The following is a 72,089-nucleotide window of genomic DNA, read 5'->3' as shown; positions in this document are numbered from 1 at the left end:
AATAATTGATACTATAAATATTTGTTTCAATTAAAAAACTTGTTGAAGCAATTAAATTTTTAATTGAATATTTTTTAAAAATCAATTAAAATTGTATGGTGCTTGTCAGGGGAATATGACAAACCCAAAACCCCTCTAGCTGCGCCAATCCCATTAATAAAATATATATTTGAAAATAAACAAACAAAGATTAAAATTGTAATCAGCTAATACTATGATAAATACGCCTTGATTATATGTCGTCTTTAAGTATATTATTACTAAATTTTGGGATATATCAAAAACAAACAAATCCTTTCTATAATAAGCCTTAGTGGAGCTCTAGCGGAAATTTATGCTATCCATAAGAAATGCATTGCAATATTGGCTGAAGGCCGGCATACAGCTTAAATGAGAAAATGTTGCTACCGAAAATTCCGTGACACATTGTTCTCGATTGTCTACATTTTCGAATCCTATAAGAAATACATAGAAACTTTCGTCACGGCATTACCGATTGTTTACACTTTCCTACAAGACACACATGGCAAAATTGATTTATCGGCAAGAAACAGGAATTTTCGCAAGAGCTCAATTTCGGGAGACGTTGTCATCGATTGATTATATTAAAAAAAAGATAAAATTTAGTTTTCAGACATACCGGCCTATAAGGCTAATAGACGAAACTGCCTGTTATGCACCTCTGGCCAAATTCGAAATTTCTACACGCAAAGGAAAAAAATGTTTGGAAAACGTGTACCGAAAACGTTTTTCTTTTATTAGAGTTTTTTGAATTTCTTCGAAAATTTTAAACTTTTACCCCCAAAAAATTCGTTTGTTACAAAATTTTTATTTTTTCAATAAAAAAGAATATTTTTGAACCAATAACACAGTTCATTTCGAAGACATTAATTGATATGTCTTCAATCACAGAAATGATAGTATCAATCAAAAAAATTAATTGACAGTCAATTAAGAAATTAATTGATCCAATTAAAAAAATAATTGATACTATTAATTTTTGTTTCAATTAAAAAATTTGTTGGATCAATTAAATTCTTAATTGAATATTTTTTAAAAATCAATTAAAATTGTATGGTGCTTGTCAGGGGAATATGACAAACCCAAAACCCCTCTAGCTGCGCCAATCCCATTAATAAAATATATATTTGAAAATAAACAAACAAAGATTAAAATTGTAATCAGCTAATACCATGATAAATATGCCTTGATTATATGTCGTCTTTAAGTATATTATTACTAAATTTTGGGATATATCAAAAACCAAAAAAAATCCTTTCTATTATAACCCTTAGTGGAGCTCTAGCGGAAATTTGAATTATCCATAAGAAATGCATTGCAATATTGGCTGAAGGCCGGTATACAGCTTCGATTGTCTAAATTTTCGAATCCTATAAGAAATACATAGAAAGTTTGTCACGGCATTACCGATTGTTTACACTTCCCTACAATACACACATGGCAAAACTGATTTATCGGCAAGAAACAGGAATTTTCGCAAGGGCTCAATTTCGGCAGGCATTGTCATCGATTGATTATATTAAAAAAAAATAAGATAAAATTTAGTTTTCAGACATACCGGCCTATAAGCCTAATAGACGAAACTGCCTGTTATGCACCTCTGGCCAAATTCGAAATTTCTACACGCAAAGAAAAAAAAACGTTTGGAAAACGTGTACCGAAAACGTTTTTCTTTTATTAGAGTTTTTTTGAAAATTTTAAACTTTTATCACCAAAAAAATTCGTTTGTTACAAAATTTTTATTTTTTCAATAAAAAAAAAATATTTTTGAACCAACAACACAGTCCATTTCGTTTATATCAAGCACTGTTCTTTTCTGACTTTAAGTCTTTAATAAGACATATTTTACAGTTCATAGTAAAAATTTAATATAGTAGTACACAGAAAAAAAAGTGTCTTGTAAATTTAAGGACCATTGTAACTTTCACATAGTTCAACAAATTTACTGTAATATAGTTCATTTTTCGTAACCACAACGAAAATTAACTTAGCTAAAGGAAAACTTATAAAAATTCAGTAAATGTTTTTTAGTTCACTAACTAAGAAATGGGAAGGATTTTTCCTTAAATAAATTTCCAACACAGTAGTTAATGCATCGTTGATTCTATTATAAAAATACATGGACAATATAAAAATCTTACTACGAAATGTGGACCATTTACTAAGAAAAAATTTTGTATGGAAAAAAATTTTTGTAGTAAAAATTAACTTAACGACATTACCGATTCGTATGATGGCTTCCTACAGATTATTTCCCTTTTTATTATAAGTTGGAGTGTTTTTCCTCACATTGAACATTTTAGATAAAGTAGAATAAAAAGTAGTTAATATAATCCTTGACGGGTGTATATAATTTTTTATAGATTCCTCATAGATTTGGTATATATTTTACCTTAACTTATAGATAGAATTCCAACTAATCAATAAACGTGCTACTGGAAAATGTGAGTGCATCATGTGAGGGAGTTTTTAGAGACATTTTGTGTATATCTCGTATGATTGTTTGTGTTTGTTATTGCGTCATTTATGTTGTTGTTGGTTGTTTTGATTCTAGAGACAATGGAATGTTCCTTGTGTGTTGTTTGTATCTTTTGTGGTGAGAGTTGTTTTCTTGCAATAGCGAGATCAGAAAGGGATCGTGTGTGCGTGTGTGGAGTTGTTTTTCTTTACGGTATGTATTAGAGGTGTGCACGTGACACGAAATTTTCGTGACTCACGAAAATTTTCGTGACTCACGCGTGAGCCGTGAGTCACGATGGAGTCAATCTCGTGAGCGTGCGTGAGCGTGATCAAGCTCAAAGTTTTCGTGCGTGAGCGTGAGTCACGAAAAAAAATTCTTCGTGAATGTGCGTGAGTAAAAATATTTGATAATTACACTCACGAAAACAAAATCACGCTCACGATTTGAATCACGATAACTACTTTAATCACGCTCACGATTTAAATCACGCTCACGATTTTAATGACGCTCACGATTTGAATCACGCTCACGATTTGAATCACGCTCACGACTTGTATCACGCTCACGATGTCAATCGCACTCACGATGTCAGTCACGCTCACGATTTTAATCACGCTCAAGACATTGGTCACACTCACAAATTTGGTCACACTAAACCTTCCAATGTACGGATTGTGCAATAGTTTTTCATTTAAAATTAATTGATTAAAAAAAGTAATGTTGAAGCGCTGGTTTTCGGTGCAAAAACCGAGTATAGTGCCGTTCCTTAAACAATAAAACCTTTTATAAAATATTGCTTTGTTTTTTTTTTTTTTTCTAACGAAAGTGAGAAATATTGTCGAAAAAGTGTACCATAAAAAATTGGTAGATTAAATAAAATTCGAATTAACGAGTAAAGTAGAAAGTCGGGCGGGGCGGACTATATCATACCCTAAATCACCCCTACTGAATTAGTGTTTGGGGGAAACCACATTTCCATATTTAATAACATTACTGGGTACATGGGAGTTTTATCACAATCTGAACAGAAATTTCTGATATTAACATATAATTGATTCTGAACCTACAGAGTTAGTATGCTACTAATATTGAGTCCTTTATTAAAAAAACTGGAAATCGCTCAATTAGTGTGGGTAATAAATTCAAATTTCTGAAAATGTGGTAATAGATTTATGTATAGCTACATACAAGTCTATATACGATCGGCTAATACATGTTTATTTGAAATTTGAGTAATATAGGTTAATAAATAAGAGTATTATGGTCAAATGTGGAAAAATCGATCGATACATTTATATGGGAGCTATATCCATATATTGGTTGATACCACAGAGGGTTGCCTTGTGCTAAATTAGAGTAAGATCGGGTATTAGATAAGGCTACTATGGTAAGAAATAAAGTTACAAGGGGTACATTTTTCAAAAACGGGCGAAAAATATATATAAGAGCTATAACTAAATATGACCCGATTTGGATTATATTTTGCAGATTTTGTTGATATTACAGGAGATTACCTTGTGCTAAATTTGAGTAAGATCGGTTAATAAATGAGGCCACAATGGTAAAAAATAAGGTTATAAGGGGCAAATTTTGAAAATTGGGCGCTACATGTATATGGCAGCTATATCCAAATCTGCACCGATTTGGATGATATTTTGCAGTCAGTGGATTACATTGTGACAAATTTGACGCCGATCGGTTAGTAAATGAGCGCAATCTGACCCCATTTATCGAAAACGGGCGATACATATATATGAGAGCTATATCTAAATTAAATAGCGTTCGTCCTTGAGCCAATAAAGCGCCACATACCAAATTTAATCAAAATCGGTTAATAATTGCGACCGGAATCCTGCGAACAACAAATACATGGACGGACGGACTCCATGGGCTAGATCAACTCAGGAGGTGATTCTGAGTCGATCGGTATATATGTATTTTAGTTTCCATTAAGTTAGCATAGAAAAATATTTTAGTTCATTCGTACTAAGAAGTATTCAACCTTTCAATTCTATTTTATTAAGCCAACTGCCTTAACATTTGAGAATAACAATTCGAAAATTACCGAGAAATATTTATTTTTGTCATTACAAGTAAGTCATTATAACTTACCGCAATGTAATGCAACGTGTAATGACAGCTTTACTCCTGGTAATGCCAATTCTAATGAGATGTGGTTGCCTAGTTTTTGCTGGGTATATATATTATTTCACGTCAAATTAGCATTTCTACAGTCGTGAATTCCTCACAAAATTTTTCGTGCTTTTGTAACAATTCTCTATCGCGAGTGTGAGCGTCAAGAACAATTTTCGTGCGTGAGTTTTGGAAAATAAATTCCTTCGTGAGTGTGCGTGAGCGCCTTGAAATTTTTTCGTGCGTGAGTGTGCGTGAGCAAAAAATTTCTTTCGTGAGTGTGCGTGAGCGTGATTTTTTAAAGTAAATCCATTCGTGAGTGTGAGCGGCTCGAATATTTTTCGTGCGTGAGCGTGCGTGAGCAAAATTTTCTTTCGTGAGTGTGCGTGAGCGTGAATGCCTCCAAATTTTTTCGTGCGTGAGTGTGCGTGAGTAAAATTTTTCTATCGTGAGTGTGCGTGAGCGTGATTTTTTAAAATAAATTCATTCGTGAGTGTTCGTGAGCGTGAGCGACTCGAAAATTTTTCGTGCGTGAGTGTGCGTGAGTAAGATTTTTCCGTCGTGAGTGTGCGTGAGCGTGAGTAAAATATTACTCACGTGCACACCTCTAGTATGTATCCTTTATGACTATTTGTGTCTTTGGGTTTTATTGCTGAATTCAGTTCTGTTGATGCATTTATGAAGTGCACACGTGGATTTAATTTTGCAAAATTGTACGTGCGGTGTTGGTGTTTATTAATGAAAATATATTTTAGAAACCGAGAAGTGAATGATGTGATGTTAGAGTAATCAAACACGCTTTTTATTGATAAAAAAAAAAACAAATAACAGATTAAGGAACTGTATATTTCTGTTAATAGTTTAAAATTAATGCGGATTTTTAATTGATTTACATAAAAAATATACAACATGAGTGGTAATAGGATGATTTATATTTATTCTACATCTGGATCACAGGTTGGAGATGTAACAATTGTTACTTTTTATGTTACAGCAATTCCTACAGGTGAGTACTAAGTTCGAGTTTAGCCGCTAAAATTAAAAAAAAATCACTAAGAAAAGTATAAAACTATACGTCTTCGATACAAATTTACATACAAATGATGGAGAATAGCCCAAACCAAGTTTTTTATAAAGATTATTTTTTTATAATGGATTATTAAAGAAAACTTATGAAAATTTCGATTTTAGCTGCTAAACTCGAAATTAATATCCACCTTAAATATTAAATGCTATACTAAAAAGTGGAAATTATGTCTAATTTTATAATATTTTTTATTTCAAATATATTCTGAGAATAATTTCAATAACGCCCCATTAGTCCATGGATGTGATTCTAATAATGTACCTACTGGATGGATTTTTCAATGTGGTAAGTTTTTCTATAAACGGTATTTTGTCCGTTTTTAATAAAACCAAAATTTCAATTTATTAAAAATAATTCTTTTTATTTGCAGGTAGACAGGCCTTGTAATGGTAATTTTTTGGAGTATTCTTACTGTTTAATGCTAACTAAGCTGACGTCTTTATTGGCTCTAGAAAATACTCTTGAAAGCCGTAAGTTAAAAATGTGAACAATAGAATTCGATAATATTTTTCTTATATTTTGTATAACATTGCAATTTCAGATGCTTATAAGACAAATCCGCCCAAAAAAAAAATTAGCCAAAATCGATGAAATTGGACAACAATTCAATGAATATAGCAACTTCTGCCGCATATATCTTTCATATGGATAGAAAACATGGAAATTTAAATTAATTAGTTAGTCCTAATAACATTGAATATTACTCTTTTGAATAAGCAATTACTAACTACCGACATGTAACTGCATCCAACTTACGAATAAAAATATTTCCTTTATTGTATATCATAAGCCATAGTTTTGTGTAATATAATAATAATTTTTTGAAATAAAATACTGGTGGTTATAGAAAATTGACTTGTTTTGTACGAAAAATTTCTTAGTTGTATACAGGCTTGTTGTACCTTTGATTCCTCAATTTCTCTACTTTTTTGAAAATTATACCGACGAACAGTTTATTTCAAACCAATTTCTTAATACAAGCTTCCCAAAAAATTGTTCATTTTTCCGGATAGCAGTAATATTTTGAATTAGTTTAACTATATTCTTCCCACAGCATAGTAATAATGAACTAAAATACGATGCAATACATGAACTAATTTATAAGAAAATCATGAACTTATATAGATGAAAAAAATCTTTGGCGCCAAATCATGGTCATTCTTACTATGGGTTAGTTCATTTTTCATAAAAAATAGTAAACTTTTTTTTCGGTGTATGTAATGTTGAACATCTTTTCGGAATCTTTCGAACATATCTGGAATATAACAGGTTGGCTGATAAGTCCTTGTTCTAACAAAGAAAAACACATTTTTTTGTCAAAATTCGTTTTTATTCTTCAACATAGTTCGCTTCAAAAGCGATACAACGATTATAACGACCTTCCAATTTTTTGATACCATTTTGGTAGTACTCCTTCGGTTTTGCCTCAAAATAGGCCTCAGTTTCGGCGGTCACCTCTTCAACGCTCCAATAACGCCATATAATAGTCACTGTTGATGGTTTTTCTCTTCTCAAGATAATCGATAAAAATTATTCCATGCGCATCCCAAAAAACCGAGGCCATTACTTTGCCAGCGGACTTTTGAGTCTTTCCACGCTTCAGAGACGGTTCACCGGTGGCTATCCACTCAGCCGATTGTCGATTGGACTCAGGAGTGTAGTGATAGAGTCATGTTTCATCCATTGTCACATGTCGACGGAAAAACTCGGGTATATTAAGAGTTAACAGCTGCAAAAACCGCTAAGAATCATCAACACGTTGTTGTTTTTGGTCAAATGTGAGCTCGCGCGGCACCCATTTTGCATAGAGCTTCCGCATATACAAATATTGACGAATGATATGACCAATACGTTACTTTGATATCTTTAAGGCCTCTGCTATCTCGATCAACTTCATTTTACGGTCATTCAAAATCATTTTGTGGATTTTTTTTTGATGTTTTCGTAGGTAACCACCTCTTTCGGGCGTCCACTGCATTCACCGTCCTCCGTGCTCATTTCACCACGCTTGAATTTTGCATACCAATCAATTAGTGTTGATTTCCCTGGGGCAGAGTCCGGAAACTCATTATCAAGCCAAGTGTTTGCTTCCACCGTATTTTTTCCCTTCAGAAAACAGTATTTTACCAAAACACGAAATTCCTTTTTTTTGCATTTTTTCACAATAACAAAAGTTGCTTCACAAAGACGCTCTATCTCACAAACTAATTGACTTACAGACGTCAAATTTTGACACGAATCATTTGAAGGTTGGTACTATATAAAAATAATATGCATACTAGCGACGCCATCTATGTGTCAGACCGGGGACTTGTCAGCCAACTTGTTATGTAAAAAAACAAAAAACTTTTTGGAGTTCGGTCGAAGCAGGGCTCGAACCCACGACCCTTGGCATGCAAGGCGGACGTAGCAACCACTGCTCCACGGTGCCCAACTAAATGTTTGTTTCTGTTAGATAAAGTTTGTTTAATCGGCTCGTGGGCACCGCAAGCTATGCTATATTAATATAACTTATATGGATAATTATCTATTGATGCCAATAACAGCTACGTAGCTCAGTGGATGGACAAATTGCATGGTCCGCGGTTCGATTCTCCGTCCAGGCGAAAGGTAAATATAAAATTTATAAAATCGTATAATTTCTTCTACATTGTTTGTATTACAGAAAAAGGCGCTAAGAACTAAAAAACCTCGTGGAAGTGAGAAAGATATGAGGGAAAATGCAATTAGCCAGAAAAGATTGTTTTTTGAGTTAGTCTTTATGAAAATGTTTTTACATCCTGGAAAAGAGTAAACGTTTATCACAAACAGTATATACTTTTCTTCCAAATAAACTTCCTTACAGCGAAAAGCAAATTAGAAACGAACTTTGTTTGTCTAAAATTTCGTTTGGGAGGAAAGAATTATTTTTTTGCGTGTACATAAGAAAAAAATTGCTATACATCATAACGAAAATTGTGTGAGCCGTTGTTATTGACTATTTACATTTTTCTCCCATAAGAAATACATACATACCCTCCTTCTTAGAGTGAGGTTATACTAAATTTGTCATTCCGTTTGGTCCATAATTATCTATAGCCCCATATAAACTTACCCCAAGATTTGACTTCTTGGAACTCATGGAAGAACAAATTTGAAGTCGCTAAAATGGGGTTTATAGGTATTTCATCTGTCTTTTTATGTTAGATAGAATCCATATGGACTAACTTATAATTTAGCAGACAATGTTAAGACTATTTAGGTTGCCATTGACAACTGTTACCACCGTAATTCTATTGTAGATGACGGTCTTTAGTATAACTTCCTACTCAATGCTATAATGGAGGTTACATAAGATTCGGCCTGGTTGAAGTTTTGGCCCTATATATTTATACCCTGCGCCACACTGTGGAACAGGGTATTATAAGTTAGTGCATATGTTTGCAACACCCAGAAGGAGACGAGATAGACACATGGTGTCTTTGGCAAAAATGCTCAGGGTGGGCTCCTGAGTCGATATAGCCATGTCCGTCTGTCCGTCTGTCCGTGAACACATTTTTGTAATCAAAGTCTAGGTCGCAGTTTTAGTCCAATCGACTTCAAATTTGGCACAAGTATGTGTTTTGGCTCAGAATAGATACCTATTGATTTTGGAAGAAATCGGTTCAGATTTAGATATAGCTCCCATATATACATTTCGCCCGATATGCACTTATATGGCCCCAGAAGCCAGAGTTTTAGCCCAATTTAGTTGAAATTTCGCACTAGGAGTACAATTAGTATTGTAGTCAAGTGTGCCAAATTTTATTGAAATCGGTTCAGATTTAGATATAACTCCCATATATATCTTTCGCCCGATATGGACTAATACGGTCCCAGAAGCCAGAGTTTTACCCCAATTTGGTTGAAATTTTGCACTAGAAGTACAATTAGTAGTATAGTCATGTGTGCTAAATTTTATTGAAATCGGTTCAGATTTAGATATAGCTCCCATATATATCTTTCGCCCGATATTGACTAATATGGTTCTAGAAGCCAGAGTTTTGGCCCAATTTGGTTGAAATTTTGCACTAGAAGTACAATTAGTAGTATAGTCATGTGTGTCAAATTTGGTTGAAATCGGTTCAGATTTAGATATAGCTCCCATATATATCTTTCGCCCGATATGGACTAATATGGTCCTAGAAGCCAGAGATTTGGCCCAATTTGATTGAAAGTTTGCACTAGCAGTACAACTAGTAGTGTAGTCAAGTGTGCCAAATTTGATTGAAATCGGTTCAGATTTAGATATAGCTCCCATATATAGCTTTCGCCCGATTTACACTCATATGACCACAGAGGCCAATTTTTAACTCCGATTTTGTTGAAATTTTGCAAAGGGAGTAGAATTAGCATTGTAGCTATGCGTGCTAAATTTGGTTGAAATCGGTTCAGATTTAGATATAGCTCCCATATATGTCTTTCCCATATATATCTTTCGCCCGATATTGACTAATATGGTTCTAGAAGCCAGAGTTTTGGCCCAATTTGGTTGAAATTTTGCACAAGAAGTACAATTAGTAGTGTAGTCATGTGTGCCAAATTTGGTTGAAATCGGTTCAGATTTAGATATAGCTCCCATATATATCTTTCGCCCGATATGGACTAATATGGTCCTAGAAGCCAGAGGTTTGGCCCAATTTGATTGAAATTTTGCACTAGCAGTACAACTAGTAGTGTAGTCAAGTGTGCCAAATTTGATTGAAATCGGTTCAGATTTAGATATAGCTCCCATATAAAGCTTTCGCCCGATTTACACTCATATGACCACAGAGGCCAATTTTTAACTCCGATTTTGTTGAAATTTTGCAAAGGGAGTAGAATTAGCATTGTAGCAATGCGTGCTAAATTTGGTTGAAATCGGTTCAGATTTAGATATAGCTCCCATATATGTGTTTTTCTGATTTCGACAAAAATGGTCAAAATACGAACATTTTCCTTTTAAAATCGCCTCTGTTTAGTCGAAAAGTTGTAAAAATGACTCTAATTTTCCTAAACTTCTAATACATATATATCGAGCGATAAATCATAAATAAAAGTTTGTGAAGTTTCCTTTAAATTGCTTCATATTTAAATCTTTCCCATATTTATACCCTTCACCACTACTGTGGTACAGGGTATAATAAGTTTGTGCATTTGTATGTAACGCCAAGAAGGAGTAATCATAGACCAACCTTTTAGTATACAGATCGGCTTAGAATTAAATTCTGAGTCGATTTAGCGATGTCCGTCTGTCTGTCTGTCCGTCTGTCTGTCCGTCTGTCTGTCCGTCTGTCTGTCTGTCTGTCTGTTGATGTATTTTTGTGTGCAAAGTACAGCTCGCAGTTTTAGTCCGATTGTCCTAAAATTTGGTATAGGGTCCTGTTTCGGCTCAAAGACGATCCCTATTGATTTTGGAAAAAATCGGTTCAGATTTAGATATAGCTGCCATATATATTTTTCACCGATCTGGTCATAATTGGCGTGTATATCAACCGATCTTCCTCAAATTCCGTACATCCGAATATTTTATGAGTCTCGAAAAGCTTGCAAAATATCAGCCAAATCGGTTCAGATTTAGATATAGCTCCCATATATAGCTTTCGCCCGATTTACACTCATTTGCCCACACACGCCAATTTTTTGCTCCGATTTAGTTGAAATTTTGCACAGGGAGTAGAATTAGCATTGTAGCTATGCGTGTCAAATTTGGTTGAACTCGGTCCAGATTTAGATATAGCTCCCATATATAGCTTTCGCCCGATTTACACTCATATGACCACAGAGGCCAATTTTTTGCTCCGATTTAGTTGAAATTTTGCACAGGGAGTAGAATTAGCATTGTTGCTATGCGTGCCAAATTTGGTTGAAATCGGTTCAGATTTATATGTATCTCCCATATATAGCTTTCGCCCGATTTACACTCATATGACCGTAGAGGCCAATTTTTAACTCCGATTTAGTTCAAATTTTACACAGGGAGTAGAATTAGCATTGTAGCTATGCGTGCCAAATTTGGTTGAAATCGGTTCAGATTTAGATATAGCTCCCATATATATGTTTTTCTGATTTCGACAAAAATGGTCAAAATACCAACATTTTCCTTGTAAAATCGCCACTGCTTAGTCGAAAAGTTGTAAAAATGACTCTAATTTTCCTAAACTTCTAATGCATATATATCGAGCAATAAATCATAAATAAACTTTTGCGAAGTTTTCTTAAAATTGCTCCAGATTTAAATGTTTCCCATATTTATACCCTTCACCAATACTGTGGTACAGGGTATAATAAGTTTGTGCATTTGTATGTAACGCCAAGAAGGAGTAATCATAGACCAACCTTTTAGTATACGGATCGGCTTAGAATTAAATTCTGAGTCGATTTAGCGATGTCCGTCTGTCTGTCTGTCTGTCCGTCTGTCTGTCTGTCTGTCTGTTGATGTATTTTTGTGTGCAAAGTACAGCTCGCAGTTTTAGTCCGATTGTCCTAAAATTTGGTATAGGGTCCTGTTTCGGTTCAAAGACGATCCCTATTGATTTTGGAAAAAATCGGTTCAGATTTAGATATAGCTGCCATATATATTTTTCACCGATGTGGTCATAATTGGCGTGTATATCAACCGATCTTCCTCAAATTCCGTACATCCGAATATTTTATGTGTCTCGAAAAACTTGCAAAATATCGGCCAAATCGGTTCAGATTTAGATATAGGTCCCATATAAAGCTTTCGCCCGATTTGCACTCATTTGCCCACAGAGGCCAATTTTTAGCTCCGATTTAGTTGAAATTTTGCATAGGGAGTAGAATTAGCATTGTTACTATGCGTGCCAAATTTGGTTGAAATCGGTTCAGATTTGGATATATCTCCCATATATAGCTTTCGCCCGATTTACACTCATATGACCACAGAGGCCAATTTGTTACTCCGATTTAGCTGAAATTTTGCACAGGGAGTAGAATTAGCATTGTAGCTATGCGTGCCAAATTTAATTGAAATCGGTTCAGATTTAGATATAGCTCCCATATATATGTTTTTCTAATTTCGACAAAAATGGTCAAAATACCAACATTTTCCTTGTAAAATCGCCACTGCTTAGTCGAAAAGTTGTAAAAATGACTCTAATTTTCCTAAACTTCTAATACATATATATCGAGCGATAAATCATAAATAAACTTTTGCGAAGTTTCCTTAAAATTGCTTCAGATTTAAATGTTTCCCATATTTTTGTACTAACATTGTGTTCCGCTCTAGTGCATTAGCCGACTTAAATTTTGAGTCTATAGATTTTTAGAAGTCTATCAAATTCTGTCCAGATCGTGTGATATTTAAATATATGTATTTGGGACAAACCTTTATATATAGCCCTCAACACATTTGACGGATGTGATATGGTATCGAAAATTTAGATCTACAAAGTGGTGCAGGGTATAATATAGTCGGCCTCGCCCGACTTTAGACTTTCCTTACTTGTTTTTTACTATCATTGTGTTTCACCCTAGTGCATTAGCCGACTTAAATTTTGAGTCTATATAATTTGTAGAAGTCTATCAAATTCTGTCCAGATCGTGTGATATCTAAATGTATGTATTTGGGACAAACCTTTATTGTATATAGCCTCCAACACATTTTACGGATGTGATATGGTATCGAAAATTTAAATCTATAAAGTGGTGCAGGGTATAATATAGTCGGCCCCGCCCGACTTTAGACTTTCCTTACTTGTTTTTTACTAACATTGTGTGCATTAGCCGACTTAAATGTTGAGTCTATAGATTTATATATAGCCCCCAACACATTTGACGGATGTTATATGGTATCGAAAATGTAAATCTACAAAGTGGTGCAGGGTATAATATAGTCGGCCCCGCCCGACTTTAGACTTTCCTTACTTGTTGACTTGACATAAAGTCGATTGATCGAAATGTCGATTTTCGACTTCGGTATCCTGTTCTTGAGCGTCGTGAAGGCCTAATTTTGAACTGATGGGCTTGAAATTTAGTATGCGAAATAACATCGTAAATGTTAGTAACCATATGGATCCATAATTAGGTCATGTACAATATCTGGCAGTATGAAAATTATTATATGAAACATTGTTATTATGATATACAATTCTCACTAGCAATCACCAAGTCGACATCAAACCAAGGAATATGGAATTATTCAAATATATTACATAAAGAGCGAACCTATAATTGAAACTAGGCAATTAACACAAGTGGAACGTTTTTTTATACATTATTGATACATAAAATTCGAATTTGATTAGGAAACCGTTACCAATCATATCTGCGGTTTTAAACCTTGGCATCAACATATTTACAGTGGCTCAAACTATTTTCGTATTACAACCTAATGAAAAACATAAAAAGTGGCACAGACATTTTGTCATCTCTCAAAAATCTTTTTTTCTTCTGAACACGGCAGAGCTTTCGGACTTTAAATCGGAATAAGCAATTTTCCAATAAAAAATTGTTCTCAGCTGTTTCAGAGATGCCACCTTAATATTGCATCATAGGAGGTTAAAGACGCTTCTAGAACAACTTTGAACGCCATACATGGACCATTCAAAAGTGACCCAGAATAGACATGGATATTAAAAAAATCCTTAAGTTGTTAAATCAAACCAAAAAACAAAAAAATAACTTTCTTAGAAGTGTAAAGACCCCAGTGAATTTTACAATTTAAAGTTTTTGTATTGACTTCATCCACTACTTATTTCAAAATTTTGTTGTGTTTAAGCCCCATCTTAAGTTTGTTTGAATGAAAAATTCATGATCTGTGGTTAAAATTATTTTTATTTGTTTAAGCCACTGTCTGTGTGTGCATCCTATATGCATTTGGGTATTTGACAACGAGTTGAGATCTCATAGACCACAATTAACAGCATCATATAACTAAATTTAAATGATTTCACATGATCGTTATTTTTGTCGTTATCGTAGCCACCACCAATATCACCTCCTCGAATCAAAAAATGATTCCAGCTATCGAAAAAAAACCGCATAACAATAGAAAACGATGACTAACCAAAAACAAATGTAAATGAATGCAAGCAATTACAGACAATACATGGGCAAAGGTGTTGCTACGCATGCGCAGATGCCTAGCAATAAAGCACCGCAAAATATTCTTTGGCGGCTGTCGTAAGCACTGACTTACAAACTCAACACAAAAATTGGGTCAACCCTCAATGTGGTTTCTTTAGCCAAAAAAAAAAACAACGAGTGCAATAAATAACAGATCAATTACATTACAATATTACGAATTAATGTCCATACATATGTACGTTATCGAATAAAAGTCTTAGCAATCATTGATATTACCACGAAAACAAGCTCTTAAGGAAATCTAAAAGAGCTGCCCTTTTTATACCCACCACCATAGAATGGTGACGGGGGTATAAGTTTGCCATTCCGTTTGTAACACATCGAAATATTGATTTCCGACTACATAAAGTATATATATATACATATATATATATATATATATATATATATATATATATATATATATATATATATATATATATATATATATATATATATATATATATATATTCTTGTTCAGGGAGAAATTCTAAGACGATATAAAGATGTCCGTCTGTCTGTCTGTCTGTTGTAATCACGCTACAGTCTTCAATAATAAAGCAATCGTGCTGAAATTTTGCACAAACTCGTCTTTTGTCTGCAGGCAGGTCAAGTTCGAAGATGGGCTATATCGGTCCAGGTTTTGATATAGTCCCCATATAAACCGGCCTCCCAATTTGGGGTCTTGGGCTTATAAAAACGTACTTTTCATCCACTTTGCCTGAAATTTGAAATCTAGAGGTATTTTATGACCCTAAAGAGGTGTGCCAAAAATGGTGAGTATCGGTCCATGTTTTGGTATAGCCCCCATATAGACCGATCTCCCGATTTACTTCTTGGGCTTATATAAACCGCAGTTTTTATTCAATTTACCTGAAATTGGAAATCTAGAGGTTAGATATAGCTCCCATATATATATATCTTTCGCCCGATATGGACTTATATGGCCCCAGAAGCCAGAGTTTTGGCCCAATTTGGTTGAAATTTTGCACTAGGAGCACAATTAGTAATATAGTCATGTGTGCCAAATTTGATTGAAATCGGTTCAGATTTAGATAGAGCTCCCATATATATGTTTTTCTGATTTCGACAAAAAGGGTCAAAATACCAACATTTTCCTTGTAAAATCGCCACTGCTTAGTCGAAAAGTTGTAAAAATGACTCTAATTTTCCTAAACTTATAATACATATATATCGAGCGATAAATCATAAATAAACTTTTGCGAAGTTTCCTTAAAATTGCTTCAGATTTAAATGCTTCCCATATTTGTTTTACTAACATTGTGTTCCACCCTAGTGCATTAGCCGACATAAATTTTAAGTCTATAGATTTTGTAGAAGTTTATCAAATTCTGTCCAGATCGAGTGATATTTAAATGTATGTATTTGGGACAAACCTTTATATATAGCCCCCAACACGTTTGACGAATGTGATATGGTATCGAAAATTTAAATCTACTAAGTGGTGCAGGGTATAATATAGTCGGCCCCGCCCGACTTTAGACTTTTGACCATTTTTGTCATCAGAAAAACATATATATGGGAGCTATATCTAAATCTGAACCGATTTCAATCAAATTTGGCACACATGACTATATTACTAATTGTACTGCTAGTGCAAAATTTCAACCAATTTGGGCCAAAACTCTGGCTTCTGGGGCCATATAAGTCCATATCGGGCGAAAAATATATATGGAAGCTATATCTAAATCTGAACCGATTTCAATCAAATTTGGCACACATGACTATACTACCAATTGTACTCCTTATGCAATATTTCAAGCTAATCGGTATAAAACTCTGGCTGCTGGGTCCATATTAGTGCATATCGGGCGAAAGATATATATGGGAGCTATATCTAAATCTGAACCGATTTCTTCCAAAATCAATAGGGTTCTATTCTGACCCAAATTAGGAACATGTGCCAAATTTGAAGGCGATTGGACTTAAATTGCGACCTACACTTTGATCACAAAAATGTGTTCACAGACAGACGGACGGACGGACGGACAGACGGACATGGTTATATCGACTCAGGGACCCACCCTGAGCATTATTGCCAAAGACACCATGTGTCTATCTCGTCTCCTTCTGGGTGTTACAAACATATGCACTAACTTATAATACCCTGTTCCACAGTGTGGCGCAGGGTATCAAAATTGCGCTGTTTTACTCTTGTTACCACCTATTAAAAGTTGTGTCAACATTAACGGCTGTTTGTGCATAAACAGGGTTTGCCAACAGTAAAAATTTAATTTGGTTTTTGACTATCAATATGTTCTTTAGTAAACCCTATCTAGAAAATATTAAAAATTTCAGCCATAGTGCAATACATGTAAATAAACTCCTCTCAATCAAACGAGCTGGAAATTTGTAGTCTCTTTACCTCCCGTTAGTTTAACCGGTTCAGTGACGTCACATATTTAGGGGAACTAAATAAAATGTTACCCATCATAAATACAACATTGAAAGTGAGAGTGTTAACAGAGCGTTAACCGATTGATTAGTTGCAAACCAGGTTTGAAACAAACCAGCCAGTTAGTAACCGACCAACATTGAGTTCGTCGTGCATTGGTAACAAACAGCAGAGTAAATAGCAACAGTTAACATTCTGCAAATATTGGTCTCATTTGTGGTTATCTCTTTGAAGTGGGAACTCACAATAGAGCGAATATGTTAGAGCATTTCCCCCCTAATCTTTTCGATATCAACTGCCAAAAAAATGAAAAACCAAGAAACGCTTAGCAGCAACATGGGAAAAGTAGGAGTACCTATAAAAGCATGGGCAGCAATAGTGATCCACTGCAGTTATCGTTGTTACCGCACTTAAAGAGGAAGCTTGCTCAATTTGATTCTCGGAAAAGCAAAGGCATTTGTGGAAAGTGATTTTAATTCCAAGTGTTCCATTCACATAAAAGTGTTCAGTTTATTAGAGACTAAAAACTAAAAAAGTAAATAAAATGCGTGCATTTGTAATAATTATGGTTTCATTGGCCATTATGGGTCATCATGTGTCAGCCCAGCAACATCAACAAATTGATCCGGCCTATTTGCGGCAATACTATCAGCAATTACAGGCTGGTACGGGAGCAGCTTCAGCACCCGGTGATGCAACACCAATTTATGAACAAAATTCAGAACAATCTCAACAGTATATAACTCCGGGTCAACAGTTGCGTGTCAAGGATAATGTGCAGGAACAAGTAATGCTGATTAAAAAAAAAAAAATAAGTACAAATACGGCCTAGTGTTAGATGTGCTACACTGAAAAAAAGCATGCCCAGTTCCAAAGATTTTGTCTTTACTTTAAAAAATGTGGTATTCATTCCGAGCCAAAGAAGCGGAGAATACAAGAAAGGACACTTTTAAGCCACAATTCTCTTTTAAATTTGGGTTTTGTGTACTTGCTTCTAGGAAGCAAATTTTAATTTTTCGTTTTCTCTGCGTTTTTTTCTTCATATGCTATCAAAGTCCTTTAATAACGAGTTAACGACAACTTTATCTTCCTAATTAAGACTCGACTTGCAGTAGAAATATGCTATGTTTGAAGTAAAAAACTTCTTTAAAATAAAGTTTTGAAAAACATGTCCTATATTTGAACGATTTTTTGCTTTGTAGTCAAGATGCAAAAAGACAACAAATTTAAAGACAATTTCATTAAATTTAAAAATTTTTTCTGAATTATTAAAGTCAAGTTAACCTTAGCCCAAATATTTTTTCTTTCATGTTATGATACCCATTTTTAAGTCAAAGTACTTAATTATAAGGACAATACGACTTCATTGAAAAGTTTATGGACTTTTGGACAAGGAAAAAAGCTTTATATTAGAGAAATGCATCTTCAATGCTAATCAAAATTTGCATTCGTATTTTAAAGACATGAAATCTTTGACCTCACGACAATATTTTTTTCAGTGTAGAAGAGATAGTAAATAATACCAAATCTTCAAGATCGGATTGATATATTTTAACCGTTTTTATACAATCGATCACAACAGCCTTATTAAAAAAAAAACAGTCGATTTTTTTTATTTACTCTTCCCTAAACTACACAGGATAAAAGTTTTTTCCTTTTAAAACAAATTGATCATTCACAGAAATTATAATATTACACTGAAAACAATAATGTTTTGAGCACAAATATTTCTTGTTCTTAAAATACGGCTGCGAGTCTCACCCGGAGAAGGAATATGGTCACCTCAAACATGTCTCAAAAGTAAAATGTTATTTTTGGATGGGGCACATGTTATATGTTTGTCGCAAAAATGTTATTGTCTCGAAAATGATGTATCGGATTTGGGGAAACATGTATATGTTTGCCGAGAAAAGAAAATTTTTGCGACAAAAAATTGTTCTCCGTCCCAAAATTAAATTTTGCTCTTCAAAAATGTTTGAGGTGATCATATTCCTTCTCTGGGTGTTTGCTTAGCTCAGAACACGAATTTCTTTGAATCAATTTTTACCAACACTCAATAAATTTTTCAATAAAGACGTTTTGTCCTTAGCATTAGAAGATTCAACTTTAAAATGTATATTAAAACAAACAAGAAGCTTCTATTGACCGGAGGACAATTTGTCCAAAAACTTGGAACAAATCTTCAATATTTTTAAAAATTTGATTTATTTTTTGTAACTTGACTATATATAGAGATAAATAGTATTCAAAAGTAGGGCGAAAACTGAAACAATGAACTAAGAAATTTTGTTCTTCCCTTAAAGATTTTAGTATTGATCCCGAGCCAAAGAGAGATATAACTTTAAATATCGGCTCTATAAAATTAAAATTAGGATACAGATCTCATTTTTGTTAAATTTTTCCGATATACTAACAGAGGTATTCGTGTACAAATAAGTGCTCAAAATTAAAAAAAAAGCTTTGAAACAAAGATGCAAAATCTTCAAAATAAGTATTAGCCTATTTTTGAAGTTATTTTTCGTTGCTTTAGGAGGGGCGCAAATTTCAAATATTCGTGTACGAAAATATAATCTTTCATATTAGGACAATAATTTAAAGACACTTTTTACTTCAAATGTGGAAACATTTATATTTTAGGGCGAGTCTGTATTTGGAAATTTAAATTATTGTTAAAAGACATAATGAAAAAAGCCGAGAAAGCGAGTAAATTTGAATTTATTTTTCAGTAAAAATTACCCATAACTCAAATTTAAAAGCCTTTAATACCACACCCTCAAAAAATATCGCTTCTTGAACATATGTTCCAAACATATTTTGCAGGAAGCACATATATTATTAGATACTGCCGAAACATTAATATGTTTGTTTTATGTGAACATATCATATGTTTGGAAGCATTTTGAGCCCAAAAATATTATATGCTTGGAAGAATTTTTCCCAAAGACGATTGTGCTCATTGCCTAACAGACTCGTAATTTTCACTTCCTCGAAATATTTTAGTTCTTGGCACCTTTTTCTGTAATACAAATAATGTTGAAGAAATTATTCACTTTTATAAATTTTTTAAATTTTACCTTTCGCCTGCACGGAGAATCGAACCGAGGACTATACAGTTTGTAAGCCAACAAACTACCCACTGGACTACGTAGCTGTTATAGTCACCAGTAGATAATTATCGTTATAAGTTACACTTATATAGCATAGTTTGCAGCGCCCACGAGCCCATGCAAACATAACATTATTTAACAGAAACATACATTTGTTTGCCACGTGGACTCCCCCGTCAACTCTCCCTGTTTCCATCTCAATTTCTTTCTCTATACTCTCTCTGTCGCTTTGAATAAAATATCACAACATATGTATGTTTAGTCGAAATTTGTAAATTTATATATGTTTGCATTCACACATATGATTTTTATGAAACATTCATGCCCCAAACATAATATATTCTAACATATTAACATAGATGTCCCAAACATTTAGTGTTAGTTTAGGAACATTCCTTGTTTGCACTTAAATATATTGTGTTTTAAAATTGTGCCCGAAACACATTTTGTTTATATCGGAACATATGAAAAACATATTTTTCTAAGAGTGCACATGACAAAAAAAGCGTAAAAGCTAATTTATTTACCAGCAGGCAAAATTCAAAATCTAGTGCAATACTTCGTTTCTTTGGCTCAGAATCAATACCAAAACCATTAAATATCAAATCTTTGGAACCGAACTTTTTTCATTTAAAAATCAATTAAATGAAAAATTTATTAATTCTATTACGTAATTTTATGTGAATAATTTTCTAGTTTAGATCAAAAAAAAAAAAAAATAATTCAATCAATTAAATCCTTAATTAAATACTTTTACAATTTCATTTCGATTTTAATTGCAAAAAAAAAATACGTTATTTTTTTCAGTAGTTTCGAAATTTTAATTAAAATCGTGTACACCAATTAATAATTCCATAAATATAATGAAACCTTTCATTAAACCAAAGATTTGTTTTAAGTTGCCATGTAATTCGAAATTTATTTTCCGCACAACTGAGTTAAGATTGTGAAACATTTCGTAATATTAATGAAAAAATTCCGTCAGCTAAATGAACATATTTCTTTATATACACGAAAATATTCATAGTCATTGTTTTTATGAAATTTATAGTTTTGTGATCGCAACCTAACGGTGTCGAATACAGTAGCAAATTTTAATACCACACCTAAACGAAATGGTAACAAATATATGGGACATATCTAACAAAATGCCATATTTGTAGTTTGAGATCAGTAATGAGATTGTAAGTCAAGACGTCTACATTCTAGGTACGTGCATCTCAATTGCAGCATCAACAGCAGCAAGGTTATGTTGCTCCAGCAGTTCGTGAATATCTTCAACATCAACCACAACCTCAACAGGTAAAATTCTATGTATAATATTTGTATGTTATAACTTTGTCGAAGGAAGGAATATTCCCACGAACATACTATGAGGGACTAGGGAATTTTCTCTGATATATAAACGATAACGCATTGTTAGCTTAGGTGGCAGCCTGATGTTTCAGGCTCACTTAGACTATTCAGTCCATTGTGATACCATAGTGGTGAACTGCTCTCTTATCACTGAATGCTGCCCGATTCCATGTTAAGCTCAATGACAAGGGACCTCCTCTTTTTATAGCCGAGTCCGAACGGCGTTCCACATTGCAGTGAAACCATTTAGAGAAGCTTTGAAACCCTCAGAAATGTCACCAGCATTACTGAGGTGGGGTAATCCACCGCTGAAAAACTTTTTGGTGTTCGGTCGTAGCAGGAATCGAACCCACGACCTTGTGTATGCAAGGCGGGCATGCTAACCATTGCACCACGGTGGCTCGCGGTCTATAGTTATATATAGCCCTCAGATAAATCGATCCCCAATCGCACCAAAATTGGTCCATATCAAGTTCATAATTGTATACAGCCCCCATATAAAGGGTGATACGGTCAAAATTTGGTCAATATAAACTTGACGTATTTCTTTCAATTTTGCATTTACCCCTGAACACCCCTCATTTTGAAGGTGTGTGTATGTGTGTAGAATGGTGCTCCTATTTTGATTTTGGAATTCACTCTTCAGTTGTCAAAATGCCGTCCAAGCAAGAAGAGCAGCGTATCAAAATTTTGCTCGCGCATCGTGAAAATCCGAGCTACTCGCACGCAAAGCTGGCAAAATCGTTAAAAGTTGCCAAATCAACCGTTACAAATGTAATTAAATTGTTTGGGGAACGTTTGTCGACAGCCAGGAAGTCTGGATCGGGGGGAAATCGAAAACCGGAAGCCGCTGAGACGACAAAGAGCGTTGCCGGTAGTTTCAAGCGAAACCCTAACCTCTCTCTCCGAAATGCCGCAAATAAGCTGGGTGTATCGTCTACAACCGTGCATCGAGCTAAAAAACGAGCCGGACTATCGACTTACAAGAAGGTAGTGACTCCAAATCGCGATGATAAACAAAATACGACGGCCAAAGCGCGATCCCGGAGGGTGAACACAACGATGCTGACGAAGTTTGACTGCGTGGTAATGGACGACGAAACCTACGTCAAAGCCGACTGCAAGCAGCTTCCGGGACAGGAGTTTTATACGGCAAAAGGAAGGGGAAAGGTAGCAGATATTTTTAAGCACATAAAACTGTCAAAGTTCGCAAAGAAATATCTGGTTTGGCAAGCCATCTGTACCTGTGGCTTGAAAAGCAGCATTTTCATAGCTTCCGGGACTGTCAACCAAGAAATTTACGTGAAAGAGTGTTTGAATAAACGTCTGCTGCCTTTCCTGAAGAAACACGGTTGTTCCGTACTGTTTTGGCCGGATTTGGCATCTTGCCATTACGGTAAAAAGGCCATGGAGTGGTACGCCGCCAACAACGTACAGGTGGTTCCCAAGGACAAGAACCCTCCCAACACGCCAGAGCTCCGCCCAATTGAGATATACTGGGCTATTGTCAAGCGGAACCTAAAGAAGACCAAAAAAACTGCTAAGGACGAGCAGCAGTTCAAGGCAAACTGGCTTTCTGCGGCGAAGAAGGTGGACAAGGTGGCTGTACAAAATCTGATGGCAGGTGTCAAGCGTGAGGCCCGGCAATTCGGATTTGGAAAAGCGAAAGCCTAACTGAATATTTTTCCTGAATTTTATACTAATTGAACTTGAAAACGAAATTTAATTTGATTTTTTTAAATAAACGATTTCACCGATTTACACGCGTTTTCCCTTGACAAAATTTTGACCGTATCACCCTTTAAGCAGCCATCATATTTCAATTCTGGCTCCGTACGTACCGTGCAAAAGTCCATATCGATTCGTAATTATTTGTAGAATTACCTACACATACCTTTTTTGTCTAATATATACCACGTATGGACTAACTCACAATTTAGAAAATGATTTAAGATACTACAATCCAATTAATTCGATTCTGGATGACAGTCTTTCGTAGAAGTTTCTACGCTATCCATGGTGGAGGGTACATAAGATTCGGCCTGGCCGAACTTATATATACTTGTTGAAGATTATTTTATGCAAATGTTGAACGCGACTGTGCCTCCATCCGCTTAGTCCAATTTTGCCATACTCTTGCAACATTTCGGCCGGTATCTCACGAATAAATGAATCTTGTCCTACAATGCGTTAAATGAAGCGGGCTTGTCGTTATATTTTTTGTAGTCTAAAGGCGTTAAATCGCACGATCTTAGCGGCCAATAAACTCGTCCCGAAAGTAAAATAAAATGTTCACCGAACTCGCCTCTCATAACTCGATTGTTACGCGTGCTGTGTGGCATGTTGCACCATTTTGTTTAAAACCACATATTATGGAAGTCAAGTTCTTACATTTGGGGCAAAAAAAGTTGGATATAATCTCACCGTAGCGCTCACCACGATACGAATTGCATCATCTTTGAAAAAGTACGGTCCAATGATGCCACCAGCCCATAAATTGCTCCAAACTGTAACTTTTTCCCGATGTATTGGTAGCTTTTGCAATGCTTCTGGCTGATATTCACTCCAAAACCGATAATTGTGCTTATTTACTTACCCATTGAGCTAAAAATGAGCTTAATCGCTGAGCACAATTTTTCGAAAAGAAGTTCGCAATGAACATTCTTAACAGAGTACAGTATATACATATAGGGGGATCGGTTTATATGGGGGCTATATATAATTAAGGGCCGATGTGGACCAATTTTTGCATGGTCATTAGAGAACATATACCAACACCATGTACCAAATTTCAGCCGGATCGGATGAAATTTGCTTCTCTTAGAGGCTCCGCAAGCCAAATCGGGGGATCGGTTTATATGGAGGCTATATATAATTATAGGCCGATGTGGACCAATTTTTGCATGGTCATTAGAGAACATATACCAACACCATGTACCAAATTTCAGTCGGATCGGATGATATTTGCTTCTCTTAGAGCAATCGCAAGCCAAATTTGGGGGTCCGTTTATATGGGGGCTACACGTAAAAGTGGACCGATATGGCCAATTTTTGCATGGTTGTTAGAGACCATATACTAACACTATGTACCAAATTTCAGCCGGATCGGATAAAATTTGCTTCTCTTAGAGGCTCCGCAAGCCAAATCGGGGGATCGGTTTATATGGGGGCTATATATAATTAAGGGCCGATGTGGACCAATTTTTGCATGGTCATTAGAGAACATATACCAACACCATGTACCAAATTTCAGCCGGATCGGATGAAATTTGCTTCTCTTAGAGGCTCCGCAAGCCAAATCGGGGGATCGGTTTATATGGAGGCTATATATAATTATAGGCCGATGTGGACCAATTTTTGCATGGTCATTAGAGAACATATGCTAACACCATGTACCAAATTTCAGCCGGATCGGATGATATTTGCTTCTCTTAGAGCAATCGCAAGCCAAATTTGGGGGTCCGTTTATATGGGGGCGACACGTAAAAGTGGACCGATATGGCCCATTTGCAATACCATCTGACCTACATCAATAACAACTATTTGTGCCAAGTTTCAAGTCGATTGCTTGTTTCGTTCGAAAGTTAGCGTGATTTCAACAGACGGACGGACGTCCTCAGATCGACTTAGGATTTCACCACGCCCCGGAATATATATACTTTATGGGGTCTTAGAGCAATATTTCGATGTGTTACAAACGGAATGACAAAGGTAATATACCCCCATCCTATATAAAAAAAAGTAAAAGTAAAGTATAAAAACAAAAAGTAACCAAATTTAAAGATGTAGAGATACCCAGTTTTATGCCGATGGAATTAGCCACAAAATTAAAAAAAAAAAAATATTTTTGACTTAGTCTCTATTAAATTCAAAAAAAAAAAATCCAAACGGTTTTCGTTGGTTCATCTAGCATACGAGTACCAAACCTAGATGGTATGCTATGGGTTTTTGTTGTGTGTTGGTAGTGTCCAAGGAATTTTTTCTACAACTGTATTCTCTCTCTCAAAAATATTTTATCAACACACTAAATTGTTCTTTTGGAAATTTATTTTATTTTTCAGGTTCAATACCAACAACCCCAACAAGTGTCATATCGTCAGCCACAAGCTCAGGCACCTGCATTAAGAAGGCCACCACAACCTGCACCTCAACAATATCAGGCTGCTCGACCAAAAACCAAATCACAAATTGAAGAGGAAGAGGAATACGAGGATGTAAGTAAAGTAGAAACGGATTTATATTAATTATTCTATTAAATGTAATTCATACGACATCTATATTCTCCGCAAAAGTGACTTTGACTCATATATTTTTCAAGGAATCATTCTGTGGAATACACTGCTTTTTTCTTTAATCTATTTTACAATACTCGCTGAAAAATGACTAGACGTCTCATGTTCATTCTCAATTATTTTGTTTATTTACCGTACTCAGTCACTGCACTCAATCAATTTCGCAGTCATTTGTTTGGTTGCAGCAAAATGTCATAATTATAAATGGGTTGGAATATACAGTCACTCACAGCCTATTTCATGCACTATGATTTTAAAAATAAATGTTCAAAAAATTCCGAAAATACTATATGTATATAACAAACGAAGGTACAAGTCAAATTTACATTTAGAATTATCATTTATTATGAAGAAAGAACTTAAAAAAAAACCTTTTGTACATGAAAAATACAATAAAAAGAAAATATTCAAAATGTAGAGCTCACAGCTTAAATGATGCATTTAATTTAAAATTAAATATGAACTTAAAATACCCGGGTTTTGAACTAAAATCATACAGTTAGTATTTCGTTGGGTATCCTTTTTGATCAATAACAGCTTTGAGCCGGGATTTCATCGATTCTACTAGCGCTTTCGTATAATTATGGCTTATATTTTCACATTCCACTAATAGAGCACGTTTGAGGTCAGTAGCGTTAGAAATTTGGTGATTTCGAATATTTTTATCAAGTACGGACCACAAATTTTCTAAAACATTGAGATCGGGACTCTGGGCAGGGGTTTGAACAATGTGCGGGCAGTTCCAAATAAGCTAAATCTGTATAATAGCAGATTTGTGTTTTGGATCGTTGTCTTGATAGAAACGAAATGAGTCCTTAATATTGAGTTTGGTAGCGCTTTGTACCAGATTGTTCTTCAAGAGATCCAAATACATGTGCTTATTCATATTTCCGTCAATAAAGACCAAATTTCCAACACCTGCGTAAGACATACATCCCCATACCATTACGCTGCCGCCACCGTGTTTAACAGTACTTCGCAAATTTCGTGGATTCATCCGATCTATAGAGGTTAAATTTGCTCTCATCTGCAAATATTACTGTTTTCCAAAAAGAAATATCTTTAGTGAGATGTTCTTTTGAAAACTCAAGTCTGCGCTTTCTATTTGTAGCATTAACTAATGGTTTATTTCGTGCTGTCCGACCATGAAAATGTGATTCTCTCAAAACTCTTCTAATTGTTTCTGCGCTACATGGCTTCCCTAAGTATTTTTCGGCTTCAATAGCTACTTTTGGAGTGCTTAGCTGCGGTTTTATTTTAATTTGTCTTACTATCCACCGTTTATCCGCTTCATTAAACATTTTATTCGGTGCACTTCTTCCTTTATTTTCGATTCTATTTTCACGGAGAAACCTTAATGCAATAATGTTTAGAAGGACTTAACGCAACAATTTCAGCAATTTTTCATTGACTTTTGCCTTCTTAAAAGTGTCTAATTACATCCTCACGTTTTTCAATTGATGTCCTTTTTCCCATGGTTTTTAAAATGCGAATTGTCTGCAAGAATGTATTGGCTTCTTTCCCAAAATCACTTCAAATGATCTTTAGTACAGACTAATACAAAGCACGTGTCAAATACACCGTTATTTTTATACCCACCACCATAGAATGGTGACGGGGTATAATAAGTTTGTCATTCCGTTTGTAACACATCGAAATATCGATTTCCGACTATATAAAGTATATATATTCTTGATCAGGGAGAAATTCTAAGACGATATAACGATGTCCGTCTGTCCGTTTGTCTGTCTGTTCTAATCACGCTACAGTCTTCAATAATGAAGCAATCGTGCTGAAATTTTGCACAAACTCGTCTTTTGTCTGCAGGCAGGTCAAGTTCGAAGATGGGCTATATTGGTCCAGGTTTTGATATAGTCCCCATATAAACCGACCTCCCGATTTGGGGTCTTGGGCTTATAGAAATCGTAGTTTTTCCGGATTTTACTTCTTGGGCTTCTAGAATCCGAAGTTTGCATCCTATTTGCCTGAAATGTGAAATCTAGAGGTATTTTCGGGTCATAAAGAGGTGTGCCGAAAACGGTGAGTATCGGTCCATATTTTAGTATAGCCCCCATAAGAACGATCTCCCGATTTAACTCCTTGGATTTCTAGAAACCGTAGTTTTTATCTGATTCGCTTGAAATTGTAAATATTCTGGTATTTTAGGCATACAAAAACGTGTATCGGATTAAGTTTTTATCGGTTCATTTGGCAATGCCTCCATATAGACCGACTTCACTTCTTGAGGGTGTAGAAGGCGCACTGATTATGAAAATTGCTTGAAACTCAATGTAAAATTTCCAGATTTTACTTCTACAGATTTAAGATTTCAAATCAAGACGTTATTTTATAATTTTCTTGCACACTTACAAGAGATGTTAATGATTCCTCTAAAACTCAAACAAAAATGGTTCTTATAAATCCAGAATCTGGTATAGTCCTCAGAGGTGAAATCTTTAAATTTATCTTCGGGAAGTGTCCTCAAGTCCTTCTGAAATTTCAAAGGAAACCCTAATATTTGGTTCATGGTGGTGGGTATATAAGATTCGGCCCGGCCGAACTTAGTGCTGTATATACTTGTTTTAATTTCCTTTGCCTGAATATTTTGACTTACTCCTCGTACGTTCCTTTTAACGAACCTAGAAAAAATGTGTGCCCATAATGTCAAAATGATAAACAAAACACATGTCCACTCATACATAAAATGCTGCTCTCAAGGCGAAAACACATGCTGTTTTTTTTCCAAATGTCTATTCTCTTGGTTCCGAATGTCTATTCTCTTTACTACGAATACTCATTCTAATACTCAAATTAAATAATAATAAAAATAATAATGCTTATGGCTGATTATATCAAATTTTTGGCCTTATCATAAAACAAATTTCCGAAACAACATACAAGCGCTGTGTTATATTGGTATCTTTCGTCACACCTCCCGGTTTCCATCTCTATTTCTTTCCATATAATCTCTCTCTGTCGCTCTCTGAATAAAATATCACAACATATACATATATGTTTACTTGAAATTTGTATTGTCTCTCTCTCTGTCGCTCTCTGAATAAAATATCACAACATATACATATATGTTTACTCGAAATTTGTAAATTTATACATGTTCACATTCACACATTTTTATTTTTTGTGAAAAATGCATGCCCCAAACATAATATATTCTAACATATTAACATATGTGTCCCAAACATTTAGTGTTAGTTTAGGAACATTACATGTTTGCACTTAAATATATTGTGTTTAAAAATTGTGTTTGTTTATATCGGAACATATGAAAAACATATTTTTCTAACAGTGTATACATTGTGATAAATTTTCATCGAGATGTCGGTGAAAAATCTTGGGCTTCACGTTTTTTTTTTACATTCCAGCATCCACGGAGTCTGGACGGATGTTCACCATTTCAAAAAGAAGGACTTGTTTGAAATCAATAATGTCAGCATGTTCTCAATAAACCTCAGTAATTACGATTATTCGTTTTGAATATCAGAAACTCAATAAAATGTGGGTTTCAATCGCACCAGAAACATGATCGTGCTTTTCTTTAATGAAAAAGATTTAAATTCGGAAATAATTAGTTATTGCACCAAATCCTATAGTATCGATTGTGCGAATGGTGCGACTATCGATAGTTTTGAAGCTCTAATACAATGTCCGGCTATCCGAATGCCCCAACGACATAATCATGCCCCGAGAATGGTTAGCTATAGCTTTACTTTGGCACACTCTTCCAATTTTACGCTACACAATTCGTTCCTAACATCTGTTCCATGGCCAGTTGATTTTTGCATGTTGGTTTATTGAAAAGAAGATATGTTAGTTGAAACCTTCAACAGTTCCACCAATTGTTTTCAAAGCAGACTGTTGGGTAATTTTTTTTTTTCAAACTTGCTTCATACAAACCTACGTGGGTATTGTGTATGCAGACTACCACCGATGGTATCTTCGTATTGCATTTGCAAAGACGTTCATAGACTCTTAATTTATTTTTGGTATTTTATTATTTCTTAACAAACGTCCGACGGATGGACTAATAATAAAAAAATGGGGAGAAAAAAAAGAAATTTTAACTATTACCTGATTTAATAGTGCTGTTGTTGTTACTGATATTGAGTGCATACAGCATAGGTTTGCACTGCATTGGGGTTTTCATGCAGTATCTCATAAGGTCATTAACACCATTACCATAACATAGAGTTTTAGTGGTAATAAGTGCGCATGCGCAGCCGTGAATGTTACATGAGTTATCATTTCTAGCTTTGGCATTGATGCGCTCAACGACGAATAATAGTCAGCTGGGGCCTGCCTGGGTGGCTGACAGAGACAAACTAGCAGTTAGAGCAGACCATTTGTTTTTTGTTGCTTCCCATGAATTCCAATTGTGTCAGTGCTTCAAGTTTGGCAAACATTCAAAGGCACATGAAAAATCTGCATCTTTGAGTAACGATTCCAATGGAAAAAACATTTGCCCGATAAAACGGATGCTGTTATGCGATTTTTGTTGTTTTTCATCATTTTTAGCTATTGTGATTGCTTGGCATCGCATGTTGGTGTTGTTGTCTTCCGTGCGGAAATGCACTTTGATTGGTTTTGTGAGGGGTTTTTTGGTGGAAAAACAAAACTGGAAATTGTTGTAAGTTTTCTTTCATTTCATTTATTTGGTTTCTATGCACTCACTTTCGTTGGGTATGAACAGCCACAACCAGTTTTTCGACCAATTCAAATGAGACCACATGGACACTGGATGTAATAAGAGTGGGAAAAATTTCTAAAAAATGGAAAACCGTAAAACACGTAATAGTCCGACAATGTTTCTTGTATGTAAATACATCATGCATAAATAATAGGCCTGTTTTATTTTAGTACTGGTTGGTCAAGCCGTCATGGCGTTATATAACAATAAATCGGCATCACTGGAACAGCTGACTAAAAGTTTTTTTGTTGTCAAAAATGTTCCACACGTCAAAAAAGTAAATAAAAATATTGCATTAATATACTAGTGTAACTCGGCCCGCTTCGCTACGCCTTCTAAAGGAACATTATGCGTTAACTTAGTCAACAATATCGTGCGAGCTGAAAAAAATTCGAAAAGATTTGAATTCTTTTGAAGAGTAGTACTGATTTTTCACTCAATGGTTTCCACATACGTGTCCCTTACATTAAAATCTAATCGGACAACATGTTTTTTTCGTTTATATACAGAAATACGTGGTTTGTCATGGAGAGGTATCCCTCTCCTCAACATACCGGAAAATTAAGCATCATATTTCAACAACATAACAGGTTGGCTGATAAGTCCCCGGTCTAACAAAGAAAAACACATTTCTTTGTCAAAATTCCTTTTTATTTTTCAACATAGTTCCCTTCAACAGCGATACAACGATTATAACGACCCTCCAATTTTTTGATACCATTTAGTACTCCTTCGGTTTTGCCTGAAAATAGGCCTCAGTTTCGGCGATCATCTCTTCATTGCAGCCAACTTTTTCCCTGCGTGCATACTTTTGAGGTCTACGAACAAGAAAAAGTCACTGGGGGCCAGATCTGGAGAATACGGTGGGTGGGGAAGCAATTCGAAGCCCAATTCATGAATTTTTGCCATCGTTCTCAATGACTTGTGGCACGGTGCGTTGTCTTGGTGGAACAACACTTTTTTCTTCTTCATATGGGGCCGTTTTGCCGCGATTTCGACCTTCAAACGCTCCAATAACGCCATACAATAGTCACTGTTGATGGTTTTTCCATTCTCAAGATAATCGATAAAAATTATTCCATGCGCATCCCAAAAAACAGAGGCCATTACTTTGCCAGCGGACTTTTGAGTCTTTCCACGCTTCGGAGACGGTTCACCGGTCGCTGTCCACTCATCCGACTATCGATTGGACTCAGGATCAGAATCATCAACACGTTGTTGTTTTAGGTCAAATGTGAGCTCGCGCGGCACCCTCCTCCGTGCTTATTTCACCACGCTTGCATTTTGCATACCAATCAATTATTGTTGATTTCCCTGGGGCAGAATCCGGAAACCGGAAAAAAAGCAAAATAGCTTCTCTTCAAAGGAACGCGTATTTTACAGATGTAGCGTAGTGTTTAAAATTTGAAGAAGAAAAATTTTAAAACAATAACTATGAACTTTATTTTAATAAAATTTAGGTTGCATAAAATGAAATTTAGGATGCAGATTTGATAGATGGAGTTTTCATTCTTTTTTTGTAATGTATTAACAAATCTATTCACGTATAAATAAATGTCTATTATAATTAAATTAAAATTATAACAAATGCCTCAAAATTCTTATTTAAAAACAAAACAAAACTTCAAACCAAATTTACAAAATTCTAATTTAATGAATTATTTGCATGGCAAAAATTAGAATTTTGTTTTTATTCAATTTTTAAAATTTATCCTTAACATTGTATCAAGTAGTTTTTTTCCCAATGGACTGAATAGTAAAAGTGAGCGTGAAATAACGGACTGTCACTATATCGAATTAGGGATCTATTAATCGAAAATTGATTATTCGAATTTTGGCATGAAATCGATTATTAACCTAAAAATAATCGCAAAATCGATATTAGATTTTCAACTAATTTTTAATTTTGACTATCAAAACTCGATTTTAATGTTCTATAACGAATTTCGGAAAACACACTCAAGAAAATAATCCCGCTTACGAACATAAAATGCTTACGTGTTCAATTCATTTATATTTTAGTGACACCCTAAGTGTTAAATGTTTTATAACGCTCTCGATTTTAATCATACCCATATTCAGGTTCTATAGGTAAATTACTCATGAAATTATTCGTGAGTCACGATATTTTTCGTGAGTCACGACATTTAAAAGATTTTCGTGCGTGAGTACAAATTTTCTTTTAGTGAGCGTGTGTGAGGATGAGTTCTACACTGAAAAAAAAGCATGCCCGGTTCCAAAGATTTTGTCTTTACTATAAAAATTTTGGTATTGATTCCGAGCCAAAGAAGCGTAGAATACAAGTAAGGATACATTTAAGACACAATTCTCTTTTAAATTTGGGTTTTGTGTAATTGCTTCTAGGAAGCAAATTTTAATTTTTCGCATTTTTAGCTTTTTTTCTTCATGTGCTAAAAAAGTCCTTTAAAAACGAGTTAATGACAACTTTATTTTCTAAATTAAGACTCGACTTTCAGTAGAAATTATACTATGTTTCAAGTAAAAAAAGTTTTTAAAATAAAGTGTTGAAAAACATGTCCTATATTTGAACGATTTGTTGCTTTGTAGTCAAGATGCAAAAAGACAACAAATTTAAAGACAATTTCATTAAATTTAAATAATTTTTCTGAAATATTAAAGTCAAGTTGACCTTAGCCCAAACATTTTTTCTTTCATGTTATGATACTCATTTTTAATTGAAATCACTTATTTATAAGGACAATACGACTTCGTTGTAAAGTTTATCGACTTTTGGGCAAGGAAAAAATCTTTATATTAGAGAAATGCGTCTTCTACACGCAAAAAAATAATTCTTTCCTCCCAAACGAAATTTTAGACAAACAAAGTTCGTTTCTCATTTGCTTTTCGCTGTAAGGAAGTGTATTTGGAAGAAAAGTATATACTTTTTGTGATAAACGTTTATTCTTTTCCAGGATGTAAAAACCATTTCATAAAGACTAACTCAAAAAATTTTTTTTCTGGCTAATTGCATTTTCCCTAACATCTTTCTCACTTCCACGAAGATTGTTAGTTCTTAGCACCTTTTTCTGTAATACAAACAATGTAGAAGAAATTATACGATTTTATAAATTTTTAAAATTTTTTTACCTTTCGCCTGGACGGAGAATCGAACCGCGGACCATGCACTTTGTAAGCCAACACACTAACCACTGAGCTATGTACCTGTTATGGTCATCAATAGATAAATATCCATATAAGTTATATTTATATAGCATAGCTTGCGGCGCCCACGAACCGAATAAACAAAGTTTGTTTAACAGAAACAAACATTTAGTTTGGCACCGTGGAGCAGTGGTTGCTACGTCTGACTCTCATGCCAAGGGTCGTGGGTTCGATCCCTGCTTCGACCAAAGTTTTTTTTTTTTTTTTTTTTTTTTTTACATACATTCTACATATGTTCGGAAGATTCCGAAAAAAATGTTCAACATTACATTGTACTATATTAAATTTTGAACTGTAAAATGTGTTTTATTAAAGACCAAAAGTCAGAAAAGAACAGTGTTTGATATAAACGAAATGGACTCTGTTGTTGTTTCAAAAATAACTTTTTTTATTGAAAAAATAAAAACTTTGTAACAAACGAATTTTTTTGGTGATAAAAGTTTAAAATTTTCGAAGCAATTCAAAAAACTCTAACAAAAGAAAAACGTTTTCGGTACACGTTTTCCAAACGTTTTTTTTCTTTGCGTGTATGCTAAGCAAAATTCACATTCGTATTTTAAAGACATGAAATCTTTGACCTCACGACAATATTTTTTTCAGTGTACTAAAAAATATCGTGCATGAGTGTGCGTGAATAAGATTTATCTGTCGTGACTATGCGTGAGTAAAATATTACTCACGTGCACACCACTAGTTTGTACTATAGTTCCCTATACCGAACCTAACCCAACATAACCTAAGATGGAATAATCTCTCATATTAGGTCAAATACAAAAAGTCAGCAAATTTAAATACGATTTCATTAATTTTGAAGAACTTTTCAGATTTTTTTCAAGTTGATCTAAGTCAAACAGAATTTTCTTTTATGTAAAGAACTCATTTTTAATTAGAATCACATGACTATAAGAACAAACTATACATCACGGAAAACTGTCTTCTATGCCAAGCAAAATTCGCATTTGTATTTTAAGGTCATGAAATCGTTGGTCTCCCGACAATATCTTTCCAGTGTTGCAACGGGTATCATAAAGATTTAATTGCTTTAAAGAAAGAACTTTAACAAGAAAACAACATTCACCTAAAATTTCGTTTCCAAGAAACGAATAATTTTTTTGTGCGACCAATGGAGGACGGAAGGATGATGACCACCACCTCATTAGCTAACTGTACACGGACGAAAAAGACTGTTTTTCATATGTTTGGGTGTAAAAATTATATGTTTGGAACTCAAATTTTTTAACACAATATTTGTAAGTGCAAGCATATAATGTTCATAAACTAGCATAACATGTTTGGGACATATATGTTATTATGTTAGAACATTTTATGTTTGGGACATAAAATGTTTGTAAATATAATATGCTTCCATGCAAACATATATTAATTTAGAAATAGCCTATAAACATATATGTGTTTAAAAAGAGAGACCTAGAGAGTATGCTGCAAGTAAAATAATGGAAGTAACCTTAAAAATATATCCACACAAAGAAAATTTCATAAAAATTTTTTTCTACCAGTGTATTCCCTAAGGCGAATCATAATATGTTTTGAACAATACAAACAATATTTTGTTTGGACCAATCCTGAAAATATATATGCTTGAAGCAAAATGTGTTTGGGGTATATGTTACAGAAGCGATTTTTTTGAGGTTGTGGTCGATAATTATTTGGGCTATAAATGGAAGGTCCCTTGTCATTGGTGAACTTCTCTCTTATCAATGAATGCTACCCAAATTCATTGATATGACAGAGGTTCACCACTTGTAGTACTACAATGGACTGAATAATTTAAGAGAGCACACATAGATGGTGTCGCTAGTATTAAATGCATATTATTTTTATATAGTACCAACCTTCAAATTTTGACAAAAAATGTGTTTTTCAAAATTTGACATCTGTAAGTCAATTAGTTTGTGAGATAGAGCGTCTTTTGTGAAGCAACTTTTGTTATTGTGAAAAATGGAAAAAAAGGAATTTCGAGTTTTGATAAAATACTGTTTTCTGAAGGGAAAAAATACGGTGGAAGCAAAAACTTGGCTTGACGATGAGTTTCCGGACTCTGCCCCAGGGAAATCAACAATAATTGATTGGTATGCAAAATTCAAGCGTGGTGAAATGAGCACGGAGGACGGTGAACGCAGTGGACGCCCGAAAGAGGTGGTTACCGAAGAAAACATCAAAAAAAAAATCCACAAAATGATTTTGAATGACCGTAAAATGAAGTTGATCGAGATTGCAGAGGCCTTAAAGATATCAAAGGAACGTGTTGGTCATATCATGCATCAATATTTGGATATGCGGAAGCTCTGTGAAAAATGGGTGCCGCGCGAGCTCACATTTGACCAAAAACAACAACGTGTTGATGATTCTGAACGGTGTTTGCAGCTGTTAACTCGTAATACACCCGAGTTTTCCGTCGATATGTGACAATGGATGAAACATGGCTCCATCACTACACTCCTGAGTCCAATGGACAGTCGGCTGAGTGGACAGCGACCGGTGAACCGTCTGCGAAGCGTGGAAAGACTCAAAAGTTCGCTGGCAAAGTAATGGCCTCTGTTTTTTGGGATGCGCATGGAATAATTTTTATCGATTATCTTGAGAAGGGAAAAACCATCAACAGTGACTATTATATGGCGTTATTGGAGCGTTTGAAGGTCGAAATCGCGGCAAAACGGCCCCATATGAAGAAGAAAAAAGTGTTGTTCCACCAAGACAACGCACTGTGCCACAAGTCATTGATAACGATGGCAAAAATTCATGAATTGGGCTTCGAATTACTTCCCCACCCACCGTATTCTCCAGATCTGGCCCCCAGCGACTTTTTCTTGTTCTCAGACCTCAAAAGGATGCTCACAGGGAAAAAATTTGGTTGCAATGAAGAGGTGATCGCCGAAACTGAGGCCTAGTTTGAGACAAAACCGAAGGAGTACTACCAAAATGGTATCAAAAAATTGGAAAGTCGTTATAATCGTTGTATCGCTCTTGAAGGGAACTATGTTGAATAACAAAAACGAATTTTGACAAAAAAAAAAAAATTAGTTTTTCTTTGTTAGACCGGGGACTTATTAGCCAACCTATTATACAGTCAGCAAATAAAAGTTTTACACCAATTTGAAGTAAATTGTGAAACGATATATAAATATATATTTATTATACCTTAAATTCAAGCTTGATATTCGAGCTTAAACTTTTTTTGCTCTCTGTATAATAGTATATAAAGAGAAGGCATATGATCACCATGATCTAAATTGAGGTTCGTATAGGAGATCCAAATGTTCAGTTTTCTAACATTTTCGAACTTTGACACGGATCGATAAATTGGTGAGAAACATCCTACTATAAGTACTTTCTAAAAAAAATTGGTCAAAAGTGCGAAGAAGTGGCTGTCAAAAAAATGCATAGCACAATTTAAACGTGAGGGCGGCTTTATGTATTTTGAGGATATTTAGAATGGGTGCTTTATTCATTCTTTCATAAAATTATTGAAGAACATCAAGTTTTACATACCGTGGTCAGAAATATAACAATTTATTAACACCTAGTAACACTATTTAATAAACTTGTAAATAATTGTGCTTAAATCGCATATTCGCACCATATAATTTCCTTCAATTACATGGACTGACATTGCAAATTTACCTCCACTTTGACGAAAAATCCATTATTGATTTCATGGTATCTTGTTGTGAGTGATGTATTGATAAAATCTCATATTAACATCAATTAGTTAATATGAGATTTTATCAATACATCACTCACAACAAGATACCATGAAATCAATAATGGATTTTTCTACTCTATTCAAAAGTAAATACTATACTATAGACAACAAATGACAAATGAGAACCACCCTTCATAATATATTTTCCATAGATATCATTGAGAAGTTATAGTGTGGAAATATTCCATAATACCTTTTTACAATTAAGAATCGCAGTAATGTGTTTCTTTGGGCTGCACCCAATATTGGTATGCTGAAAGTCTGACTGAGTGTTTGACAATTGAGTTTTGGTTTTTGCTGCTACCTTAACCCAGTTCGAAGAGATCGATCGATGAACAATTATGTGGTTTTAGTGGTTTGTCTAGGAGTCTTCTCTGCCAAACATTATGTCTGTCCGTCTATCAGAGTCTCGTATCATTTGTGAGCCATTCTTGGTTATTTTTATGGAATCATGTTTTACTTTAGATTTTTACATGGGAGAGGTTGTTTTCCACTTTTGGTCCATGGAAGAACAGTAAAGGAAACTTAAGAGTGTTTCAATGAAGAATCGAATAGCAGCTAACAATCGATTTCTATGTAGCTATGGGCTCCCAAGTATTCATATTTTCTGCCATATAACCTTGAGTTGTTAACCTTTTTGACTAATTTTCCAAAGAGAAACATTGTAACCCATCCTCAATAGCCTTACTTGAGAAGATATTGTCTTGAGTTGAGATATGCTATGACTTGATTTATTGCAATATAAACTCATTTGTTTTTTTTCTTTTTTTTAATTTTTTCAAATTCTATGAAAATTTATTTGATGTCTTTGGCCACCCACTGCAAAAAAGGGTACCCGGTTGTACACTGAAAAAAATATAAACGAGGTATTAAAGATTACGCAACCTAAATTTAATGATGCGCAATTTACACAATATTAAGGACAAATTTCTTTAAAATAATGAAATTTTATTTAAAAGAAAGTTTATAACCTTTGCTTCAAAAATTTTTTTTTATTAAATTTAGGACACAAATTTTGGAAATTAGCGTCCTTCCGTTAAATTCGTATGTCTTTGAGCTAAGGCACGTTTTCTTTAAATTAAAGAAAAACATTTTTGAGTTAAAGAAATTGTCCTTAAATTAACTGCAATATTGAATCCTTAGATTTAAGATAAAAACGCTTCAAATATAGGCTAAGATATATTTTGAGAATTTTGTATCTTTGGATTAAAAATTTGAATTTTTAAACTGACATTTTTACGAGAATAGCTTTATAAATATATCGCAAAAAGAGAATGAGAATTCCACAAATGAGGCATGTAGCCTAATTTTAATTTTATTGATCCTAGATATGAAGTTACATAGATGCCTAATTAATATTCTTATTTTAAAGACGCCGCATCTTTGGCTCGAAATCAATACCAAAATCTTTGGATCCAAGTAAATTTTTTTATTAAATCCAATATACATGATAATGAAAACTTTAGGGGCCCGTAAGTGTCCAATGCTTTTGCACACAAAAAAATATTTGTTGTCTTCAATCACGAAATGAATTGATACAATTAATTTTTGAAATGTCTTCAATAACGAAATGAAATGCTAGTATCAATTAAAAAATTAATTGAAAGTCAATTAAAAGATTACTAGTAATTGAGCCAATTAAAAAATAATTGATATTATTAATTTTTGTTTCAATTAAAAAATTTGTTGAATCAATTAAATTTTTAATTGAATATTTTTTAAAACTTACACTAAAAAAATATTGTCGTGAGGCCAAAGATTTCATGTCCTTACGAATGCAAATTTTGCTTTGCACAGAAGACGTATTTCTATAATATAAAGTTTATTTCCTTGTCCTCAAGTCGATAAACATTTCAATGAAGTCATATTGTCTTTATAATTAAGTGATTTGACTTAAAAATGGATATCATAACATGAGAGAAATTTTTTTGGGGTAAGGTTGACTTTAATAATTCAGAAAAATTCTTTAAAATTAGTGAAATTGTCTTTAAATTTGTTGTCTTTTTGCATCTTGACTACAAAGCAAAAAACCATTAAAAATATGACATGTTTTTCAACACTTTATTTTAAAGAAGTTTTTTTTTTCTTGAAACATAGCATAAATTCTACCGGAAGTGTAGTCTGAATATGGAAAATAAATTTGTCGTTAACTCGTTTTTAAGGAAGAAAAAAGCTGAAAAAAACGACAAATTAAAATTTGCTTCCTAGAAATACACAAAACTCAAATTTAAAAGAGAATTGTGTCTTAAAAGTATCCTTACTTGTATTCTCCGCTTCTTTGGCTCGGAATCAATACCAAAATTGTTACTTTAACAAGTTGTCTTTACTTTAACAATTTTGGTATTGATCTTTGGAACCGTGCATGCTTTAATTGGAAAAATTTTCGTGAAATTTTTTCTGTCTATTAGCTTGTAAAAGATAGAAAGAACTGTCACTGGAATAAATCTGTCACGAGCGGTAACCTGAAGTTGCCATCATTTCTGTACTGTACCAAACTCTAAGAATGAATTTGAAACAAGTATATACGGCCGTAAGTTCGGCCAGGCCGAATCTTATGTACCCTCCACCATGGATAGCGTAGAAACTTCTACGAAAGACTGTCATCCACAATCGAATTAATTGGGTTGTGGTATCTTAAAACTTCTTAACATCGTTTTCTAAATTGTTAGTTAGTCCATACGTGGTATATATTAGACAAAAAAGGTATGTATAGGTAAGTCTACAAATAATTACGAATCGATATGGACTTTTGCACGGTACGTAGAGAGCCAGAATTGAAATATGGGGGTCGCTTATATGTGGGCTATATACAATTATGAACTTGATATGGACCAATTTTTGTGTGATTGGGGATCGATTTATCTGAGGGCTATATATAACTATAGACCGATATGGACTAGTTAGGCATGGTTGTTAACGGCCATATACTAGCACAATGTACCAAATTTCAACTGACTCGGATGAAATTTGCTCCACATGGAGGAGCATATTTCATCCAAAACCAAATCTCGGGATCGGTTTATATGGGGGCTATATATGATTATGGACTGATATGGAGCACTTTTGGCATGGTTGTTAAATATCATACACTACCACCACGTACCAAAATTCAACCAGATCGGATGAATTTTGCTTCTCCGAAAGGCAACCGGGGTCAAATCTGGGAATCGGTTTATATAAGGGTACTGATATGAACCAATTCCTGCATGGTTGTTGGATACCATATACTAACATCACGTACCAAATTCCAACCGAATCGAATAAATTTTGCTCTTCCAAGGGGCTCCGGAGGTCAAAACTGGGGATCGGTTTATATGGGGCTATATATAATTATGGACCGAATTCGACCAATTTTTGCATTGGTGTTTGAGGCCATATATTAACACCACGTACCAAATTTCAACAGAATTAGATGAATTTTGATCTTCCAAGAGGCTCCGGAGGTCAAATTTGATCGGGGTGATCGGTTTATATGGGGGCTATATATAATTATGGACCGATGTGGACCAATTTTTGCATGGTTGTTAGAGACCATATACCAACACCACGTACCAAATTTCAACTGAATTAGATGAATTTTGGTCTTCCAAGAGGCTCCGGAGGTCAAATTTGATCGGTTTGATCGGGGTGATCGGTTTATATGGGGGCTATATATAATTATGGACCGATGTGAACCAATTTTTGCATGGTTGTTAGAGACCATATACCAACACCACGTACCAAATTTCAACTGAATTAGATGAATTTTGGTCTTCCAAGAGGCTCCGGAGGTCAAATCTGGTGATCGGTTTATACGGGGGCTCTATATATATATATATATATATATATATATATATATATATATATATATATATATATATATATATATATATATATATATATATATATATATATATATATATATATGCACCGATGTGGACCAATTTTTGCATTGGTGTTTGAGGCCATATATTAACACCATGTACCAAATTCAGCCGGATCGGATGAAATTTGCTTCTGTTAGAGGCTCCGCAAACCAAATCGGGGGATCGGTTTATATGGGGGCTATATATAATTATGGAACGATTTGGACCAATTTTTGAATGGTTGTTAGAGACCATATACTAACACCATGTACAAAATTTCAGCCGGATCGGATGAAATTTGCTTCTCTTAGAGGATCGGCAAGCCAAATTTGGGGGTCCGTTTATATGGGGGCTATACGTAAAAAAGTTAGCATGATTTCAACAGACGGGCGGACGGACGGACATGCTCAGATCGACTCAGAATTTCACCACGACCCAGAATATATATACTTTATGGGGTCTTTGAGCAATATTTCGATGTGTTACAAACGGTATGATAAAGTTAATATACCCCCCATCCTATGGTGGAGGGTATAAAAAAGACTAGTTCCTATTGAGAAACGAAACAAAAAGGAAATTTAATACCCATCTATGTTTGTCTTACTAAATACAATACCTTTTACATATCTGTGCCAACTTTTATTTGTTTTTATATTTTACCAGTGTTTAATTAGTTTCTTTTATATTAGCATAACAGGTTATCAGCCAAAAGTCCACGGTCTAACAAAGAAAAACACATTTTTTTGTCAAAATTCGTTTCTATTATTCAACATATTTAGTTCCCTTCAAGAGCGATTATAACGACCTTCCAATTTTTTGATACCATTTTGGTAGTACTCCTTTGCCTCAAAATAGGCCTCAGTTTCGGCGATCACCTCTTCATTGCAGCCAAATTTTTTCCCTGCGAGCATCCTTTTGAGGTCTGAGAACAAGAAAAAGTCGCTGGGGTCCAGATCTGGAGAATACGGTGGGTGGGGAAGCAATTCGAAGTCCAATTCATGAATTTTTGCCATCGTTCTCAATGACTTGTGGCACTGTGCGTTGTCTTGGTGGAACAACACTTTTTTTCTTCTTCATATGGGGCCGTTTTGCCGCGATTCGACCTTCAGACGCTCCAATAACGCCATATAATAGTCACTGTTGATGGTTTTCCCTTCTCAAGATAATCGATAAAAATTATTCCATGCGCATCCCAAAAAACAGAGGTCATTACTTTGCCAGCGGACTTTTGAGTCTTTCCACGCTTCGGAGACGGTTCACAGGTCGCTGTCCACTCACGACTGTCGATTGGACTCAGGAGTGTAGTGATGGAGCCATGTTTCATCCATTGTCACATATCGACGGAAAAACTCGGATTTATTACGAGTTAACAGCTGCAAACACCGCTCAAAATCATCAACACGTTGTTGTTTTTGGTCAAATGTTAGCTCGCGCGGCACCCATTTTGCATAGAGCTTCCGCATATACAAATGTTGATGAATGATATGACCAACACATTCCTTTGATATCTTTAAGGCCTCTGCTATCTCGATCAACTTCATTTTTCGGTCATTCAAAATCATTTTGTGGATTTTTTTGATGTTTTCGTCGGTAACCACCTCTTTCGGGCGTCCACTGCGTTCACCGTCCCCCGTACGCATTTCACCACGCTTGAATTTTGCATACCAATCAATTATTTTTGATTTCCCTGGGGCAGAGTGCGGAAACTCATTATCAAGCTAATTTTTTCTTCCACCGTATTTTTTCCCTTCAGAAAACACTATTTTATCAAAACACGAAATTCCTTTTATTCTATTTTTTTCACAATAACAAAAGTTACTTCACAAAAGACGCTCTATCTCCATTAGCGTAGCTAGACAATTTTCCTAGGGGGGGCTATAGCCCCCCAGCCAAAAATTAATAGACTGAAGTTATAGATTCACTTAACCCTCTAATGACCAATCCTGCCTTTAGGCGGGCTTCGTTATATGAGGAAGCCTTTAGTAAAACACACCTTAAGCCAACAAAACTGGTTAAAACTGTTCAAGAGGCTTTGCAGCATATACTGAATTTTACCGTACAAATTTTTCTTGTGGCAAAAAAATTGGGGCATTAGAAGGTTAATATTTTATTTTATAAAAATGAATAAAAAGTCAGACTTCAACACAACTAGACAATTAATTTATAATAAAGCAACTAATAGTTCCATAATTTTTCCCAGCAAAAAAAAATTGGAAGTTGTTCTAAAGACACAACTTTATGGTAAAAGCACTTCCAAAAATGTCAAAAATGTCAGGAAGTTTTTAAATTCAATTTCTACAACTTTTTTTGCATATTTTTAATGGGTATTTTTTTTAAATACGTTAAAAAAAGGGTAAAAATTAATAACATTTTGCCGCAAAAAAAGCCAAATCTATTCTAGAAATATCGACAATTTTTGCAAATGTTCGAGGTCAAACGTTTCGGTGTAAGAATGCATTAAAAAAATAAAAACAATTTATTTTGAAAAAATATCACACAAATTTTTAATTCACATTCAAAACACTGAATTCAGATCACACCATAAAAAGTGATTCAAATTCAGTGCAACAGCTGTTGAAATGGTGGACATCCGTCCTAGGACAAGCTCATGTTAAATTCATAACTTCTGCGCCAATTTTCCACCACTTCCGGATCCAAATATAACATTTTCATTACTTTTTTGGTAACGCTTTTTTGCTGGATATATAAAAACAATGGAAAATCGTAAATAGGTTTTCAAATTCTGGGGGGGCTAAAATTTTTCTGGAGGGGTCTAAGCCCCCTCCCCAGAGGCCTTACTACGCTTATGTCTATCTCACAAACTAATTGACTTACAGACGTCAAACGAATCATTTGAAGGTTGGTACTATATAAAAATAATATGCATTTAATACTAGCGACGCCATCTATGTGTCAGATCGGGGACTTATCAGCCAACCTGTTATGATATAATGGACCATATAGTTGATATCTACCTATAACAACTAATTTTTTTGTATCACAAATAATGTGGTCCCACCCTGTAAAGTCCATCAACATCAAAGAATTTTTTAAAAAACACGTTAAGCACAAATTCATAAAATGTAGATTTTTTTGTAAAAAAAATGCAATATATGTATCGCAATTGCATATATTTTATGCTTATTTAGTACTCGTCAGTTATTTACATCCGAAAGTTAATAAATTGGTAATATACCTTCAAACAAAACGAAATGATTAACCCTCTAATGCCCCAATTTTTTTGCCAGCTGATTAAATAATCAATGTTAACGATACAAAAGCAAGAAAGACAAGAAAAAAATATATGGTAAAATTCAGTACATGCTGCAAAGCGTCATAAGTAGTTTTAACTAAGTTTTCTGTTAATTTTACCCATTTTTGTTGCCTTAAGGTGTGTGTTAAAAAGCTAAAAGCTTTCTGATTTAATGAAGCCCGCCTAAAGGCGGGATTAGAGGGTTAAGAACCACAAAAAAAAAAACATTCGAGCGCGTGTAAATGTGAATTCTTTCAAGAGGTGCAAAAATCAAACTGATCTTTGATTGCTTCATTCTCTGACAGCCACAATCTATTCAGCTTAATTTAGTTATTCGTATGTTGTTAGGTAGAGAAAAAAGCTACTATACCACATTACCAGCATGTACCACATTTGCTGCACTCACCCTATATTGTACATAATCACAACCGAAGTAGAGATACAAATGCCGAAATTCGATTTTCGAGTCCAAGATTCTTCAAAATCGTGTTTTCGATTTTTTGAAATCTTAAAAATCGAGTTTTTGATTTTTTGAAATTTTAAAGATCAATTGATTTGCGAAGTTGGTCAAAATCGACTTTTTTATAGTAACCGAAATCGACTAATCGAACTTGAACAAAAAAAAGTCGGAAAGTTAAATTTTAATTGTATGTGAAATGTGGTAAATCAGGTTTGTGTTGAAAATTTGGAAGAAAGTACAAAGTCGCGAAGACAAAAGCCGACTTTTTAATTATCGCAAAAGTCAAACTTGGGAAATGTTGACTTTTAGTACTTTTTAACAAATCAAAAACTCAAAAAGTCTTCAAGTTGATTAGAAAAGTCGCCTTTTTGATTCTCATTATAAATGCTCAACCTAATCATAATCTGTTGAAATAATCATTGTCTTTTATTTTTGCGTTTTAGTATTCCAAGACTTTACAATTTCCCAACTACAGCTAGTAATTAATCTCCAGGTGTTGAATAATAACTTAACTCTGGTATATGGATTATAATTATTTTCAACTTTCAAGCACTTAACGATAATTCAAATTAAAATTTGCCAACATTTTAGTGGTTTATGATTTGTACCATTTAATATAACCACTAATGTGTACACAATTTGTCAAAGAACCCAAAAAAGAAGGTGATTGGATGGAATTTCGTTTGGTTTGGTGAGCTATTTTGTCTTGTTTTATTTGTATTCAAGGACATATGAATGTGTCTACAAATGTTTGTATATGTCACTTGCAATTAAATAATTTTACGCATTTTTAACACCATAAAATGCCTACATTCAATTACTCAGACAACCAATCCTTTTCATACTTCTGAATGGCCCATATATGTATAACACACACACACACAACACCATGACTTATGCGCAGGCGCACAGTTCATTTGCAATTGTCAAATTTGTTAGACAACTTTCATAACTGCTCTTGTTATGTTTTTTTTTGCTATATATATTTTATGTACCATTTTTTGTAACAAGTTTGAAAAATTTTTGCCAACATGTTATAATTTTTTATTTGAGATTTATTTCAAACCCCTAATACACTTGGGAAAAACTATAATTATGTCAAGGTTGGACAAATGTTTGAATATTCTTTAGCGTATTGAAAACATCATATTTTTTGTTTTGGAAATATTCATTTCTATTTTCTTCTTTTGGTCCGTTAATTAGTTTCTAAATGTTTTCCATAGGATTAAGCTATCAGACCTAATGTTGTTTTTCGCAAATAAAATACGTTTTTATGCATTATTCCCAACGTTTCGACAATTTTTGTTGCCTTCGTCAGGGGAATTCGTAATAATAATTTAATTTAAATTACATTGAATTTTTGTATACACGAAACATAGTAAACAAAATGAAACATAAATTAAAACTAAAGGGTGATACGGTCAAAATTTGGTCAATATAAACTTGACGTATTTCTTTCAATTTTGCATTTAAAAAACCTGAACACCCCTCATTTTGAAGGTGTGTGTGTAGAATGTTGCTCCTATTTTGATTTTGGAATTCACTCTTCAGTTGTCAAAATGCCGTCCAAGCAAGAAGAGCAGCGTATCAAAATTTTGCTCGCGCATCGCGAAAATCCGAGCTACTCGCACACAAAGCTGGCAAAATCGCTAAAAGTTGCCAAATGTAATTAAAATGTTTGGGGAACGTTTGTCGACAGCCAGGAAGTCTGGATCGGGGGGAAATCGAAAACCGGAAGCCGCTGAGACGACAAAGAGAGTTGCCGGTAGTTTCAAGTGAAACCCTAACCTCTCTCTCCGAGATGCCGCAAATAAGCTGGGTGTATCGTCTACAACCGTGCATCGAGCCAAAAAACGAGCCGGACTATCGACTTACAAGAAGGTAGTGATTCCAAATCGCGATGATAAACCAAATACGACGGCCAAAGCGCGATCCCGGAGGCTGTACACGACGATGCTTACGAAGTTTGACTGCGTGGTAATGGACGACGAAACCTACGTCAAAGCCGACTACAAGCAGCTTCCGGGACAGGAGTTTTATACGGCAAAAGGAAGGGGAAAGGTAGCAGATATTTTCAAGCACATAAAACTGTCAAAGTTTGCAAAGAAATATCTGGTTTGGCAAGCCATCTGTACCTGTGGCTTGAAAAGCAGCATTTTCATAGCTTCCGGGACTGTCAACCAAGAAAGTTACGTGAAAGAGTGTTTGAATAAACGTCTGCTGCCTTTCCTGAAGAAACACGGTTGTTCCGTACTGTTTTGGCCGGATTTGGCATCTTGCCATTACGGTAAAAAGGCCATGGAGTGGTACGCCGCCAACAACGCGCAGGTGGTTCCCAAGGACAAGAACCCTCCCAACACGCCAGAGCTCCGCCCAATTGAGAAATACTGGGCTATTGTCAAGCGGAACCTAAAGAAGACCAAAAAAACTGCTAAGGACGAGCAGCAATTCAAGGCAAACTGACTTTCTGCGGTGAAGAAAGTGGACAAGGTGGCTATACAAAATCTGATGGCAGGTGTCAAGCGTGAGGCCCGGCAATTCGGATTTGGAAAAGCGAAAGCCTAACTGAATATTTTTCCTGAATTTTATACTAATTGAACTTGAAAAAGAAATTTAATTTGATTTTTTAAATAAACGATTTCACCGATTTACACGCGTTTTCCCTTGACCAAATTTTGACCGTATCACCCTTTAATATCACAGCCGGGGCTTCAAGATTTCAACACAGTAAGCAATAAGTGTTTGCGATTACAGTGCAACATAAAAATTCCAAACTAAAAACCACTTATCTCAGCCGTAAGTACTCGATGAAAGGAGAAAAATAATTTGTGGATTTTAATAGATTGGTTGCTGTTTAGTTTTTATGAGCCTCTAAAGTTTTTGTTTTCGCCAAATTCGGGTTTAGTACTTGTTTGCAATTTTCGCATGGCCACGGGAGCCACCGTGGTGCAATGGTTAGCATGCCCGCCTTGCATACACAAGGTCGTGGGTTCGATTCCTGCTTCGACCGAACACCAAAAAGTTTTTCAGCGGTGGATTACCCCACCTCAGTAATGCTGGTGACATTTCTGAGGGTCTCAAAACTTCTCTAAGTGGTTTCACTGCAATGTGGAACGCCGTTCGGAACTCGGCTATAAAAAGGAGGTCCCTTGTCATTGAGCTTAACATGGAATCGGGCAGCACTCAGTGATAAGAGAGAAGTTCACCAATGTGGTATCACAATTGACTGAATAGTCTAAGTGAGCCTGATACATCGGGCTGCCACCTAACCTAACCTAACCATGGCCATAGCTTGAAAAACGCTGTGAATTTTTTTTGCAGTCTTTTACAAAGTTGTAGCTCCTGAAAAGTATACTTTAAAATTATGAACAACTTTCTAGTGCATACCAATTTCATACGACCACTTCTCCACTTTAAGTATAGCTCCCCTATAAACCTATCCCCAGACTTGATTTCCGGAGTCTCTTGGAGGAGCAAAAATCATCCGATCCGGTTGAAATTTGGTACATGATGTTAGTATCTCTAACAAGCACGCAAAAGTAAATCTTTATCGGTCCATAATATGTATAATCCCCGACCCCTACACCCTGAAAAAAAATCGCTTCTTTAACATATGTTCCAAACATATTTTGCAGGAAGCACATATATTATTGCATACTGCCGAAACATTAATATGTTTGTTTTATGTGAACATATTATATGTTTGGAAGCATTTTGAGCCAAAAATATTATATGCTTGGAAGAATTTTTCCCAAACACGATTGTGCTCATTCCCTAACAACTCGTAACTTTCACTTCCACGAAATTTTTTAGTTATTGGCACCTTTTTCTGTAATACAAATAATGTTGAAGAAATTATTCACTTTTATAAATTTTTTAAATTTTACCTTTCGCCTGCACGGAGAATCGAACCGAGGACCATACAGTTTGTAAGCCAACACACTATCCACTGGGCTACGTAGCTGTTATAGTCACCAGTAGATAATTATCGTTTTAAGTTACATTTATATAGCATAGTTTGCAGCGCCCACGAGCCCATGCAAACATAACATTATTTAACAGAAACATACATTTGTTTGCCACGTGGAGCAGTGGTTAGCATGTCTGCCTTGCATACAAAGGGTCGTGGGTTCAATCCCTGCTCCGACCGAACATTTTTTTTTTTTTAATTAAAACATTTATATTTATACTATATTAAATTTTTTTAAATGAAACTTCGAAATGTGTGTTTTTAAAGATTTATAGTCAGTAACAGTGCTTGATATAAACGAAATTGACTGATTTTTGGATAAAATATTATTTTTTATTGCAAAAATAACAACTTAAAAAAAAAACTGTTTTTGTACAAAACTTTAAAATTTGGAAGGAAATCAAAAACTAACAAAAGAAGAACGTGGAGTCGAGTATAAACATACATACATAATTTTATAATATAAACATAAATTTATTTAGGAGTGAGTGTCCAAAAATAACGCTATGCTCTTCAAACATGCTTGGGCGTGATCAAATTCCTTCTCTGCGTGCAATAGCTGGCATGTAACTTACAAAAAATTTGGCATGTTCTTCTTGCGTTTGACACGAGTTGTAATTCCTTCAATTCAGCATCTTCAAACTTATGTCCTAGACAGCCGAAAGAGCATCTCCGGATATTCGGAAAGTAGTCGATGCAATTCAGCTGCACATTTCTCCACAGTAAAGATGTAAATCTAACTGTTTGTTTGTACTTTCGTGCAAATGATACATGCTGAAATTGAATGTTATGGAATGAGGTTATGACATGAAGTTTCAATATTGTGTATATTCCGAACGATGCCATGTGTTGCCAATGACTAATTTGCTCTCCCAAGAGTTGGTACGGTCCAACATTAATTCTTTCTCAAATGGAGGAAATACAAAATAACATTAAATGGAAACATAAGTAAAAAAAGAAAAATATTTATTACCAATAAGATAAAATCTAAAAAATGAGGTAAAAACAGAAACTAAACCATAGCAGTGCGTTTCTTGTGAAATATGATCTATATATTGCATAACAATCAAGTTATAGTGCGTGCTGAGGTGGTGGTGATGGTGGTGCTTTAGGCCAACTATAATTTATGAGAAACTAGCACTAATGCTAGTTTCCTTCTATTTTAGATTCAGCATTGTTGCCCAGTTCAAGCATCCATTCATTTAGACATTCCTTAACGCCAAATATTTTTCACCACTGCCTTTGACGATAGCAACAAAGTTTAATGCCACAAGAGAATTGCCAATTGCGGAGCATTAGCTGCTGTGCACATGCGCTGTCGCGGACACTTTAGTTAAGACATTCACTTTGTACTGGCATGCATTACATATTTTACCTGTGAGTGTCGTTGTCGTTGGCAATTAAATGGATATTGGCTGTTATTAATGACTTCAAGACATTGTTTAGTGTAACATATGATATAAATGTGCTATAAGTTTTTTGTTTTTTATTTTTATTTATGAACAGGGTCTACACACACCTGGCATTTAAATCATAATTAATTTAATGTTTGATAATAAAATAATCAGTTATTTATTACTTTCTATTCAAAATTATTTATTTATACTGTAAGTATATTTTTAGTGTATAATGACTTCGGATTTTATGAAAATGTGCCTGCTAGAAATAATGATAACAGGTTGGCTGATAAGTCCCCGGTCTAACAAAGAAAAACACTTTTTTTTGTCAAAATTCGAAATTATTCAACATAGTTCCCTCAAGAGCAATACAACGATTATAACGACCTTCCAATTTTTTGATACCATTTTGGTAGTACTCCTTCGGTTTTGCCTCATAATAGGCCTCAGTTTCGGCGATCACCTCTTCATTGCAGCCAAATTTTTTCCCTGCGAGCATCCTTTTGAGGTCTGAGAACAAGAAAAAGTCGCTGGGGGCCAGATCTGGAGAATACGGTGGGTGGGGAAGCAATTCGAAGCCCAATTCATGAATTTTTGCCATCGTTCTCAATGACTTGTGGCACGGTGCGTTGTCTTGGTGGAACAACACTTTTTTCTTCTTCATATGGGACCGTTTTGCCGCGATTTCGACCTTCAGACGCTCCAATAACGCCATATAATAGTTACTGTTGATGGTTTTTCCTTTCTCAAGATAATCGATAAAAATTATTCACACAAAAAAATTTTTTTTTGGTTCAATCACGAAATTAATTGATCCAATTAATTTTTTAATTGAAATGTCTTCAATCACAGAAATGATAATATCAATTAAAAAATTAATTGAAGGTCAATTAGAAAATTAATTGATACTATTAATTTCTGTGATTGATTTTTGTTTCAATTAAAAAATTTGTTCAATCAATTAAATTTTTAATTGAATATTTTTTAAAACTCAATTAAAATTTTAATTGGAAAAATTTTCGTGAAATTTTTTTCTGTGTTCCATGCGCATCCCAAAACAGCCATTACTTTGCCAACAGAGGCCATTACTTTGCCAGCGGACTTTTGAGTCTTTCCACACTTCGGAGACGGTTCACCGGTCGCTGTCCACTCAGCCGACTGTCGATTGGACTCAGAAGTGTAGTGATGGAGCCATGTTTCATCCATTGTCACATATCGACGGAAAAACTCGGGTGTATTACGAGTTAACAGCTGCAAACACCGCTCAGAATCATCAACACGTTGTTGTTTTTGGTCAAATGTGAGCTCGCGGCACCCATTTTGCACAGAGCTTCCGCATATCCAAATATTAATGAATGATATGACCAACACGTTCTCTTTGATACCTTTAAGGCCTCTGCTATCTCGATCAACTTCATTTTACGGTCATCCAAAATCATTTTGTGGATTTTTTGATGTTTTCGTCGGTACCTACCACTTTCGGGCGTCCACTGCGTTCACCGTCCTCCGTGCTCATTTAACCACGCTTGAATTTTGCATACCAATCAATTATTGTTGATTTCCCTGGGGCAGAGTCCGGAAGGTTAGGTTAGGTTAGGTGGCAGCCCGATGTATCAGGCTCACTTAGACTATTCAGTCCATTGTGATACCACATCGGTGAACTTCTCTCTTATCACTGAGTGCTGCCCGATTCCATGTTAAGCTCAATGACAATGGACCTCCTTTTTATAGCCGAGTCCGAACGGCGTTCCACATTCCAGTGAAACCACTTAGAGAAGTTTTGAAATCCTCAGATATGTCACCAGCATTACTGAGGTGGGATAATCCACCGCTGAAAAACTTTTTTGGTGTTCGGTCGAAGCAGGAATCGAACCCACGACCTTGTGTATGCAAGCCAGGCATGCTAACCAGCACCACAGTTGTCTCACAAACTAATTGACTTACAGACGTCAAACTTTGATACGAATCATTTGAAGGTTGGTACTATATAAAAATAATATGCATTTAATACTACATCTATGTGTCAGCCAACCTGTTAGAATGTGGCTTCACTAATTGTACAATGGAAAAAATATTGACCTATTATGAGAGATTATGCAACCTAAAATTGAGGACACGCAACTTACACAATATTAAGGACAAATTTGAAATTTAAAATAATGAAATTTTAATTAAAAGATAGTCCATGGTCTTTGCTTAAAAAAATGTTTCATTAAAGTTGGCTATTCCGTCCATTGTGATATTTTTAAAATAAAGACATTTTAATAAAAAAAATTCTAAGCTTTGTTTAACATTTTTCATTAATTGTAGCACACGTATTTTTAAAATTTGTGTCCCTCAACTAAAGTTATACGTCTTTGAATTAAGACACTTTTTTAGAAAAGAAAAATTATCTGATTTAAATATATCGTATTTAAATTAACTGATATACTGAATCTTTAGATTTAAGATAAAAAATCTTAAAATAAAGGCTAAGACTTATTTTGCATATTCGATTTAAAGTTTCTTGTAATGAAAAAACAAGTATATACGACAGTAAGTTCGGCCAGGCCGAAGCTTATGTACCCTCCACAATGGATTGCGTAGAAACTTCTACTGAAGACTGTCATCCACAATCGAATTACTTGGGTTGCGGTAACACTTGCCGATGGCAAGGTATCTTAAAACTTCCTAACACCGTAATATATACCACATAGTCCATACGTGGTATATATTAAACTAAAAAGGCCGATTAAATACGTATATAATTAAGTTTGAAGTTTCTATAGAAATAAAATTTTGACAACATTTTCTATAGAAGTAAAATTTGGAAAAAATTTTCTATAGAAATAAAATTTGCAAAACATTTTCTATAGAAATAAAATTTTGACAAAATTTTCTATAGAAATAAAATTTTGACAAAATTTTCTATAGAAATAACATTTTGACAATGTTTTCTATAAAAATAAAATTTTGGTAGATTATTTTTGGCTCGAGTACCAACCATGATTATGAACCGATATGGACCAATTTTTGTGTGATTGGGGATCGGCTATATATAATTATGGACCGATATGGACCAATTCTTGCATGGTTGTTAGAGACAATATACTAACACCACGTACCAAATTTCAATCGGATCGGATGACTTTTGCTCCTCTAAGAGGCTCCGGAGGTCAAATCTGGGGATCGGTTTATATGGGGGCTATATATAATTATGGGCCGATATGGACCAATTTTTGCATGGTCATTAGAGAATATAAACCAACACCATGTACCAAATTTCAGCCGGATCGGATGAAATTTGCTTCTCTTAGAGGCTCCGCAAGCCAAATCGGGGGATCGGTTTATATGGGGGCTATATATAATTATGGACCGATGTGGACCAATTTCTGCATGGTAGTTAGAGACCATATACTAACACCATGTACCAAATTTCAGCCGGATCGGATGAAATTTGCTTCTCTTAGAGCAATCGCAAGCCAAATTTGGGGGTCCGTTTATATGGGGGCTATACGTAAAAGTGGACCGATTTGGACCAATTTTTGCATGGTTATTAGAGACTATATACTAACACCATGTACCAAATTTCAGCTGGATCGGATGAAATTTGCTTCTCTTAGAGCAATCGCAAGCCAAATTTGGGGGTCCATTTATATGGGGGCTATACGTAAAAGTGGACCGATGTGGCCCATTTGAAATACCGTCCGACCTACATCAATAACAACTACTTGTGCCAAGTTTCAAGTCGATAGCTTGTTTCGTTCGGAAGTTATCGTGATTTCAACAGACGGACGGACGGACGGACATGCTCAGATCGACTCAGCATTTCACCACACAGAAAAAAATTTCACGAAAATTTTTCCAATTAAAATCTTAATTGAGTTTTAAGAAATATTCAATTAAAAATTTAATTGATTCAACAAATTTTTTAATTGAAACAAAAATCAATCACAAAAATAATAGTATCAATTAATTTTTTAATTGGATCAATTAATTTTTTAATTGACTGTCAATTAATTTTTTAATTGATATTATCATTTCTGTGATTGAAGACATTTCAATTAAAAAATTTATTGGATCAATTAATTTCGTGATTGAATCAGAAAAAAATTTTTTTGTGTGCACGACCCAGAATATATAAACTTTATGGGGTCTTAGAGCAATATTTCGATGTGTTACAAACGGAATGACAAAGTTAATATACCACCATCCTATGGTGGAGGGTATAAAAATATATTGTTTACTTAAGTAACTGTTATAATTTGGATTTTTAAACATTGCTTTGTATGTGAATAATCCATTAATATGTCGCGAAACAAGTATTAAAATTCGACAACTGATATCTGTATCCTAGTTTTAATTGTATTAATGCTAGATTTAAAGGTATATAGGTCCCTAAAAGGTCTTTATTTTAAAGAGGCCTCATCTTTGACTGAGAATCAATATTAACATCCTTAAGAGAAGGTCAAATCTTTGGACCTAAGTAATCTTTTTTGAGTTTACCTTCCACCGTATTAAAAGTAAATAAGCTTATTTGGGAGATTTTGACAGTACATTAAGGATTTCCTAAAATAAAGAAAATTTTAGGAAGATAACTTTAAATCTAGGCTTTTAGAGAACTGTATCCTAAATTTAAGCAAAGATTATTAACTTTATTTCAAATTAGTTTATACTTATTTCGGCCTGAGATCTTTTGAATACAAATTATTTTAATTAAAATTTATTTATTTTAAAGAAATTTGCCCTTACTATCAAATACTTTCGTATTAAATCAACTTAGGGAATAACATAGAAAATTGGAATTTGATTTGTAAAGACGAATATTTATTTGCATAAAAGTGTTTTTAATATCCTGTTTTGTTTTTTCTTTATTTTCTCTTCCAGCAAAACTCATCATATCAATTTGGTTTCGATGTCAAGGATGACGAATTCACCAACTATCAAAATCGCAAAGAAGTCCGCGATGGTGGTGTCATAAAAGGCAGTTACTCAGTGGTCGATTCCGATGGTTTCATACGTACTGTTAAATATACAGCCGATCCCAAAGAGGGTTTCAAAGCCGAAGTTATTCGTGAGCCCACAGATATTGTTGTGAAAATTCCCACACCTCCACCACCACAACACCAGGGCCTACTACGTAGTCATGCCCAGGCTGTCAAAGCCCAGGACTATAATTTAAAGCAACAATATCAGCCACAATATCAACATTAGATGGATTATCATTAGCAGGAATTTTAGAGGGAGAGATTGTGGCAGAGGAGCTCAAGCCTGTGACGGGGAAGGTGTTCCTAAAACGTATACTCGTTTTGTTTGTAATTTCCATTTTATTTCATCATGGTATCATTAATTTATTAGAAGAAGTTTTTTGTGAGTCCTTCATAAAAGTTCGCATTTTGCCAATGTGATACTTCGAATTTATTTAGTTTTCATTCATTTTTATTTTATTTGCCTAGGCGCTCTTATACTTAAGGATAAGAGAAAATGCAACGATCTTATTCATAACTATGTTTTTGTTTTTTTAATTTTTGTAAACATTTTCAAATACTCCAACATTTTATAATAAAAAGAAATTTTCACACAACAATATCCTTAAGGTATTTTGAATTTTGCATGAATCCTTTGAGATGTAGCCTTTGCCTTTGGTGGTAATCAGTAGCAATGACATAAGCATAACTTTGGGAGGATAATTCTTATGTGGTGGACGAGATTCATTTTTTCGACCGGTCAAACCGGTTACTCTTTGCCATGCTGATCATCTATCAGTGGGAAAATCTTCATCATGTATGAAATGTCATTGTTGGCCTTCTGAAAGCATTTACCATCATCGAAGTATCCTTTTGCAATGTCCTTGCATACATTAAATGAATTAAACTCAGATCGCCCAAGATGTCATTGTCTCTCTGGGAAAAAAGGGTTAGATGAAGATGACCTTAAATTAAAACCGGTTCTGGACATTCATCTTAAAGGACGAATGTCTTGAAATACACACACACACATTTACATGTTTAGAAGGGAGGTAAAAGGATATTTCAACCTAAAGAATCATCACTCCTAGGTATATTTGTATCGATTAAGTTTTTCTTTTTCGTTTTTAACAATTCAATAATTATGCTCAACTCAGCTTAGCGAGTGGCCTCAAGGGTCAGTATAAGAAAAAGGACACTCACTCACTACTGCCCTTTCAGATGGCCAAAGCCCAGCTGTTCCAAAATTGGAAATTAACCTAAGGATAAATTCAAATTGAAATGGTCATTATTGGGATATTTTCGAAATTAGACACAGACACAAACCCATATGCAAATGAGTTCCAAATGATGATCCGCGTTGTGGCAGTGTCCTAGACAATCCCATCAAAGATTCAGAGAATAACAAACACACCCCTATTTACATGTCTAACTGCATCATCTTAAAGATAGTCTCGATGGTGATGGCTTGCAAGCAACCCTTTTTTTTACTTCCATTACAAGAGCAATGAATTCGTTAAGGAATTATATACCACTAGAATAGTTCCCCAGGACATTATCATATCCTTGGCCATCACTTGTAAAAGGGTCATTACAAAACTGGTTTTTGTAAGATAATCAAAAAATATAAGGAACATAGCCAGCCAGACAGACAGACATACAGCTAGGTTAGATAGTCCATAATGTAACATTTAAAGTTGGACGTAGAAAATGACCTTTTAAGGGACCTTGGGAGGGAGGGAGGAAGAATAAGAAACTGGACTGACCAGTTTTTAACGTGAGAAAATTTTTAGGCTTGAAAACCAAAGAGCAATCAACCCCCCTCTCTTTTTTAAAAAAACTTAAGATTTAATCCATACTTACAGAGGATCACCAAGAATTCGTTCATTCTACCCCAACTCCTTTGCAATATGCAAATTTTCCTTTGAGATCCATAAACAAAGGATAATGCAATTTTGAATTTTGACTTGACTTTTTTTTTATATTTAAATAAATACTGCAAAAATTTGTTTAGTCACGTTTTCTGAGAGATGGCCGTTGTTTCTTCTTTTCTTTTTAAAGTTTTCCCAAAGCCATATTCCATGAGTGTTGAGAATAACCACCTTTATTATCCATCCATAGAATCTGGGAAATACATTTAAGGATTTGCATTTTTTGCCAATTCAAAGAAAAAATATAAACATAATTTTCTGTAACACTTACCTCACCTTTGTAACGGTTCCCCTCATTTCGAGATTCAAAACGCTTTTCAAACAAATGCGGTGTGAGTTGAACATGCCCAAATTTTGCCTGATGAGATTTGGGGTAATTTAGGAAAATGTCACTGCAAGAAAATTAATAAATTATGAAAATTGGGGTTAGGGTTAGATACTTTTTTTTACTTTCGTACGCACTAGAATTGCATGTCTTAACAAACTTTTCATTGAAGGAGTTTGGCTTTAAAGCTAGTTAGTGTTTCGTTTTTAAAATTAGTTAGTATTTGGGAATTTTAAGTGGTGGCTTAGGAAGGACCTGAATAAATTTTAAGGAACGCAATTTAAGGTAAATATTATGTTCAATTTTCAGGCTAAAATCCAGTTTATTCTCACGGTTACGTTTTTTAGTCAAAAAATTTAGAAATATTAAATGTTTTGCAACAAATACATGGGACATTTTCCATCCACAATTGATAAAAATCTAATCGTCATATTATACATTTTTGGACTTTTAATTTAGTGTTTTGGTGAAAAAGAAACGAACATAGTACTCACCGTAACACAGTATTAACCCTTCCACTGCCGAAATAAAACTAATATTTAACAATTAAAAGTGTCTTCGTCTTTTATACCCTCCACCATAGGGTGGGGGCATATTAACTTTGTCATTCCGTTTGTACACGCAGAGAAGAAACATGATTGTCACAATCATATTCGAAGAGCAAAATAATATGATAGCAGCTATTTTTGCGGCGACCATGTAACATTTTAACCTGCAACCATGTTGGCTCAGTGAATATGGTTCTAAGAAAAATACAATTGTCCTCGTCTAAAATGTTATTATATTGATAAAAAAGAAATTTGTTTCTATTAAAAGACAATGGTCACGATCCAAAATGTTATGTTATTCGTCAAAATGTTTTTCTTCTAGTTAAAAGAACATGGTCACAACCTAAAATGTTTTGATTTTTATGAAAAAACTTTTTTCGTCGTCGAAAAAAGGACGCCACTTGAGAAAAGAAAACACTAAATCAACTTTATTTATTTGTTTTTATTTATTTATAAACTAATTCATTGTTTATTTGTATTTATAATGTCGTGCAAGCAAACATCACATATTTTTACACACTCTAGTTTGGTTCAATTTCAACAATAAGTAATCATTCCATATTTACTTCGTGCCCATCAAACGTACAAACGCAGACATCATGTGACTGCAAATAAAAATAAATTATATCATATATCATAATGCAGAACAAAAACCAGGTACATTCTTTTCAATTACACTTTCCTTTTTTGTATTCACATAAAACCACGTGCCATTTCTGAATAAATAAATTAACACAAAACACAATAATTCCGTATTCTCCGTCCATTCCAAGAAACAATCAACACACGACTGACGCGCAAAATGAAAATCGTGTGTACCTGCTCAATGTTTTTATAAAATTCTTGTCGCTGCAAAAATATTAAAAAAATAAATGGTCACGAAAACAATGTACATGGTCTTTATGGCCATGTAATGGTTGTAGACATGTCTATACGTAAACTATAAAAATACTTTTTTCTCTGCAAAAAAGTAAAAAAAATTGAATGGTCAGGTACATGATTTTCCTGACCATATAATGGTGTCAAATTCTATCATTTAAATAATAGAACATGTTTGCGGCATTTGAGAACCATTTAAATGCTTATTGCCAACATATATTTTTCTCCGCTCGAAAATTACTTTTACAAAGACAAAATACATGGTTTTCGCGACAATTACATACTCTAAATAAGCATTAAATGGATGCGGCAACCATGTCCAAACATCTTTTTTCTGTGCGTGTAACACATCGAAATATTGCTCTAAGACCCCATAAAGTATATATATTCTGGGTCGTGGTGAAATTCTGAGTCGATCTAAGCATGTCCGTCCGTCCGTCTGTTGAAATCACGCTAACTTCCGAACGAAAGAAGCACAAGTAGTTGTTATTGATGTAAGTCGGATGGTATTGCAAATGGGCCATATCGGTCCACTTTTACGTATAGCCCCCATATAAAGGGACCCCTCAGATTTGGATGGTGAAGCGTCTAACAGAGGCATATTTCATCCGATCTGGCTGAAATTTGGTACATGGTGTTAGTATATGATCTCTAACAACTATGCAAAAATTTGTCTACATCGGTCAATAATTATATATAGCCCCCATATAAACCGATCCCCCGATTTGGCTTACGAAGCCTCTAAGAGAAGCAAATGTCATCCCATCCGGCTGAAATTTGGTACATGGTGTTAGCATATGGTCTCTAACAACCATGCAAAAATTGGTCCACATCGGTTCATAATTATATATAGCCCCCATATAAACCGATCCCCAGGTTTGGCTTGCGAAGCCTCAAAGAGAAGCAAATTTCATCCGATCCGGCTGAAATTTGGTACATGATGTTGGTACATGGTCTCCAATAACCATGCAAAAATAGGTTGACATCGGTCCATAATTATATATAGCCCCCATATAAACAGATCCCCAGATTTGGCTTGCGAAGCCTCAAAGAGAAGCAAATTTCATCTGATCCGGCTGAAATTTGGTACATGATGTTGGTACATGGTCTCCAATAACCATGCAACAATTGGTTGACATCGGTCCATAATTATATATAGCTCCCATATAAACCGATCCCCAGATTTGGCTTGCGAAGCCTCAAAGAGAAGCAAATTTCATCCGATCCGGCTGAAATTTGGTACATGATGTTGGTACATGGTCTCCAATAACCATGCAGAAATTGGTTGACATCGGTCCATAATTATATATAGCCCCCATATAAACCGATCCCCAGATTTGGCTTGCGAAGCCTCTAAGTGAAGCAAATTTCATCCGATCTTGCTGAAATTTGGTACATGGTGTTGGTATATGGTCTCTAACAACCATGCAAAAATTGATTCACATCGGTCCATAATTATATATAGCCCCCATATAAATCGTTCTCCAGATTTGACCTCCGGACCCTTTTGGAGGAGCAAGATTCATCCGATCCAGTTCAAATTTGTAACGTGGTGTTAGTATATGGCCGCTAACAACCATACCAAAATTGGTCCATATCGGTCTGTAGTTATATATAGCCGATCTACAATCACACAAAAATTGGTCCATATCGGTCCATAATCATGGTTGCCACTCGAGCCAAAAATAATCTACCAAAATTTTATTTCTATAGAAAATTTTTTCAAAATTTTATTTCTATAGAAAATGTTGTCAACATTTTATTTCTATAGAAAATGTTGTCAAAATTTTATTTCTATAGAATATTTTGTCAAAATTTTATTTCTATAAAAAATTTTGTCAAAATTTTATTTCTATAAAAAATTTTGTTCAAATTTATTTCTATATAAAATTTTGTCAAAATTGTATTTCTAAAGAAAATTTTGTCAAAATTTTATTTCTATAAAAATTTTTTTGAAAATTTTATTTCTATAGAAAATTTTGTTAAAATTTTATTTCTATAGAAAATTTTGTCAACATTTTATGTCTATAAATAGAAAATTTTGTCAAACTGAATTATATACGTATTTGATCGATCTTTTTTGATTTAATATATATGGACTTACATACAATTTAGAAGACGGTGTTAGGAGGTTTTAAGATACCTTGCCGTCGGCAAGCGTTACCGCAACTTAAGTAATTCGATTGTGGATGGCAGTGTTTAGAAGAAGTTTCTACGCAATCCGTGGTGGAGGGTACATAAGCTTCGGCCTGGCTGAACTTACGGCCGTATATACTTGTTTTTACTTGTCTTGATTAGTTCTATACCTATATAAATTAGGTTAGGTTAATCTATATAAGTTTGTTCTGAGAACTTGATTCTTCACGCAGAGAAGGAATATGATCACCTCAAACATGTTTCAAGAGCAAAATGTTATTTTTGTATGCTGACCATGTAACATGTTTGTCACTAAAATGTTATTTTTTCGTCAAATATAACCTGCTGGCCGAAATCAGATACATGATTTCCGAGGAAATAACATGGTTGCGAAAACCATGTTACATGGTCACCACCCAAAAATAACATTTTGCGCTTAAAACATGTTTGAGGTGATCATATTCCTTCTCTGGGTGTTGAATTGCGACTAAGTGGCCTTGCGAAAATAAGCGCTATTTGGCCTATTATATCTATCGAAGTGTGAGAAAAAATACAAAAAACTACGGAAAATACAGGTCTTGTATGAATTTCCATTTCCCAGATATATAGTAGAAAAATAGTCTCAAAATTTTGTATTTTTCGTTTATTGTTAAAGGTTTATAAAAATGCATTTTAGTGCTCACTATTTGGAAAATATGCATAGCTTTTTTATCTTAAAGCCTCTACTTTAGAATAACATCGAGAAATAAGTCGAAACTAAGTGGGGAAATAGAGTTTGTTGTACTTTTTGGAATGTCCTGTTAAGTGGACATCGGTAGTCAAAGCGTCAAAGACGAGTTTCTTAAAAAATGAACAAATTTAATTTTTTAAAAAAAGTTCATTGTGATTGCTTTAAACCATTTTCCTTTAAATTTAGGACACATATTTTTGAAGTTGACGTTACTCCGGTAAAGTGAAGCGAATTTTCCTTAAAAGTTTTCTTCTGTCGCATAAATAATTTCCTTAAAAGCAACTAAAAAAGATTAGAGGCAGTCATTGCAACGTATGTCATAAATCCGGATTTATTTGCTGTTAAAGGCAGTACTTTATGAAGGTGTGTACTATGTTCAGTTTTCGAGTTGAAAATCATTTTATTTTCGCGATTACTTTTCCTGAAATAATCAAAATTATAAATGAAAACAGACATATTCCTATAAAGACTAGCCGAAACATAGAGGAACAAGAAATTGACCGTCAATTGAGTTAATCTATCTGCTTTATATTGTACTGTTTTAATAAAGTAACCGCGAAAATTTCAACGCGGAAAGCGAACATTTACCTCAACAAAGGAAAATTTCGTTCCGAACGAAAGTATTTTTTTTCGGGTGTAGTTGTAATTGTTCCACTACTCTAGCAAAAATGATCTAATTACCTATCAATGATCTAACTAAAAAAAATTGATTTTTATGTCAACTACTAGCACATATACACTTCATAATTATTTCCTAGTTAACCTCAAAATTCCATTACCATAATTTTTACCGTAACCATTTACACAATAGAGAACATCCATTACAAAGTGTAAAAGTCAATATTGACGATAACAATTCAATAGATATACCCTTCATATTGTGTGTCACACATAAACTCACTGTAAGTATCGTATTTCATGCTTCTCTTGGGTTGATTCTTCTGATGAGGGTGCCTCCGTCTCCGTCTCCGTTGATGTGGATGATGATGATGATGCTGTTTTTGTGGTCCCAATCACAGTCACAGCATCACCCCTATAACCATTATTCGCATCATCTTTGGGATCGTTTTCACCATTAGATCCTTTTTTCGTATGGACATTCTTGTTATTGTTATCCTCATGCTCAATTAATTTATCAACAGATATTTGACTTAGATTTCTTTGTTTTCTCTTGGGTAAAGAAGGTGTGGGTAAATATTTTGCTTCGTTTTTATGTAGAATTGACTGATTGTACTGAACAATGGGTGAGGATGATGGTGACCCTATTAGAGGATGATCTGTGGTAATAATGGTGTTATTATCATTGCTTCGATGATATACCTCGTGATTTAATAGTGCAGTGTGAACAGGTTTGAAGTCATTTCCCTGTAAATTTGAATAATTTTGATGAGTTATCCTTAGAGGATTTTTGGGTGATTGCCGATGATAGATTTTTTGGTTCAATATTGCGGTGCGAATTGGTTCGAAGTTGTTTTGATAGTCATTTGAATAAATTTTCTGTGAATTGTTGTGAGCATCTGAGAGCGATCTTTTAGGTTGATAAATTCGAGATGATGTTGTGAGTGCTTCAATTTTGCTGGGGTTACTAGTGGAGAGTTGATCTTCTATTTGAAAATTTCCATTTCCATTATGGTTATTGATAATTGGAAGAGATTGAAATTGACTGAGAATGTCGGATATGGATCCAGGTTTATAAAAATTATTTCCACTTAGATTTTGTGGCAAGAAGCCTCCTGTTTCGAAACGAGGTTCATTCTTTTTAATTGATGGTGGAGAAGTGAAGTTTTCTAATCTATGACTGGATACAGTTGTATTATGATTATTTGATTTATAGACAATCACTTTAGTTTTGGGCTCACTTGTCGGGTTTTTAAACGTATTTTTGTTAGATTTTTCAATTTTCAAAATTTGACTTTTACCATTTTTTGCTCCACTACTATTCTTAGTAGTATTTTCTTCTGGATATACCTTTGTTATTATCTTTTTATTTGTAGAAACTTTTCTATTATTTGGTTCTGTTTCAATATTTTTTGTATAATATCGTCCATCGTTATAGAAATTCGGTGTAAAACTTTCACAAATTTCCATTATTAATAAAATGTTGAATATAACAAAAATAGACATTATTACTTGTTGTTGTAAAATCAAATGTGATATTGAACTTCAAATACTTGTTCAACATGCATTGGTCTTTCTTTTATAGAAATCATTGAGACGGAAGTTGACGCATTTGCCCAATAGCAATATCAGTGAAATGTGAAGTTGTGGTTAATGGTTGATTGGCCATAATCTTTTGTTTCTATATCACATTAATATAGAAAAACAACTAAGGAAAGTCTAAAGTTGGACGGCGCCGACTATATTATATCCTTCACCACTACGTATACCAACATTTTTGATACCATCTTAACACCTTCATATTTGTTAGGAGCTAGGATAGGTTAGGTTAAAGTGGCAGCCCGATTAAGATTCAGGCTCACTTAGGCTATTCAGTTCATTGTGATACCACATTAACTAAAAGTACCTATTACATATGGGCAATTCTAGTTTTAACCGCTGAACCTTCTCGATTATTTTCTTCTGTTGAACCAACTAGATTGTTCCAAAAACATTAGCAGACTGCTTAAGTTAACGTTTTGCAGATCCGCCAGTAATCTGAAGCTATATGCCCCTAAAATTTGCTTACGCCTTACACAAAATGCAGGACACTCACACAAGAGGTGTTTTATTGATTCCTTTTCCTCCGCATCATAACAGCTCATACAATAGTCATTATACTTCGCACCAATAGTTTTTGCAAAATCGCCTATCAGGCAGCGACTCGTTATAGCAGATATTAGGAGTGATATCTGGCGTCTCGAGAACACTAGCATATCTAGTGTGCGATTTAAGTTTAAATGGGGCCATATTTGCTTGGTGTCGTTACAACTCTTGCAATTCTCCCATCGAATATTTGCCATCATGACAGCCTTCTCACGCAGTAAGAGCTTGCAGGTAGCCAGAGCCATACCAACAGATTCTAGTTCCCCTGGAATATGTAAGATAGTTCCTAGCCTTGCTAGCTCATCTGCTCCCCGGTATGTTCCTATGGCCAGGCACCCATATTAGGTGAATATTGTGCTGCTCAGCCATCTCATTGAGAGATTTGCGGCAGTCGATGGCCGTTTTCGAGTTGAGGAACACAGAGTCCAAGGATTTTATTGCAGATTGACTGTCTGAGTATATATTAATGCCAATATTGCTTGGAGCATTACTTCTCAGCCAATTCACCACTTCTCTTATTGCTAATATTTCAGCCTGAAAAACACTACAGTGATCAGGTAATCTTTTCGGTATTCGAAGTTCCAGATCTTTAGAATATACTCCGAAACCCACTTGTCCATCCAATTTGGAGCCATAATTGTAGAAATCTATATATCTTTTATTCCCCGGGGTCCGTGTACACCACGCCTCACTGTTGGAAATTAGAGTCTCAAACTTTTTGTCGAAAAGTGGTCTCGCCAAAGTGTAATCCACTACGTTAGGCACATCTGGCATTATTTTGAGGACCGAACTGCGACCGCAACCTTTTTCCGACCACAGCCATACCTCGCTCAACCGCACAGCCGTTGTTGCTGCTGACTGTTTGGCCAAAATGTCTAAAGGCAATAGATGCAGTATGACATTAAGGGAATCTGTTCCTGTCTTGCTGAATGCACCTGAGATACACAAACACGCCATACGCTGAACTTTGTCTAAACTTATCGGCTGGTGAAGTGCCGGCCACCAGACTACAACACCATATAGCACTATAGGTCTAACCACTGCCGTGTATAGCCAACGCACAATCTTTGGTTTTAGTCCCCACTTTTTCCCTATTGCCTTTTTGCACGAGTATAAAGTTACCGTTGCTTTCCTCGTCCTTTCTTCAATATTAAGCTTAAAGTTCAGCTTCCTGTCCAAAATAACGCCAAGGTATTTTGCACACTCACTAAAGGGAATTTCAATACCCCCTAAGGAAATGAGCCTAACCGTGGGAGTTTTGCGATCCTTGCAGTACATGACTAGTTCTGTCTTTGCAGGATTTACCCCAAGACCATTATCTTTCGCCCATTTCTCAGTCATCCGGAGGGCTCTCTGTATAATATCTCTAATTGTTGATGGGAATTTTCCCCTGACTGCTAGCGCCACATCATCTGCGTATGCCACCACTTGAATCCTTTCTTTTTCTAGGTAAACCAGAAGGTCGTTTATAGCAACATTCCAAAGAAGAGGTGATAGAACTCCTCCTTGAGGAGTGCCTCTGTTCACATACCTTTGTATGTTTGCTCGTCCTAGTGTGGCTGAAATGCGTCTCTTCCTTAGAAGTTCGTCTAACAGCCTAAGTATACCTGGATCAACATTCAGGGTTGTCAGTCCATTTAATATCGAGCTCGGATGGACGTTATTGAACGCCCCTTCGATGTCTAGAAACGCCACGATTGTGTATTCTTTGACAGATAGTGAGCTTTCAATAAAGCTGACTAGTTCATGTAGTGCGGTCTCAGTAGACCTGCCCTTCGAGTATGCATGCTGTCGTTTCGAGAACAAACTTGAATCGATGCTAGTTCTAAGATAGATATCTATCATCCTCTCCAGAGTCTTAAGTAGGAATGATGATAAGCTGATTGGTCGGAAATCCTTCGCATTCGAGTGAGAGGCTTTTCCCGCTTTAGGTATGAAAACGACTTTTGATTCCCTCCACTTTCCTGGAATATATGCTAAGTTGATACATCCTATATATATCGCCGACAACCAGGGGGTAATTCTGTCAGCTTGTTAGGAGCTATATAAAGGTTTATATTCCCATATACAAATATTTAAATATGAACCGATTTGGACAAAATTTTTAAACTTTCACAAAATGTCTAGACCCAAATTTTAAATTTGTTAATGACCGAGACGGACCAATATTGGATATATTTAAATTATATCGAAATCTGAACCGATTTTCACCAAATTTGGTATGCATATTTATAATGTTAATTCTACCTCCGGTGAAAAATTTCACGTCACTCGGAGTAAAATTGTGGCCTCTGGAGCCATAGGAGTGTGAAACGGGCGGAAGCTATATCTAAGTCTGAACCGATTTCAACTAAATTTGGTGTTCATATTTACAATGTTAATTCTACTCCCTGTGCCAAATTTTACGTAACTCGGGGTAAAACTTTGGCCTCTGGGGCCATGTGAGTGTAAATCGGGCGAATGCTATATATGGGAGCTTTATCTAAATCTGAACCGATTTCAACCAAATTTGATGTGCATATTTACAATGTTATTCTACTCCCTGTGCCAAATTTTACGTAACTCGGGGTAAAACGATGGCCCCAGGGGCCATGCTATATAGGGGAGCTATATTTAAATCTGAACCAAATTTGGTATGCATATTTATAATATTAATTATACTCCCTGTGCAAAATTTCAAATCGGAACATCGGAAAATTGGAACAAAAGACTGGCCTCTGCGGCCATAGGAGTGTAAATCGGGCGAAAGCTATATATGATAGCTATATCTAAATCTGAACCGTTTTTACTGATATTCTGCAAAATTTACGAGACTCACAAAATATTCGATTATACGAAATTGGAAGAAGATCGGTTGATAAATATGTCATTTATGACAAGATCGGTTATAAATATATATGACAGCTATATCTAAATCTGAACCGATTTTTCCAAAATCAATAGGAATCGTCTTTGAGCCGTTGAAGGACGCTGTCCCAAATTTGGGGACGATCGGACTTAAACTGCGAGCTTGACTTTGCACTAGAGGTGTGCACGTGACACGAAATTGTCGTGACTCACGAAAATTTTCGTGACTCACGCGTGAGTCGTGAGTCACGCTCATGGCAACGGCGTGAGTGTGCGTGAGCGTGATTAACAAACCAAAATGTCGTGCGTGAGCGTGAGTCACGAAAATATTATCTTCGTGAGTGTGCGTGAGTAAAGATTTACGCTCACGAAAATAATCCTGCTCACCAACATAAAACGCTTAAGAGTTAAATTCATTTACAATTTTAGTGACACCTGGGATGTTAAGAGTGTAATAACGCTCTCGATTTTAATAATGCTCATGTTTTCAGACGCGTCGCTAAGGTAAATTACTCAAAAAATTGTTCGTGAGTCACGACATTTTTCGTGAGTCACGATATTTTTCGTGAGTCACGGTATTTTTCGTGAGTCACGACATTTTCGTGCGTGAATACAAATTTTCTTTTCGTGAGTGTGCGTGAGCGTGAGTCCTACCAAACAATATCGTGCGTGAGTAAGATTTTTCCGTCGTGAGGGTGCGTGAGCGTGAGTAAAATATTACTCACGTGCACACCTCTACTTTGCACACAAAAATACATCAACAGACAGACAGACAGACGGACAGACGGACTCAGAATTTAATTCTAAGCCTATCGGTAGAATGGGTCTATGACTACTCCTTCTCGGTGTTACATACAAATGCACAAACTTGTTATACCCTGTACCACAGGGTATAAAAATATGATTTAAAATTGTTTGGTAGTGTAAGTAGGGCGTTGGTTATATGAAATTTGCAGGAAGAGCAAATTTCATCCGATCCAATTGAAATTTCCTCTCTAATAATTATGCAAAAATTAATTCATATCGGTCCATAATTACATAAAGTTCCATATAAACCGATCCCCAAACTTTACTTCCTGAGCTTCTTGGAGAAACTAATTTTTTCCGATCCAGTTGAAATAAACACATTGACCTACTATAGACAAATCTCTTTGCCTATTTTTAGGCGGCACAATTTTACGCTTGGAATCCCTAGGGAACGACAAAAAGTATTAACTATTACAATATTGGACTCATGAGATTGATACGTTAATGCATACAAGTGTAGAAGGTATGGCATTTAGTAATATAACAAAAAAGACGCACACAAGCCTTATTGCTTGAAAAACACAATTTAGCTATTTAGGAAGATGCTACTCCTGATACCAACACAATAGTTGAATTTAATTTATTTAATTTGGTTTCTCGTCATTTTATTCTGCGACATTTAAATGGCCTCACTGTAGTTGGATTATTACTTAGTACAGCTATTTTATTTTTATAGATCATCCATTCGTTCATTTTATGGCATTCACATTAAAAAATGAACACTAAGGGATTATTTCACAATTATTGCCTGCAATTTGAATGACCCTAATTATTTCTTCTTCTATTTCCCAACTCATTTACATATGCACAAGGAAAACGGAACATAAATGTCCTAGACATACTAGCTACCCATGATCTACAAACAGATGAGACCATCATCATTCAAAGGATTAAAGGTAAACAAATGGGGTGGTTGGCTTCATTTGTCTAACATTGTCCTTTAAGATGAAGCACGAACATCAATGTTCTCACGTTAAAAGTGGTCAGTCCGGTTTTCATTCCTGAAAGGGTCATTTGTTTTTGGTTGTCTTCGACGTCCAAAAATATTTTATAGCCTGTCTGTTGTTGTTGGTGCTTCTTTTCGTCCTTTGGTTGATCATTAGAACCAGTTGTGTAATGACCTTTGCAAGTGACATTGACGATCGACAAAAAGGATGTCTTCGAAGCAGTTGAATGGAATAGATTGTGGCATTTAAGTTTATGTTCCTTGGGGTTTACAACTTACATGGGGTAGAAATGGTTGAGAGGTTTTTGTTGTAAATGGACATTTGGACTTTTGATATTTAAAAATATCCAATATGGAAGTACAGCCGTTTGATTTTGAAATGTATTTGGTAGAAGTTTCAAATAAAGGCAATCATTATAGAAAACTCTTCCAAATTAAAAAAAAATTTAAATTTTTGTTTATAAAAAATTTGGTTAAATTTTTGTTTTTTCAGAATGTTTCGTCGAAATTTTGTTTTTATATAAAAACAACATCGACTTTTTGTTAGCAAATAATGTCGAATTTTATGTCGAAATTGTATTTTTCTAAAGAATTTTGACAAAATTGTATTTTTATAAAAAATTTGACGAAGATTTCGTCAAAACTTTTTATACCCTAAACCACATAGTGGTCGGGGTATAATAACTTTGATCTGCCAAAAAATGTGCCTACCAGATATATTGAAATATTTTAGATTATTTATTTATTTAGATTTTAGACCATAAAATATATACCGATCGACTCAGAATCACCTCCTGAGTCGATCTAGCGCTTCGTGTCCGTCCATGTATTTGTTGTTCGCAGGACACATTAATTGAGCGAAATCAACTATAGCTACAAGTATATATAAAATCTGACATTTCTGCTCAGATTGTGACAAAAATCCCATAAAAATTTACCCCTTAATGTTCTTATATATGGAAATGCGGTTTATCTCTCAAGTCTATGCCAATATTACCCCACAAATGCTTATGTTTACTAATTCAGTAGGGGTGGTTTAGGGTATGATTTAGTCGGCCCCGCCGGACTTTTTACTTTACTTACTTGTTTTTATCGGAAATTGCGTCAAAATTTGATTTTTAAAGAAAATCGAATTGTTGTTTTTAATGAAATTTTATGCTGAAATTTTGTTTTATAATAAATTTTAATTTTCTAGAAAATTTTGCGGCTGATCATCCACTTGCATTCCTGCCTGAATTGTTCCATATTCCCTAGTAATGCCCTTAAAGTCATTCGCTTATTCACCCAGAGAAGGAATATGATCACCTCAAGGATAGGTTAGGTTTTGTGGCAGCCCGATATATCAGGCTCACTTAGACTATTCAGTCCATTGTGATACCACAGTGGTGAACTTCTCTCTTATCACTGAGTGATGCCCGATTCCATGTTAAGCCCAATGACGAGGGACCTCCTTTTTATAGCCGAGTCCGAACGGCGTTCCACATTGCAGTGAAACCAATTAGAGAACCCATTAGAGAATCCTCAGAAATGTCACCAGCATTACTGAGGTGAGATAATCCACCGCTGAAAAACTTTTTGGTGTTCGGTCGTAGCAGGAATCGAACCCACGACCTTGTGTATGCAAGGCGGGCATGCTAACCATTGCACCACGGTGGCTCCCGATCACCTCAAACACGTTTCATGAGCAAAATGTTATTTTTGGATGGTGACCATGTAACATGTTCGCTGCAACCATGTTATTTTATCGGAAATTATGTATCTATTTTCGGAAAGCATGTTATGTTTGGGAAGAAAACAACATTTTTGCGACAAACATGTTACATGGTCATCGTCCAAAAATAACATTTTGCTCTTGAAACATGTTTGAGGTGATTATATTCCTTCTCTGGGTGTTCGTAACTATATTTGTTCATATTGGCCTTGAAACCGAGAAGAACAAGTGTGATTAGTTTTGAAATCTTGGCCGTGGAAAATAATTATTGCCTCTGATATTCCCCTCAATTTAAAAAAACAACCAACCCTTAAGATACTTCCTTGCAACATTCCCATCCAGTACATTACATCAAAATCACTTTTTCACCAATCACTTGTAAGTGAGAAGGTCATTACAAACTGGTTTTAATACCCAACTAAGGACACAGTCATCTTAGGATTTGTCTGGAAATATCTGTGGACTTCGGAGACAATTAAGAGTGACCCTTTAAAGGATGAAATCAAAATATAAAAACTGGACTGACCACTTTTAACGTGAGAATTTTCACAGTTATCTTCTTAGGGTCTTAGAGAACAGGACAAAGTAGTTTAGGTAAAGGTAAAAGGAGAAACAAGGGATTCAACCACCACCCAATTTAGTTTAATCCTTTGAATAATGTGCAATGTTTGTATAGTAGAAGTGCTGGTCATGCTACAATCCGAATTTCATATAAATTCGAGAATCAACATGAAAGGGAAGATAGATAGGTGATGGGTTCAAACCCGATTACGACGACACTATAGAAGAAATATCAACGGTAGTCATTTATGATGAAGATAACAAACATGATATTTGTGCCTAGCATACAAAGGGTCGTGGGTTCAAATACAAACGAATCGAACTTTCAAAAATAGAAAAATCCAAATTCATTTGAATTCGAGCGCCTTCCTTTCTTTCGAATGAGTTTTCGTTCGATATACAGGGACGGAGCATTACACATAAATATTTTTTTTTAAAGAAAATTTTTTTGATTTGCGGGAG

General features: G+C 34.8%; 2 protein-coding genes across 2 annotated transcripts; one reads left to right on the top strand and one right to left on the bottom strand.

Moving 5' to 3' along the window:
• Positions 1 to 17,575: 17,575 nt before the first annotated feature.
• Positions 17,576 to 56,065, top strand: Cpr66D (Cuticular protein 66D). The gene is made up of 4 exons (XM_075306066.1): positions 17,576 to 17,992; positions 21,522 to 21,614; positions 25,730 to 25,882; positions 55,364 to 56,065. Exons 1-4 carry the CDS (start codon positions 17,750 to 17,752, stop codon positions 55,688 to 55,690), a joined length of 816 nt encoding a protein of 271 aa, XP_075162181.1. The 5' UTR covers positions 17,576 to 17,749; the 3' UTR covers positions 55,691 to 56,065.
• On the bottom strand, positions 55,987 to 64,080 carry LOC142235970 (uncharacterized). Its single transcript, XM_075307221.1, has 4 exons — positions 62,894 to 64,080; positions 57,646 to 57,766; positions 57,307 to 57,567; positions 55,987 to 56,379 (listed from the first exon to the last, which is right to left on the bottom strand). The coding sequence occupies exons 1-3, from the start codon at positions 64,078 to 64,080 to the stop codon at positions 57,499 to 57,501; spliced, it is 1,377 nt and encodes a 458-aa protein (XP_075163336.1). The 3' UTR covers positions 55,987 to 56,379; positions 57,307 to 57,498.
• Between the last annotated feature and the right edge of the window lie 8,009 nt (positions 64,081 to 72,089).

Source organism: Haematobia irritans, chromosome 4 (assembly GCF_050003625.1).
Source record: "Haematobia irritans isolate KBUSLIRL chromosome 4, ASM5000362v1, whole genome shotgun sequence".
Lineage (NCBI taxonomy): Eukaryota > Metazoa > Arthropoda > Insecta > Diptera > Muscidae > Haematobia > Haematobia irritans.
Note: the sequence above shows the minus strand (reverse complement) of the source record. Positions and strands in the feature narration are given on the sequence as shown.

What these genes read in the sequence shown, in the direction of transcription:
- LOC142235970 (XM_075307221.1), bottom strand. Translation starts at nt 64,080, where the DNA reads ATGGAAATTTGTGAAAGTTTTACACCGAATTTCTATAACGATGGACGA. An exon ending in CATGAAATACGATACTTACA is followed by an intron (nt 57,767 to 62,893) that starts GTGAGTTTATGT and finishes ATTTTCTTGCAG; the next exon opens with TGACATTTTCCTAAATTACC. An exon ending in GGAACCGTTACAAAGGTGAG is followed by an intron (nt 57,568 to 57,645) that starts GTAAGTGTTACA and finishes TGTATTTCCCAG; the next exon opens with ATTCTATGGATGGATAATAA.
- Cpr66D (XM_075306066.1), top strand. Translation starts at nt 17,750, where the DNA reads ATGCGTGCATTTGTAATAATTATGGTTTCATTGGCCATTATGGGTCAT. An exon ending in AGGATAATGTGCAGGAACAA is followed by an intron (nt 17,993 to 21,521) that starts GTAATGCTGATT and finishes TCTACATTCTAG; the next exon opens with GTACGTGCATCTCAATTGCA. An exon ending in AGGAAGAGGAATACGAGGAT is followed by an intron (nt 25,883 to 55,363) that starts GTAAGTAAAGTA and finishes TTTCTCTTCCAG; the next exon opens with CAAAACTCATCATATCAATT.